The sequence below is a fragment of the Chelonoidis abingdonii genome, chromosome 3 (assembly GCF_003597395.2).
Source record: "Chelonoidis abingdonii isolate Lonesome George chromosome 3, CheloAbing_2.0, whole genome shotgun sequence".
NCBI classification, from domain to species: Eukaryota; Metazoa; Chordata; order Testudines; family Testudinidae; genus Chelonoidis; species Chelonoidis abingdonii.
In genome coordinates this window covers 115379118-115440273 of record NC_133771.1, presented here as the reverse complement: position 1 = coordinate 115440273, position 61156 = coordinate 115379118, and the positions used below count along the sequence as shown (strand labels likewise).

The 61156-nt window shown below is 41.9% G+C and overlaps 1 protein-coding gene across 1 annotated transcript; it reads right to left on the bottom strand.

Annotated features, from left to right (window-relative positions):
* Positions 1-2535: 2535 nt before the first annotated feature.
* Positions 2536-59118, bottom strand: RAB32 (RAB32, member RAS oncogene family). Its single transcript, XM_032794518.2, has 3 exons — positions 58654-59118; positions 8079-8356; positions 2536-4350 (listed from the first exon to the last, which is right to left on the bottom strand). The coding sequence occupies exons 1-3, from the start codon at positions 58880-58882 to the stop codon at positions 4201-4203; spliced, it is 657 nt and encodes a 218-aa protein (XP_032650409.1). The 5' UTR covers positions 58883-59118; the 3' UTR covers positions 2536-4200.
* Between the last annotated feature and the right edge of the window lie 2038 nt (positions 59119-61156).

Below are 61156 nucleotides of genomic sequence, written 5' to 3'. Positions count from 1 at the left end.
ACCACTCACAACAGCGCTGCAACTGGTGCAAGTGTGGACACACTGCAGCGCTGGTCGCTGTCAGTGTGGACACACTGCAGCGCTGGCCGTACACAGCTGTACGACCACAGCTGTAACTGCCAGCGCTGCAAAACTGTAAGTGTAGACAAAGCCTTAGAGAGTATATCAAGAGAGTGACACATGAGTGAGGCCTGGATACAACTTTAACTTCAGGCAAGGATAAAGAAAGTAGGAATTTCTCCAAGATTGTTCCCAGTATCTGGAGATTAGATGTCAGATATCTATCCACACAAGACTGAACATAAGTATGTCAGTCTGATCATTCCATTAACCGGTCCCCAAAAAAGTGAACTAGTTTGTCTGTCTGATTACATTTTATAGTCCATTCACTAGATAGGGGTAGGCAACCTATGGAATGTGTGCCAAAGGCAGTACTTGAGCTGATTTTCAGTGGCACTTACACTGCCTGGGTCCTGGCCATCAGTTGGGGCGGGGGGCGCTCTGCATTTTAATTTAATTTTAAATGAAGCTTCTTAAATATTTTAAAAACCTTATTAACTAAACTCTTGTTGTATGTAAAGTAATATATTATAGACTTCTAGAAAGAAAGACTTTCTAAAAACCATTAAAATGTATTACTGGCACGCAAAACCTTAAATTAGATTGAATAAATGAAGACTCGGCACACCACTTGTGAAAGGTTGCTGACCCCAGCACTAGATCCTAGGCAATGGAAACAAATGTTTTCTGATTCAGAAGAGACTCTGTGAATACTATTTAAATACTATAATGCTATGGTTTCTACAGAAACTTTTTTGGAGTAGATTCCTAAATTCTTTATATGGCAATATCCAGTAAGTTAATTGTTGTACCTTGTAATATCCATCCCAAGGTATGTTCTGTGGAGAAACTTGAATTGATTGGAGGGGGGGAAGAGAGGAAATCTTATCTGTTTCAAAATTTCTGCATTTCAAGTTACTAAAACCAAGTTAGATTCCCCACCTTTGAAGGCAAAGATTCCTGTGTATATAAACTGCTGTCAATAGTACTGTCATTTTTATAGCTCCTTTCTATAAATCCCCCATCTTGCAAAACCATATGTATGTGCTTTTTTACCAATGCATAAAGACTATGCATTTGAATAAAGTTAAGCAAACTGTGTCCACAGAACCCACCAATTAGAACTTTTGAAGCTACTGGAGGGGTGTGTGTGTGTGTGGGGGGGGGGGGGGCGGCTTTGATAATTTAAGAATGTCTTTTACACAATGCTCCACCAGAAAATGGATTTAAGTTCAAGCCAACAGTGATTCTAAGGATCACTGTAGAGGAATGCAATGTTACATTCATCTTGGGTTTACGGTAAACTTCCTAGTTTTGGCTGTGTGAAATTTAACACTGACCTGCGATTCAAGCATTTCAACAGCAACTAAATTCATTGGAGACTGCTTATGAGAAATCTTGGTATGAGAACTAAGAATTTGTGTTGCCGTGTCTACACTTCACTTAACCAATATTGCACTTTAAATTTTGCTGTTATATTTCAGAGAATACCTACCTTAGTTTGGTCAATCTACTATTTGAAAATTGCTTTACTTTAAAATTAACCAGTTTTACACATTTGACACATGAAAGAGCAAAAAACATTTACACTTTTCCATGGACTGTTTCTTCCCTTAAAGTTTTGAAAACTGAAGAGATTAGTTGAGGGTTTTTTTTTGTTTTTTTTTTTAATTAAAACTAAACTGACCTTTTAAACAGGTAATAGTGCCAGTTATATGAATAGATTTGTCAATTTGACAGGCTCAATCCATTAATGAACTAAGTTAGTGTAATATTGCATATATCCAGTGATCTTGATAATACACAAGGCCACATAAGTAGGAGATCGTGAATCTTTGCTTAACTGATCTTCAGATATTGCACATATTTGCCTACTGAAGCAGCATCAAAAAATGGGGCAGCGTACATGTCCGATGACCAGTTAAAGCACTTTGGTTCCAATTATAGTTGTACAAAAACCAGAGATCTTGCATGCTCCAATAACTGCCATGGTAATAGCATGCCTCCACCCAATATTCTGTTTAATGGCTGCAACTTAGCAGGCAGATAGGTTTTATAGGCATGTTTGTAATTTACAGAATATTCCAGTGTTCTAAAGAGGATAAAAGACCCCACATACTAACTTTAATCCATTTGGGAAAATAGCATTGCCCTTGAGTTGACTATTGCAGGAGGGGAATGGAGAAAGTATTCTTTCAAAACCACTTTCCCTTCAGAAAGACAGTCTACAGAGAGGTAGCCATGTTTTGAATTTTAAGAAACTAAGTAAAGCTACTTCAGCCTACTTTTCAAGTTATGGTAATTAAGTATTTAACCAATTTAATATTATCTTAAGATAAAACAGGAAATCAAGAGGCAGTTTAATATGGCAATGAATGGAACAGAATGAAAGGGGAAAAATAGTCTGCAGGCTTCAGTGAGGATGTATTCCAGCTTCTCAAAAGAAGATTAAATACAACACACAAGAGTCTTTCACACAGGAATAATGACAGTGTGTCTGAATTTTTATTTATTGTTTAAAAATAAAGAATGTATCTGTATGCATCTCATTAAAAAGTCGCTTATACTTATGACAACCCTTTCCTATCACTTTAATAGGAAAGTATGAAAGACAGTGCATCTAACTTTGACACATGGACAAGGCTTATGACCTAAACTTTAACAATGTCAGACCAAGCAAAAACAACGTGGCAAAACACAGCATCCAGAGACTGAGAGAAAGCAGGAGTTCCATTTAACGTAGGATTACCACAATCACTAGAGAAATGAATCCTCTTCACCAGCCATCCTGCCCCCCCAAATTCTGACCATATTTATGAGTTGCAGAAGTCAAGACTTCACATAACCAGCCTCCTAACAGGAGGCAAAGCAAGCTAGGTGAGTTTCCTCACTTGAACTTTTAGCATTCCAAAATATTTAGTTATAAAAATTGGTAACGCATTTTCCATTTCCACTTTGTATGGGTGAATTACATGCATTCATTTTTATAATTAGTGAAAGCCTTTGTAATAGAACTATATCTGAGTGATTTAAAAAACCCTTAAATTCATCTTAAGTTGCATCTGACACATCCCTCTTTTCCATGCACTACTAATCAAAGGTATCCCAAGACCAAGATTTGAGTAATTCAAAATTAGTCATGCTGTACGCTAGTTTCACAAAAAACAGTTTAAGACAGGTAACCAAAACTAGAACATTTTTATTTATTGGCAATCCTCTCCTGGATGAAGTTAAAGCTAGCATCTCAAAGCGTTAGTGTATGAATTATTTCTGGCCATTAGTTTTAATATGTGCACGCGGGTGATGCTTCCTTAGGTTTATTTTAACTGGGTGAACTACACTAAGAAAAGCCTGCTATTTGTGCTGGAATGTGTTTTACAGGTTCAAACTGGTTAAGAGTATTTGAAGTAAACTATGCTCAGCTAATAACTGGAGATGCACTTGCTAGCATCGGTATCATTGCAGTAGCCATGTCACATAGAACACTTGTTTCCCTGGTTGTTCTTACTTGCCAAGTGGTATGCTTACCTTGTATTGGGGCTTAGTGACAAAGTAAGGATAGGACCTCCTGCCACTGCTCAGCTATCCCTGTCCAGTTCAGGAAAACAGACCCACTTACTCCAGGAGAGCTGTAGTTAAAGGGTCCTCCCATTACGGGGTAAATCAACAGGAACAAAGTACTACGTGTGAGAGAAGTGGCAGACAAGCAGGAGTGGGAGCTCATGGGTATAAGGACACTCATGGCAAAGAGGCAAGTGCTTATTTCAGCTACAACTTCTGTCAAGAATACACCACAATATTCATCCTCTGAACTAACGCTTACCCTGGATACGCGTCATACTGAATGTTGTCTGTATTCCTTAGAGAACAGAGTGTAAACACCACTCTGTTTTTATGTCAGAAGAAGGTAACCAATTGCTAGACACAGCTGCTCTTTTAGTGGAGGATAAATGATAAAACATTTTCAATTTTATACAAAAAACAAAAATGTGTAAACACCCAAAAATATCACCAATTCAAAGAGAACCAAACCCATCACTTGGATTGTCCTTAATGCAGCACCATAGCAGCAGTCTGGTCTGAGGAGCAAGAATCTTGCTGCTCATTCTGTTTCATTTACATGCAAGAGTAAAGGTAACATTAGCAACACTGTGATTTACTGTCTGCTCTCAAAGGGTCTGGGTCCAGTTTTAGTTTGCTCACATCATTCTCTTCGCTAGGAAAGCTTTTGTAGTTGGCAAGGACGTTTTCCACCAGAAATCGAGCAGCTTCATCTATGTTGATGTTGTCCTGAAAAAGTTGTGAAAGTTTAGAAAAAAAAGTCAGTGATCTTTTCACCAGCTATAGTCACATCTGCCTATTAAAAAGATTGGCAAATACGATCTCTCTTGTGGAAATTGTAACTTGACTTAAGCAGCTTGGATAGAGTTGAACACATTGCTTAGTATTCCTGCCTTAGGTGAAGGCTGCATGTCCTTTAAACCACGAAAAACGTTATCTAGTTTCACTGTACATTCCTTGTATAGAAAAAGGATAGGTTCACCCAATTTGATGAAGGGGACACACTGGCCCATTTTGGTGTACAGTGAAGTGCTTTACTTGGAGGATCTGGTTCTGGAACATGGGTATTGTAGAAAAATCTATAGGGAATCTACAGAAATTACCAAGTCTGTAGAAGGAAGGCGGATAAGATAGAACAGGACTTACTGCCTCAGTGAAATGATGAGAGGGGATGCAGTGACTTGGATATTGCCTATTTCAGTTTAACGGAGCTGTCCCAGCACACCCATCCAATTGTCCAAGCAGACATAAGAGCTACAATTAGAACCAATACCCAAATAAAAGCACGCCAAGTTCTCTTATCTAGTTCCTTGCCTCTCCTGCTTTGAAGAGAAAAAAGTAAGAAGGGCTTTGAAAAGCAATGTGAATGACCAAGTCAGATTCTGACAAGGGAATCACTTCTCAACCATAATGGGAAATTGGGATGAGGCAATGGTTAATTATCTGACAGACAGGAGGATAGTCTATCTTGGTACTTTGTGGGCTACAATAAAAATCCATGGAGTAAAGCATGTATACTTTGAGTTGTGTGTTTAGAACATGAAGATATGCAAGATACAGGGCACAGTCAAGCTTGAGTGAGGAATCTTCACCTTCCCGCACGTCATTTAAAATGAAACAAGAAACGGGGTTTGAATTGATGGATTGAGAGATATAAACCCAACACTTGGTTATAACAGATTATTTTTGGGGAGTGCAGGGGGGAGGGAGGAAGAGGGAAATGTGGAAATAAAGGACTTGAAGTGAGAAAGTGACTAAAACAGAAGCTTCCTAAAATGAAGGATTAGAATGCTAACTTGCCAGAGATTTTACTGATGGCTCTCACTATTTAACTGAGATTTGGAAACCAAATAATAGAACTTTAAAATAAGTGGCTTAGGCATTTGGCAGCTTAACGCCCTCTGGCATACCAACATGCACGCTGCCAGATATTTACTTGAGTGGGTTTTTTTGGCCATTTATTTTATCTTGCAATATTTGCAAGATGAACTACAATGGGTGGATGGCAAGGCTATCCATATTGTTTTTAAACCTTGCCTTGTAACCTCAATGTTTTCTAGACCATCCTCAGTAATGGCATTCAAAAGACCAAATATTTAGTCTTGCATGCTCAGAGGCCTTAAATGCTGGGTTTTATAAAAGCTCAGAAGTAAATGATACTTTATATTAAGGGATGTTTTGTTACTGTTAACCAAGAAAACTGAAGACCTCAGTCTTGTATTATGAAGGCTTCTGCAGGTGAAGCCCAGGCTGTTGGACTCCCAGGGCAAGGAAGCCTGCCTACAGTGGCTACAATGGTGCAAAGTACCTGTAAAACTTTCCCCCTGCTGATCAAGTGTGCACTAGCCAGCTGGCCCAAAGTAAACCACACCAGCTGATAGATGAAGGAGCTTCGTCAAGGCATTCTGAAGACCAGACAGTGCAATGTGTGATCTGTACAATCAGCATGTTCTGTGGAGAACCCTGACGATATTTAGAGCCATCCTATCCTTGCCTTCCCCTGAAGGCAAGTTGCAGCAGCTCCCACGGCAACATGAGGATGTAATTTACTAGTCAGTGCACCAACATGAGCCCATACACTTGCACAGGATGCATTTGGTTGTGACTGGTCACAGCCAACTATGTTCTGGGGCTATGGAATTAACACTATACAAGGATAAATAGGCACTGCCTGGGGATAGGGACAAATACGGACTTCCCCTTTTACTAGGCTGACTTAGATACCCTCCAGATGTACATGTGGATATCAAAAATATTCCCACTTCTGAAGGGTGTTTATTATTTGCCTTTTTTTCCCCCCAGTTTGAGTGCACAAAGGAACTATGATTAGAGAGAGCCAAAGACGACTCAAAATGCTTTCTAAAATAGTTCACTGTAGCCCATCTCAGAACCTTAAATACAAACGTATTTGGGAACAAGTCAGTTCTCAACTTGCTTTCTGAGATGGAATTTTTTATTCTGTTTCTCTGATGAGAGAATCTAATGTGCTGTACTTAGAGCATCAAAAGAAGTGCAGCTGCTGCACTGCTGTAAGAGACACTGAACCTTCAACTCAGTTTGGGTAATTATTGCAATTTATGACTTTTAAAAAAAGTACTATATCCAGACAGATCTAAAAAGGTTAGAGAGAACAAAGTTACCCATAATGGAATTTACAGCTACAAAGCTTCTGTTTAAATCTAAGACACAAGAAGCAAGGTATTCATTATACCAGCAATGCAAGTTTCTTGTAGCAACAAACTGACAGGCAGCGTTCTTGCGTTATCAAAGTCTGTTAACGTTGTACAAGGCATGCACTCTCTTGCCTAAACTATTGTAACCTCTCTCCTGGCCTCTTCCCACCTCCTTCCACTGGGTTTGCTTAATGCAATCACCTCCTCTTAAGTGTCAAAGCTCTCCATCTCTGCTCTTACTTAAGGTGTACCCTTCCTCCTCTACCCAGTCTCTTCTCTTCCCCCATTTTTCACTTCTCTTTTCACATGCTCGCTGCCTGGAACAGATCTCACATTTATGTCTATTTTCCTTGCTGACTCATCTCAGACAGTTGAAGGGGAAGTGGGCAACTAAATGGAGGGGAGCAAAGGGGCCTTGTGGTTTAGTACAGTATATCAAAGGATCAAGTAGGACAATAGTCTTCAGAATTCAGACTCAATCCAGTTTTTCATATTTGGAATTAACTCCTTAAGGGAGATTCTATGAATTCCCCTAGGGATTCATTACTGCAAAACAGGAAAGCACTGAAGTACTATGGCGATGGGATGCTATGCAAAGAAAACAAAAAGACACCACACAAAAAACAAAAGCCACACCTCTATGCTAGACAGATTAGATGAAAGGATGGCTAGAATGTGTTACTAGAATAAAACAGTAACCATTTAAAGACTTGGCAAGAACCTTTTGCCTACCTTGGGAACTGACTGAAAAGCTTCTCCCAACTCTTCAGATTTGCCATTTTGTGCAGTTAATTTACTAGTTTAATCACATCCCATATGTAGCTACACAGATCAAGAATAATAATTTATTGCTACAAATAGCTATTCGAATCAGATAAGTCAAGGAACAAAACAGAATAAAGTCTACTGTACCAGTTGTACATGATTCTTTAACAAGAGATATTGTTTATCTATCATTGGATACTGACTACCAGTGGTTTAACTAAAGCAGTGACTCAGAAGACCTGGTTTTAAAAAGTTTCCCTTCCCCAGGATTTTAATTTTGGGTTCTTACACAACCTGCCTTCCACAATGAACAGGCACATGAGCAGCTCAAGGCGTGACACAAACTCACATCAGGAAGAGAAACTGGGCAAAAGAGGACAAACTAATAAGTCCCACAAAGGAACGATCAGCTGAGATATTGGTAGTAGAGCCTGCCTCCAGGATCACTGATAAGCTAATACTTTGCACTGACTAAACATAACTTTTACAAGACCATCTTTATTTTTCAGGAATGCTCACCTTGGCAGATGTTTCAAACCACCCAATAAAGCCACCTTCTTTGCAGAACTGGTCCATTTGAGAGGGATTCTGGCTGCCGTCTTTCTTCTGGTCACACTTGTTTGCAAGGAGAACGGCAGGGATAGGGCTGCCATTTGGAAGTAGCACTTTACTGTCCAAGTCGTGTTTCCACTTGGAAACAGCTTCAAAAGTGGAGCCTCTCGTGACATCGAAGACCACAAAAGCACCAACTGCCTCCTTGTAGTACACTCTTGTCATGTTACCAAAACGCTCCTGGCCTGAAAGACAAACAGAGCAACAACTTTACATTTGTTTTTAAATCAGCAAAAACTATGGATCTAAACTGAAATTATCCCAGGTAGATAAAACAATTTTCAAAACCAAGTTTGTCAGACTGATGCACCTGGTCCTAGGATTAAGTCCCCTTGTTGCATTCAATCAGCATACAAAGACCATTGCATAGATATGCAATGCATACCAGAATATGGTACAACTGTTCTAAATTGATGACTGCTTCATATCAATTATTTGTCAATAGTCAGTGGTAGTGGTTTTAACTCCTCTTTGTCGAATACTGCATTGATAGTGTTTCCCAGGACAAAAAGTAATGGACCTCTGAAGTGTTACTGGCTTGCTAGACCTACACCAAGACGTTTCAAATCATTTCCTATGATTTCTTAAGTGTTAGACCCTATAGTTCAGATTTCAGAGAGCCCACAGTGGATCTACAGAGTGCTTAAATTTAACAGCTATTTCAACAGTGCATACCATGACAGATGTTATGGGGACACGTAGTATCTTTGAGAATACTGTATCTCTCTCTCTATATATATATCTGTAAGAGCTAGAAGTTCTATTCTAGCTCCACAGAGGAGTCACAGGAATTTCTAGCAGGAATTGACATCACTGGAGTAATTAATACAAATCCTTAGACTGGTAACCAGTCTGATGATGCCTCAGTCCTGGAGGAACTTATTCATACCAGTTGGGTCACCTTTAACCAGGTCACCAGCCTCACAATGGAGAGGGACATTTGCTCAGTCCAAGACCAGACATGATGCTATGACCAAGAGTGACAGAACTGCAGAAAGGGCCAGAAGTACTGTGAAACCTGCCAAGGTCTCCATTTCAAAAGATAAATGTGACTGCTTGACAAGACCTGTATATAAGCAGTTTATGACAATGTTCTCTCACACTTTTGTTCTGGATAGATACTTTGCTTTATGAAAGTTGGCTGTCACTGCCCTGGGGAGACCAGGACTGCAAGTGCTGAAGTCAGACTTACTCAGGTGATCAGTTAATTGTAGCCCAAACCCTCATCTAGAAAGCTGTGGGATCCTGCTCTGAGAAAGGTCTTGGGCCATCACTTAATAGGAGTGCCCTCAAGGAAGCCATGAAAGGGTCAGAGATACAGTTGCGTTGAGAATTGACATATACCATGTAGTAACAGAAGTCTCCAGTTCTTCTTAGGGAATCAGACTTGGAGGATGAAGTGTATGTAACAAACAGAAGGGGACAAGTACTTAAGAGGCATTTGTTACTATCAAGAAGTGGCTACACATGCAGCGTTACAATGAACCCATTTTTAATTTAAGGTTAAGCCTTTTCAAACTCATCTCTGGAATGCCTTCTAACAATTAACTACTTCAGAGAGTTGAACAAGGAACCACACCCAGTTATAAAAAATGTAAGCCTCTTTTGAGAGAGTTAAAGATAGGAGAACAGAATCCATTCAGATTTAAATTCTGGGCATATAGTGGAAAGCCAGTTATGCTAGCTGTTGTCACTACTGCATCTCTAAAATACCAAAGACTGCTCTCCTTAAAATCCCTAAAGGAAATTAAACTGTTAAGCATATGAATATACTTGTATGCGTTTAGACTGAAGCCAAGTTCATATTTTTACTTTCACTTCTGTGTTTAAAGCATAAAGCCCAGAAGCATGCTCATAATAGTCTAGCCAAGAGTCATGTTTCAGTGTATGGTGTATTACAAAATATCCATGAGAAAGTTGGGCATACATATAAGATCTGTATTACCATACTTGAATATCAAAGTGAGGTTAGGAAATTCAGCTAGGAAGGGGAGGATTGGAGGGGGGAGACACTTTCCACCCATATTGTATAGTGTATGTTTTTCATACCATGCCCATCATTGTGGTAATCCTTTTGAACATACAGGATTTGCTTAATGCAAGGTCTTCTAATATAAGAGGTAGTTAAATAGCAACTATGCTACTGTCATCTCAGCTACATATTTGTAAGTGCTCAACAAGCAAATCTCTCTGCCTTACTAACTTTTTTGGGTAAAGGAGACTATTTAGCTGACTACAATATGTACGTCCCAGCAGAGGTAAACAAATATTAGCAGTACTGCACAACTCACTACAAAGGAAAGGAATTAAAACAGTTTAGCTCAGCAGCAAGTCCTTCTAGACAGTATCCTATTTTAGTATCAGGTCTTAAATGTAATCTGAGATATCTGTTAGGAATGAACCTTTTTAGGATCAAAAAGGTGCCAGCCAAGCAACTGCTAGAATCTGGAGTCAGCAACAACTGATGGAATCGTGTTCCCCCCCCTCTGGCCCCACTAGAACCATCTGATTGGCGTGTGAAGTGTTTTAACAGGAATAAAATAAGAAGCTGTACAAGCCTGATAAGATGCTTAACATACTAAGTAAATCCAGGTTTCAGAGTTTTTCATGAAGTCTGTATCCACTTATTTATGTCCGAATATCAGTGGCAGCAGATTTTTCTGAAGCCTCCATGATCTCAAACTTTGAATACTCAGTAGCTGACCTTCCAGTGACTTATTACACATAATCCATCTACTGTATTTCCCAGGCTGTCATCCCCTACTATGACCACCCTTCACCATTCCTTCCACAACAACTCTCCAGGTTACTTTCATCTGTGTCTAATGTGAGCAAAGTATGCAAGTTTGCATCTGATTTCTGACACCAGGGTCTGCTTCTCTTCAATATTTCTAATATAGGCATTAGTCTTCCCCCATCCCCTTTCCAGGAAATACGTAAGAACATTTGCTAGCATTTAAAAAAGCTTCAAGTTTTCTTGTCAGCATTAACTTTCCTATATTCACATCCATATGCCAAAAAAAGTGTCACGAGTTGCCCCTTCATACATTTCAAGATGCCATTTTTTTCCCCTCGATACTTTAAGTGAGGCCATAGCTGAGTGAGCCATCCCAGTTTTCAACCAAGGACCCATTGCAGGGAAATTGAAAGATAAGTGATCCCAGATAATTTACTGCCTCTACAGCTTGTCTGTTAATCATGTCATCTTGAAAACTGCTAACAAATAGAATGCATCGCATTCAGGAAGATTTCATATTCCTCACTTTAAAAAAAAAACCACTGACATTGTTGCACTGCATCACTGGGTTTTTTGCAGAAAAAGTGTTGCAGCAGAAAGTGTTGTGTCATTAGTAGATCTAAGGTGAGTTAAGAGGTGTCCACCACTAGAAATCCCATCTCCTTCCACTTTGTCAAACCTTCCAAGAGTTCTCATAATACACTCTGTGCATATATTAGAGAGAATCGGGGACAAGACACATCCTTGTCTCACCCAGTGGAAAAGCCACTCACTGTCAGGGTGTATCTATTGTTGTTTGCACCGTGGTCTGTTGGCGGAGATTTGCAATGAGATGCTCTGGAATCCTCATGATCACCAGTATGGTCTGAAGACAGTCACGGAGGACAGTATCAAACACATTTAGTAGTCAGTGAAGAACATGATCAGTGTGTGATAATATACTCCGCATTCTGCAAATCATGTGATGGATATTTACAATTAGCTCATGTGCCTTGGCCCACACTGAAATCAGCTTGTTGCGGTAGTGGTTCATCATATCTCTTCCCTTCCCTCCACGCAATCTTAGATTACATAGAGCAGAAATTCGCTCATGTGCTATATCAGGGAAATGATACAATACTTACTGAACGGTTACGTCTCCTTTCTTTGATAAGGACGAAAGATTCTCCTCAACCAATCCCCTAGCAAGTCCTACATCATTGCAAGTTTTCCAAAGTACGTACTGCATTTGCCAATCACTGAACAATTCTGCAGACACATTTAGCCCTGGTGCTCTCCCAGGCTTCATTTTCAAACATGAACCACTTCCGCTCACAGGATTGATTGTTCCAGCTCTGTACTTTCTCATCCTGTGTGATGACTGGCTGTGGTGTGACACACAGATTGTTACAGTAATTTCTCCACTTGTGTTTACTATCACCCTCAGTGAGAACTCTGCCATCACATTGTTATTCTGTTTCATAGAGGGGAAAACCTTTTGGTAAGAGGTCTGACCACTGAATGCACATTTTGTATTACTCTTTATAATTCTCAGGTTCCATACATTTTGCCCTTATAATTCACTTTGTCTAATGTAACTTTGAATCTGTCTGCTCAGTTCCTTGTATTCCACTCCTATGTTCTTCCATTTTCCAAGCCACTCTTTCATTCTTTCACCAGCTCAAACACCTTCTCAGTCAACCAGGGTGTGGTCAGATACTGACTTCTTGGAATATGTGCTTTGGCATATAATAGCATAATAGTTTTTTTCCTATTCCAAAATACATTGGGGGGTTGTTTTCACCCATGCTGATCCCTCAAATCCATTCTGGACAGAATTTATCTAATTCTCATTGATTCTGGATAAATCCAAACTCAGTGGACTTAGCTTCAAAACCTAATTAAAACTTATGTTGGACAACAGCTGATAATCTGACCCACTTCAGATTACATGCATAAGGGAAATCTGTTCATTGGACATTCCATCTCCAGAATTGCTGTATTAGAATCAATTAGATTGTCATACTATCAGGTGACCTCCACATGTGCAGCATCTAGGATGTTGGTGAAAATGGTGTTGGTAATGAACAGGTGATGAAAGCAGCAGAATTCAGCTAAACATCTTCCTCTCATTTTGAGAGCCAATATTAGCAGCACAAAAATACAGTACAGGTGTAGTCCCTTATTTGGGAGCAGTGCAAACCGATAAGAGGGGAAGACAGTTTGATACTCTTGCTATATTAAGAACAACAACTACTGACTTGCTCCTCTTCAGATGTTACATCAGAAATAGAAGCAGGATCTTTGAGCAAGATGGAAGGAAGGAAGGAAGGAAGGGGGAGTCTCAGAATACATGATCACATAATCCCAACCTCAAATAGCCTCAGGCAAGACAGTCAAGCAAGATGTAGGGCATTTCCAAGAAAAGGACTGAGTGGGGAGGGAGATGGGGAGGTTACTGGTAAACCAGGGAAGTGTTTAGCCTTCCTGTACTGAATAAAGAACAAGTGTAGCAACACTAATTTGCAATCAGTGAGGAAAGCAAAGTGAGCAAGACCCCCCACCAGCAATGAGAATTTAAAAATGAGGTATTGCTAGAATTTAACAGTACCTCCTAAAAATGAACATTAAGCTGAATAATAATAAAACTGAAGCTATGCAATAAATCTCACCTTCAAAAGAATTATTTTCTAGCACACTTAAATGTGCCATGTGCTTTACTAAAAAAGGGTACCATTGCAAACAGCTTGCAACCCCACTGTGAACTTGAGACTAGATAGTTTCATTAAAACACCAGGAAAAGGAGTGAGGAGCAGATGATGATTATGCAGATTGTCCACTTCAGACTGCATACAAAGTGCTACAATTACCTTAATTTTGAAACAATGTTAATTTTTGAGATACAGCACAAGCAAAATTTAACAGCAGTTTAAAGCCCTGATTTGAGATCAGCTGTTCTAAATAGCAATGCTGAATGAGGTACAGGAAGAGCTCTGAGCTATTTTCCATGAATCAGACAGGGATCTGGGGAAGGTAGGTGGCAGAAATCACAGCAAGAGTTGGTATATGTCAAGCTCCCTGCTCCACACAGACTAAACACGGAGGATTCTTCTGCCTTTATGGTTTCCTTAGGAGCATTTCCAGCCAAGTTACATGTGATTGCATCACTAAGGACTTGTCTACACTGGCACTTTATAGTGCTGCAACTCTCACTCAGAGGTGTGAAAAAACATCCCTCTGAGTGCAAGTTTCAGCGCTATAAAGCGCCAGTATAGACAGCGAACCAATGGTGGGAGCCACACCCCTTGTGGAGGTGGTGCTTTTTTTTTTTTTTTTTTTAAAAAAAGCAGAGAGCTCTCTCCCAGTGCTCTGCTGCAACTACACAAGCCACATTAAAGCAACACTTCAATGTTGCCAGTGTAGACTAGCCCTAGGAAATTTTACTATAAGCGTCAAAACCACAATGTGTGATGGAGAGTTAGTCAACTCTGAAGCCTAGATAAACACTTCCTAAACCTCTTTGTTTATCATCTAGAATAATATGAGAGTGTTTGTTTTAAAATGGTCCTGATGTAAACTTGTGACTCCTTAAAATACATAAATTTGAGGAAAATGTGCACTTCAGAAAAAAAAGTACTGTTAGTTACCTTACAATGAGTAAGGTTCAAAAACATGTTATCCTGAGATGCCACATCAAGAGTGATATGTGAACAATCACCTGGAGTTCACCTTCTCATTTCTAAACTCCTATGCACATGGTATAAATGAGATTAACCATTTTAGCTGTTACATATTGTAAATTCTTAAATCAACTTATAGGCAACACTAAAGAAGTTTAACAATTGAAATAAATATTTGCCTTGAAAATAAATTAAACCTGAGTTCGTACATAAGAGAATGTTACTCATATTGAAGCCAATGATTCTTGCACTTAATTTAACAAGTACTGAATGACTAATATCCCAATGATTACTGTACTACTTTTGAAACAGAACGTCATTTCTACTATGTAGTGAGACAGATTTAGTAACTCTAGTGTTATCAGCCACAATTCTTCCACCCTAAAGAATCCAGCTACTTAAAGCAGCTTCAAAAAAGAACATTTTCCACAGGGAACAAACACGTTTGAATCGAAATAGTAAGAGGAACAGATCATGCTGATGCTATACTATACTCCCAAACTGCACACAAAATGAAGAGTTTATTCAGTTGCATTTTCTCTATTCTATTCTGAGGATAGAGCTGTCCTCCTTAAAGATGACTGAATACTGCAGACAGATTAATTACCCAAGGCAATACAAAGTATAGGTTAACATCTCAATTTAAACAATGGTTAAAGTTGGTACACCTAGTAACAGCCAGTGATATACCTATTGTAGTAACTAGAGTATCAGTATAGTGGTTGTCTACCCTTTTTTATTACAATTTTATATTTAAAAAGAGTTAAGATGAAGCTAAAATAAGTTTCACAGTGGCCTTCAATTTTCTTTAAGCAGCCTGGAATCTGAGTTTTGAGTGAACCAAATAAACATTAATCCAAGCTGGTCTACTCTGTCAGCCATCATTATGGGGAACCATATTATGGTAGAAGTACATTGGACAATATTGCTACCTCAGACTTCACCGAAAGTTGAGTTCAGTGAAGTCAAAGGAAAGCTGCTGGTAACACTGTTCCCCACCTGTTGCTTGGACTAACACTCCCCCGACCTCTGAACTGCTCCACTGGAGGTCCTCCTCCCCATCAAGTTCAAGCTTCTTGCCCTGACTTCAAAGGGTATCCTAGTAGATGGGACCAGGGTTAATCTTTTTTGAATCAGCCCCACTACACAATGTCATCCTTCATATCCCATCTGTCTGCTTCTACAGCCAGACCACCATGATACCCTCCTAAGGAACTCAAATATGGAATTGCAGAACTACTAATAGTAGTATCACTGAAATCAACCTCTATCAGATGACTGGCAGGTAGCTAGTTTAACTATTTTTTAAAAAGCGGCTCCAGAGGAGACCCTGGCACTTACAGGCTGGTGACCTTAACTTCAATACTAGGCCAGCTGGTAATATCTATAGTAAAGAACAGAATCAGACACACTGATAAACATGATTTGCTACAGAAGAGTCAAACAGCCTTTTCGTATAGGGAAGTCATGCCTCCCTAATGATTAGAGCTCTTTGATGGCGTCAAGCAGCATGTGGATGAGGCTACTCACCTTCTGGTCAACTGTTTGAAATGGGCCATCCTGATTATCACTACAAAAGTTTTTTCCTCCTGCTGATAATAGCCCACCTTAATCTATTAGTCTCATTAGAATTGGTATGGCAACTCCCATTTTTTCAAGTTGTGTATTTTTATTGTGTGTATATACACACACACACCCCCACCATTCATGGACGAGACAAGAGAACCTGGAATTGATGGAAACAGTAGACCTAATGAGAGGGGATATATGAAACGTATGAGGGGACTGTGGATGGACAAAAGACCTACATCCACACTTACTGAGAAACAGCTATCTACCAATGCTTCAACCTAAGATAAAAGGGAAGCTGCTCATCACAGCTTGAGATTTAGACCAATCCACATTACATCCCAGACTCAAGAAGACCTTGAAAGGACAGTGGACTTTGTGCAGCCCACCCTGAAGCTGAACTTCACTGCCACCCCCCTCCATGCAGGAGTACACAGCACAGCTGATATGAGATATAAGATCATGGAGAAACTAGCTACAGCATCTCGAGGCACCGATACCAACAGCTCAGTGGAGAAGTACCATCAGATGTATGTTAGAGGATGCCAACAGAGCCCTCATGCAAATCCCTGACTACCACCATAACTCAAACCAATGAATGGTATACGCTACAGGTCCTCTGTAATCCTGGAGATGCTTGGTACACGATTCAAGAAGAACAGATTGTACCCACCCTGGACGAAATGAGGTTGGAGGTAAGGATCAAGGGACTCAGAGAGAGAAGTTTGTTCAAGCTGGTTGCGTGGAATACAGAAGGGTGTAGAGATTTAAGGATAAGCTCGGCTACTTGAAAAAATACAAGGACCTGCCTCCCATCGAAGCCCTGGACTGCTAACAGAAGGCTCACAGCACAGGCTTACCGCTTAAGGGAGTACACGAGAGAACAGAGGCCAAAAAGTAAAAAATGCCTCTGTTCTCCTAAGAACCATCCAAGGTTGTAATCCCCAACTGCAGTGCAACAACACAACAACAGCAGCAGCCACCAGCAAGCAGAAACTGAACTACTGGAGAACATATTGGCGAGAGAACAGAAGACTCATAACACCAGTGCAAAGTGGCTGCAGGACCTGAGAACAGAGCCACAGCAATCTCCCAGCACAGAACCAGTCCCATCACAGTTAGAAGATAATCTAGCAGGGTCAAGAACTAGAAGTAGCTGACGCACCTGGACCAGACATGATCCACACCTACTGGCTAAGAAACTACAGCAGTGCATGAACGCCTAGCAGCACAGATGAACCGCTGCTAGCAAGCAGGCTCCCACCCAAATGGCTAACACAAAGGAAGGACAGTGTATCATGAAGACCCCTGCAAGTGGATACAGAACCGTCCAATAACCGACCATACTGCCTCCCACAACATGTAAAGTCCTATCAGGCATTCATAGCCGCCCAAGCTACAGACCACATGCCAGTACAATGAGCACAGCTCAGAAGCGGGCATTGGAAAACAACACCAGGAAGGCTCAACAACACAGTTGCTCATAGATAGGCAAAGTCGCCCAAGACATCAGTCTAGACAGACCAATCTGAGCACAGCCTGGATTGACTTACAGGAAAGCCTACGCCTCAATGCCGCACACGTGGATCTGGTGAATGTCTAGGCGCTATACAAAGTCAAACAGGACACTTAAGGACTTCCTCAGAACTCAATGGGACTGATGGAAGACAACACTGGAAGTCAACTCAAGACGCTTGCACAATGGCCATCAAGTGCGCATATACCAAGGTGATGCACTGTCCCGCTGCTGTTCTGCATAGCTTAAACCCCCTCAGCAGATAATCACAAAGGACTGGATACGGGTACAGGTTCAGGAGTGTAACTACCATCAGCCACTCCTCTACATGATGACAAAGCTGTATGCTAGAATGGAACTAGACATCGACTCGCTAATCCACCTGCGCGGATCTACAGTGAGATATCGGATGTCATTTGACTGGAGAAGTGTGGCCGGATGGTAGTGAAGAGAGGGAAGGAATTAGTAAACAAGACTGATGGGAGCGTTGGAACTTACCAGCGGGCCACCTAGCAGACATACAGACCAGCTCAGTACCTTGGGCGTTTTCCTGCACAGTTCTCACATGGAACCACAAAGAAAATGAGGAGGGCCAGGAGCGCAACATCCAGTGTCACCAAAGGTTGAGGAAGGTCCTGAAGAGCCAGCTCAGTGGGTAAGAACAAGATCCACGCCATCAACGGATACGCCCTGCCAGTCATCAGATACCCTGCCGGTATAGTGGCTGGCCAAAGGGAGACATGGAGGCTGCCGATGTGAAAACTGGAAGCTCACTCACAATGCACGGAGGTTCCACCCCAAACCAACAACCCAGTCCACACTCCCAGGACTGTAACCAGTCCGGAAGTGAAGCGGCGCGCGGCTTGGTGAGCGTCAAAGCCACTGTCCTGGATGAAACCGGACCATCAGGAGTACATCAGTAAGATGGCCCCAAGATGAAGCTGGGAGAATGCCTTGAGGCAGCAGCAGACATGGAGGTAAGACCAAGCAGAAGATAGTGGCGCTGGCAAGACAAGACCCTGCAATGGGATGTACCATTGACAGATAGCTGAGTGGCTGACCATGGGAAATCCTAACCAGTAGGCTTGGAAAGGGCCCTGGACTAAAAAGACAGCACTGAGGCCTTCATAGCAGCACAGGAACAAGGCACTGAGACCAGATCCATTGAAGCAGGGGTCTATCCACACTAGAGGGACCCAAGGTGCAGACTGTGCAGAAGGCCTCAGAACAGTTCCAACAATAGTGCAGATGTAAATGCAGGCAGGACAGCAACACGGAATGGCACAACCAAGTGGCTGGCATTGTGTACTAGGACCTGCACAGCGTTATGGGCTAGCCCTCCCAAGGCCAGATGGGAATTCCACAGAGGTTTGTGGAGAATAGCAGGGCTAAGATTCTAGTGCGACTTCCCAGATCCAGACGGAAGGGCAGGTACTGGCCAATCAACCAGACTCATGTTTAATAGACAAGTAGCAAGACAGCGTGTGTAGATATAGCCGTGCCAATGACAGCAACATCAGGAAGAAGGATATGAGAAGTGGAGACAGTACCAGGCCCTGATAAGCAAGAAACTAGAGAGGATGTGGATAAGTGAAGGCCAAAGTGGTCCCAGTGTGGTAGGAGCACTCGGGGCTGTGACTGCCTAGCTGAGGTGAGTAGGCTCCAATAGACCCAGGAACAACAGCGAGCTCTCTGTCCAGAGACTAGTGCAGTGCTAGGAACCGCTAAGCATACTGCGCAGAACCCTCAAACTCCCAGGCCTCTGGTAGAGGACCCGAGGTTGAGGAAGACACATACCACCCATAGGGGTGAGAGGGGAATTTTTTTTTACACCGCCCTCCCCCCAATAAAATTTATTTTCCTACTTTATTTTCCACTGCATGCATCTGATGAAGTGGGCTTTAGCCCATGAAAGCTTATGCTCAAATAAATTTGTTGGCCTAAGGTGTCAATTACTCCTTGTTCTTTTTGCTGATACAGACTAACACAGCTACCACTCTGAAACCAGTGGCTATATCGTGTACTTGGATTTTCAGTAAGCCTTTGATTCTGTCAAGGCCTTTGGCTCTCAAGCCAAGCAAGCAGGCATAGGATAAGACCAGTGGTACAAGTAAAATTCATTTCTTACTGGTATGTTGCACCAGCTGAAGGGGGAGGGGCATGTGACCTCCCCCACACTCTCCCCATGACCCATCCCATGTTACCCAGCTGTGGGTGGGTGGAGGAGGGAAGAAGAGACTGCTGTCCTCCTCCCGCTGTGCCAGAGACTTCAACTGTAAGACTCTCTGGAACCACAGCAGCGAAAGGAGCAGAACATGGGGCCGCCTGGTGGCCCTACACTGGCAGCACCGCCCCCAGCCCCATGCTCTGGTGGAGTGGCTGTACAAACCCTGGACAGGAGATGCAGGCACACTGCTGAGTAGAAGGGGTGGGGGTGGTACAGCTGTGCTGGAGGCCTCATGTTCTGCTCCTCCTGTGTCTCTGTTACACCGTACCAGCTATAAACCAGCTGGACCGCCTTACTTGCATCACTGAATAAGACCGAAGGTGTTCATGGATCAGTAACTGGTTAAAACAGAAAAGAGGGTCGGAATAGAGAGTCAGTTTTCACAATGGAAAGAGGTAAATAGAGGGGCCCCTTGGGGTCTGTTCCAGGAAGTGAGCTGTTCAGCATTCATTAATGATCTGGAAAAAAGGTGTGAACAAGAAGTGGCAAAGTTTGCAGGTCATACAAGATCAAAAGACTTAAGTTCAAAGCAGATGAAGCAGTTACAGGGGGAAATCTCACTAAACTCAGACTGGGCAACAGAAGAGCAAATGAAATTCAAGGTTGATAGATGCAAAGCTATGCACATTGAATGGATGTTTTCAGAGAACTATTCATGGTGATGCCAAGATCTTTCTTCAGTGCTAACAGCTCATTTTAAAACTCATCATTGTATTATGCAGTTTGGCTTATGTTTTTCAATGTGCAATGGCGGTCAAAAAGGTTAACAGTATCAGAGACTATTATGGAAGGATAGATAGGACAGAGGAAATATAACACTACTATATATCCACACATGATCAACTGTATAGGACAGCTTCTGTATAAGGAGACTAAAAAGATGGGGGCTGTTTAGAGAAGAGATGACTGCTAAGAGGAGATATAATAGAGGGCTATAAAGTCATAATGTGACAAGCGTTATTTGCCCTTTCCCATGGATCAAAAATCAGGGGTTACCAAATGGAATTAATAGGCAGAAGGTTTAGTTTAAACATGAGGAAGTACTCTTTCCACACAATGCACAATTAACCTGTGGAACTCATTGCCATGGGATGTTGTGATGGCCAGAAGTATAGCTGGGTTTAAAAAAAGAATTAGGGAAGTCCCTGGAGAATAGGTCCATCAACGGCTATTAGCCAAGACCGTCAGGGATGCAACCCCATGCTCAGGGTGACCCTAAACAGCTGACTGCCAGAAGCCTTGAGTGGAAGATGGGTGGATCACTCCAAGATTGCCCTGTTCTGAGCACTCCCTGAAGCTCTGTTACTGGCCACTACTGGACAACATACTGGGCTAGATGGACTGTTGATCTGACTTGGTATGGCAGTTACCTTCCAGGAATGGAATGCCTTTTCCGAGCTTGGTGTAATGCCAAGCTGTCCTCAGTTACAGGGGTGACTCTCTAGGAGAGAAGTGACTAATGTGATGCGGTTGTAGGATGATTGAGGGTTGCCTATAGTCACTGTGTACATTAAAAATTTATTAGAAAGGGTGTGGCCCAACCCTTCCCAGTCACCCTGTTCTTTGCTTCCTTCCCCACTGGAATCTCTTCAGAGCCCTGACATTTGTTAGTGGACATTACTTCCAGTAGCACAGCAATTCTGCTCAGCAGACTTCCTATAGTTTTGCACTATAGATTCTGGCAACACCCACTGAAAGAGGGAAATGTCAAAGTCTGGAGACCTTTCACTGTGATCCAGCAGACTTCTAAGTTTGAAAGCTTAAAGGAAAAGCTACCTTTAAAAACAAGTTTTATATTTTCAGGTTCACCTTTTCTTTGGAAGCTTATAACATAGGGACAAAGCTGACATAGGGATGGCCAAACCACCTCAATGTAACACACAGTACTGGACAAGCAATAAGATCTACAATTTCATTGAACGCATTCAGCATATGAATGACTTCATGTATATGGAAAGGCTGAATTATAAAAATAAATAGCAGAACTGCTCATTGTAACATGTTTTGCAGTGAAAAAGGTCTGAACCTTTTTATTCAAAGTTGTGCAAGGTTTTGTGAAACATGACTGCTAATAATTTGTTTCCACATGAAACAGCACTGTACTTCTCATCTTTAAAGAAGCTTTCACGTCTTAATGTAATTTATAGCAGTGGCTCTCAACCTTACCAGACTACTGTACCCCTTTCAGGAGTCTGATTTGTGTTGCATACCCCCAAGGTTTCACCTTACAATAACTCCTCACTTAAAGTCATCCCGCTTAACGTTGTTTCATTGTTACATTGCTGAACAATTAGAGAATATGCTCATTTAAAGTTGTGCAATGCTCCACTATTACATTGTTTGGCTGCCTGCATTCTCCACAGCTGGCAGCCTCCCTACACACCCCCCTCCCACAGCACCTCCCACCTGCTGGCAGACCCTGCAGATCAGCACCTTCCCCCTCCTTCCCTTGCCTCCTGCCTGTAACTATCAGCTGGCTTGTGGCATTTAGGAGGCAGGGGGAGAGGAGCAAGGACTCACCACGCAGGCTCCCTCTCCCTCCCAAACACTAAAAATCAGCAGATTGCACAGGCTCCTCTCCCCCCAGCCTGGGACACCAAGTCCTCTCTCCTCCCCCCCCCCCCCCTAAACACCGCAAGCCAGCTGATTGCCCCAGGGGGGGGGGGGGGGGGGAGAGGAGTGAGGACTCAGCTCACATCCCCCCTCTCTCCCGCCCACAGCAATCAGCTGGTTCAGAAGGGGAGGAGGAGTGAGGACAGTGAGCAAAGTAAAGCAGGAGGAGGTGGGGAGGAAGAAAAGGTGGGTCAAGAGGGGGGTCTGGGGGAAAGGGTGGATGGATGGGCCGAGGGTTGAGCCCCTGCCCCCAGCAGGGTCAGTGCCTGTGCTTGCAAGAACTGCAAGAGGAGCAGCTGGACAATCCATCTTCTTCCACTCTGACTCCACCATCTCAACTACGCCTCATACTCAGTGATGACTGTAGTATTAAATTTTCTTTAAAATTGTTTAGAAAAAATTTATACATGTATTAAATTGCTTGTTTAAAAAATGTATATAATGCCTTTTGTCTGGCAAAAAAATTCCCTGGAACCTAACTTACCCCTCCTCCCCCCCATTTACATTAATTCTTATGGGGAAATTGGATACGTTTAACATCATTTCACTTAAAGTTGCATTTTTCAGGAACAGAACTACAACATTAAGTGAGGAGTTACTGTACTTAAAAACTACTCGCATACAAAAATACAATGTACTGTGACACTTACCGCTCATTCTTACCATATAATTAAATAAATCAGCTGAATATAAATATACTTATTTCAGTCTAATTTATACTGCTTTATATACAAGTCAGTCTGTATGACATTTGTCTGTACCAACTGCATGTAGTGCTTTTCATGTAGCCTCTTGTAAAAGAGAGAAATACCTAGATGGGTTTATGTACCCCTGGATGACCTCTGCATAGGCCTGGTTGGGAACCACTGATTTACAGTACTATAATTTCTTTGGTGTATTAGCCCATTCAGTTCAGTTTTGGCTAATCCAGTTATGGCTGGGTGTGCCAGCATAAATTCAAGGGGCGTTGAGCATACATTTCCTGCATGTACTGTTTGGAGCCATCTAGAGAACCATCTAGAAAACAACTCATTAAGCCTCCATTCTAGTTGTTCCTTTATCTTCTATTACTTGGCTTGATGAAGAACATCTTGCAAATTGCTATTGCCAGAAAATTTAATACGTTAAGAGACTGCCATTTTGCTCACATCAGTATCTGTTGCACCTGTTAACCAAGAGTTCTTTACTAGCACTAGTAGGCTACCACAGGATGTACTAAAGCTGGATTCTAAACAGTTCTGCACTTTTGAACTTAGTTTGCAAATCTCATAAATCAGCCTTAAAGATGCTGGAACTAAGTCAAATTGTTGCTTCATCAGATGTTAGGGTGCATATGCAACACTTCTAGGAAAGGGTGAGTACAGTACCTTTCTGTAGGTTCATATTTCAGTTCTGCATTAAAATACCTTTGCCTACGAAGATTTAGCCCCCTTAAATTGTTTTAATTTTTACAAGTCCCAAGTGACCTGTTTCAGCAAGATTTGACATTACCAGAGTATTGTAACTTGACAATGCTAGATAAGTGCTACATTTCTTACTTATTACAGTGTCTGGGAATACTGGGTTAGGGCCATCTCACCGCTTGAGATGATAAACTTGAAACAGAAAATGCATTGAAAATCTTATTGTGATAATAGGTTAAGTAGAAGCAATGTTACTCCACTAGCTTACACTATTCTACGTAACATCCAATTTTTACAAATTAATGCAACCCTTTGTTATAGGCAATGTCTGGCTGCGTAAGCCTAAGATATGTAGCTATTTGAAATAAGACTTTGAAATGATATACAGAAAATAGCCAATATCTGTAAAGAGAAATTTTCCATATAGAACAGAATTTTTTTTTTTTAAACTAGTAGTTTGACTGTTAACTGTCACCTTAACTTCAATATACAAGGTACCAACATGTTTTGCTAAGGATAAGTTAGTAGGTGCTGACTTTTTAGTAGCTGATAAATCTCGTTCTGGTATTTAACTATTGGGTTAAAAAACATATGGCATCTGTAAGTGGTCATTAATGTATAGTTGCTCCAGAAATATTCCATACAGACAATGTTGGCAGATCAAGTTGCACTTCAAGAAAGCTTGATAAATCCTAGATAAGCTGCTTTGCTGTTACAGTTCACTGCACTTCATTCTATGGGAATAGAAAACAAGTTTGACTAACTTAGTATGTTTATGTACCTCTTAACGTAGACTGTTAGGTAGAGCTTTAATACTGTAGGTGCTGTGAAGCAGGAGACTAAAAGACTATTCCTTGAATTTTGTAAGTTTGTGAAATTCAAGACACCATCCCCAATTGAAAATTAAGTGCACAAAGTCCCTCTGGTGAAAAAGGCTAAACACATGTGTTTATGAAAATGAGTAATGTAAACTTATTTATATTTAAATCATTAGAACCACCAAAGACCAGAATTTAATAATGAATTCTTCACAGTTTGCAACTGTGCGTTAAAGTGTTAGCTAAAAAGTTTATGCCAGAGTGATAAGATTTAAATAGAAGCCAGCAGGGATTTTTGATTTCACTCATCTGTATCTTTTAAAGAAATAATGTGACCTAAAACCTAATTATGCATAAAGCTCACCTATGTAAATGCACATCAGAGGGAGAATCAGGGGAAGTTCACCATCACTGCTCCCTATTGTCTCAAGCCACCTATGACATCTTGGAAGGGATGTTCTGCTATAAACCACAGAATTTTAGTTACAGCAGTACAATCCTCCCATTGATGCATGGGTGTAAACAATCTTACACAGTATAGCTTATTTGCATACAGGAAGGGGAATAAACTATACTGCAAGAACATTTATATCATAACTGCATCAAAATTAGGGGTTATGCCAAGTATAACTCACAAATATAAAGACACAGCTCCAACTGAAGTTCTGACACCAAAAAAACATTTAGATCAGATTTTAACTTAAATTATAACTAACTGGATAGGGGCTGCACTTTACTGTGTTTGCATAGTGCCTAGAACAAAGGAGCCCCAATCCTGACAGGAAAAATCCAGGTATGCTAATAGATACCATGCATCACCTTATTCTTTAAGTTTCAGTTAGCTCCTCATTGAGATAAGTGAAGCTGTTCAGATCTCTCAGGTCTATTGCAGGCTGTTCATATACTGAAAACTTCATAGAAAGTGACAGTACTATGAGTTACCTTCATAACCAAGAGGCCATGGAGGGTTGTGTTTTTGTTTTTTTTTTTAAAATAAAACACAGGTTTTTACTACCATGCAACAAGGATCCATTATTCCTTGATTATGACATTAATTACATGATCCTGCTATAATTTCTGCAGGGCACTTCATTTGTTGCACAAACTGGATGGTGCATATTGAAAAAAGGAGGGTTGTAGGCCGAGCCAGAACATCTACACTGCAATTAAACAGCCCTGCAGCCAGAGCTAGCTAACAGCCATAGGCATCTAATTGCAATGTAAATATATCCTAAGAGCCTTGGAAATGTGAAGCAAGTTAACTGTTGCAATGACATGTTAAGCTCTGCAACTACACAATAGCTTTGAGAGGTATCATGCACTGCATGTTAAGCATTGTCTCAGTGAGTGCTAACTCAGGGTATGGCTACACTTGCAGCTGTACAATGCTTGAAGTTAAACCTGTCTTCGTACAGCTAAATAGGGAAAGTGCTGCAGTTTGGCCACAGTGACAGCTACCAGCATACTGTTGTGGCCACATTTGCAGCAGCATTGGGAGCCGTGTGTTATGGGCAGCTATCCCAGCCTTCAAGTGGCTGCAACGTGCTTTTCAAAGGGGGTGTGTGTGTGACAGGGAGCATCAGGAAAAGAGAGAGAGTGTTGATTTTGGAGCTGACACTATCAGCAGCTGCAAGGTCTGACCTCCTCCCCCACCCCTCTCTTGCTCACTGAAAGCAAAATAGCCTTCTTTGTTTTCTTCCCCTCACAGACCAGATAAGCAGCCTCCCGCGCACGTTGTGCTGCTTCTCTCCTCAAGCCCCCTCTCTTCAAGCAAACACTAGCTGTGGGCATTCCAAAGGGAGCTCTTTCACAGAAAACAGGAGCTGTGTTTGTTTTTTTGATAAGCAGCTCGGAAGCCTGGAGTTAACAAAAACAAACAGGAGGCATCACAACAAAACAAAGAGCATAATCTTTACTTAAACATTATGAGAAGGTTCCGGAGGTCAGTTACAGGTAGTAAGATTAATCACTGTTTACATGGCACTCCAGCGCTGTTCTCTTTATTCCTCTCATTGAGGTGGAGTACAATCAGCGCTGTAGCCAGGGAGATACAGCACTGTATGTGCCTTGCCAGTGTGGATGGGAGTGAGTTACAGCGCTGTAAAGCCACCACCAGAGCTGCAACTCAAGTGTAGCCAGGGCCTTAGATGCCCAACATTGTTACTGCTCAGTGCAGGTAAGAAAGGAGGATCATATTTTGAAGGTCAGTACAGTACAATGTGATGCTTAGATTAGTTGTTGCTCACTAGTGAGTGGACTTGGCAGAGTACTGATTCCTTCTTGTTGTGGAGGTGACAAGACCAAAGAGCCTAACAAAAGCATCTTCTCAAGGGGAAGCCAGTTCGAGAAGCCAAGTGGATTATGTAAAGCCTCTAAGGGTGTGTCCACACTGCAAAAAACACTGTGGCAGAGAGTCTCAGAGCCAGACTTAACAGTCTCAGGCTCCCATGGTAGGGGTAAAAATAGCACCGTAGATGTTCCCAGGCTTTGAGACCCTCCCTCACCACCAGGCTCCAACATGATTGGTAATGCCTACACTGCTAGTTTTAGTCCCACAGCATGTGCCCAAGAAAACTTGACCCAGGCTCAGACTTGCTGCTGCGTTGGGTTTTTCTGCACAGCACAGACATGCCCAGGAGAAAGCCAAGGACAATGAGCCAAGTACAGCCCATGGATCAAGTCACATGCTTCCCTACAAGGATGCTGAGCCCAGAGAACATGCACCACATATCAAACATCTGCACAATCTATTGTGAACAGAGTTTAGAAATGCACCACCCCTCTTTCCCCCACAATCAAATCTTATGCCTGTTGAAACATTTTTTTTAATCACTAGCCTTTGAGTTTTATGAGGAGGTTTATGAGTTCTCCTGTTAGACATCTGCATCAGACAGGAAGTGCAGAGATTATAGGACACTTTTGGGGAATGGGAATGTTTTGGTTTGATTGTATCAGGCCTCATTTATTCTTTATGGAGCATTGCTAAGCACAGCTGCAAGAATGATTTCTTCTCTTTAACTACAGCAGCAGGTGCTTCAGGAACACATTAAGCAGAGGTTCTGAAGTGAGGCAGAGAAAGTATCTAAGGGATAATAGTGTTTCCTTTACTTTAATGAAGTTCTTCCTTCCTGGCTGGTAGAAGACAAAAGAGCTTTCTTCCACAATTATGCAACAGCCCCACTGGTACTGCATATACATGACAAGTAGAACATGTGATTGTAGCATGGTTAGGCATATCTAGGCTAGTTTTAATCTAGCTAGCATGGGTGACAATACTAGCAGACATGGTAACACAAGCTAGCTGCATCAGTACAAGCCTGCCAGAGAAGGTGGAGACATACTGAGGTGATTAGCCAGTATTGCCATATCTACCTCTATTACCTGCACTAGCCAGATTAAAACTACCCTGAGTGTGCCTATCTCCCTACAATCACACCGTCATTTGCAATGTAGATGTACCCTTTGGAAAGGACAGATAGCAAGAAAGGAAGCCCTATTAAATTACATTCTAGGTGATCAGCTAAACACAGGCAGAACATGCCAGTGACAAATTGAAGAGCCTTAAGACCATTCCTCCAGAGACTAAATTTAACAGCTAGAGAGGCTGGTTTACAGGAAGAAAGGCAAAGGATGCACTTAAGAATGTTAAGCTCAGCAGCTGGGTGTAGGCGAGCTGCTTATAAATAAGAGTTGTGGGCAGAAGAGGGAGAAAAGCTTGTTACTTCTAATTCACCTGTGCACCAAACCAGGGTTACTGGGATTAAACTGAGAGTAGTGTTAGGCCCCAGGTTAAGATTGCCTTAAAGTCCTATTCTCAAAATCATTTCCCATAGTTTTCCTATGAATTAGCAACAATTCAAGTTGCAAAACTGGATTTGTAAAATTACTTAAACCAAAAGTTTCTGGAAAGTATTTATGCAACAGTAAAGAGATTAGAGACATGATCAGATTGACAGAATCCCCTTTAGTTACCAGTATTCATTATAGCCACTACAATACAGTACTGTACACATGACAGCCAGAATTACATGTTAGTTTATATGGATAGAGTTTTAAAGCTGACAAACTAAAGAGCCACCATTTGAGTCTTGTTGTACTAAGTATTTTCTATTTCCTATTCGGTTTGAAGTGATGTTTTATTTGAAAACTGACACTGATTTGCTGACAAGGTACTGTTCTTAAAACATGCAAATTATAACACTGAAATCAGAAAATATGTACCACTTTTTCTTGATGTGCTAGTTTAGTGCCAACATAGTTTGAGACAATTTTACCTCCTTTCCCCCTGCCCTGCACAAATATGTTTTATGGAGCGCATCAGTCCCATCGCTACCTTCCCCTCTATAAACCTGACTTCAGTATTGTAATAATCTCCCCCAAATGTTTAACAGATTATGGTTGCTCATGCTGAGATTGCTCAAAACGAAGTGCCCCCAACAGTTCTTTAGAATGTAGGAAGAGCCATCTAAGTTCCTCCCCAGCTCCACATCACTTCTTAGACTCACTTAGACCAAGCTACTCTAACTTCCAATGTATAGCCTTAACTGACCACGAGTCATCTACCATCTGCAGACAGTTTTCCATAAACTATTTTGTTTACTCAATTATTCCTGCTGTGGAGCTCCAGAGACAAGACCATACTGCATTACTGCACCTCTGGCACAATCCAAGAACTATCACTAACTTTAATTATCTTCTGCCATAAGCTACTCTTGCGTCCCAACACAATCACCCCTTCCATAAACCCATCAGCATGCATGTGGGCACAATATAGTCAGTTAAGGCTCGGCCTCTTCTAGAGAATGATGCAAGTTTGCACATTGTAACATGAGTGTAGGCCAATTTGAAACTTTTGTACTGGAGAGAAAAAAAAAGTGTTCAAAACTGGGTTATGGTAGGGGATTAGGATATTTGGTGAGGCAGAGCAGAGATCCACAACAAAGTACTTCCTGTGGTTTTCCCAAAACAGGTTCAGAACAGAGCTGCTTTTCAAGCTGTTTCTCCCTTCCTGATGCTATGGGAAAGAAAAGGGATTGGTGAGAAAACATGTGGTATAGACTAATTTCAAGAAATGCCCCACCTCAGAATGGAGTCCCCACTGTGTAGCTGTTTAGTGCACTATGGAGCCAAGACAACAATGCTGTTTCAGTAATGAAGGGCGATCGGATTACAAATCAGTTTAATAAACTGCAAATCAGTAATAATAATCCACCACACCACCCCCACATGACTAGAGGATTGTGAAAGGTAACCCTGGTAGATTAATTCAGCTCAACTCAACTTTTAGACAATCTTCAAAGAAACTGCATAAATACAAGTGAGGAGTTATATTATTGGACAGAGAGAAATTAACCCAATTTCTTACATTTTCATTACAATCCCAATGGCTATCAAAAGTCTTTTGGAGATAAGCACGTACAAAATCATTTGTTATTTGGCTCTCTTGTAGTTTTGTACAAACGAGGCAGCCCTAGGTGAGGAATGAACAGTGGGGTCCAGTTCTGTTCCAGTGTATATTGATTAAAACAAACCTTGTGCATTACCCTTTCAGTTAGTTAAAAACAAAAAACCTTCAGGTAAACTAAATCCAATTTCCACCCTACGCTCTCTCTAGTGGTAGAGCATTCCAAGTGGCTGTACAGTAAGGCTGACAGTTCAAAACTATGGTATCTCATTTTACTAGTTAGAGTTCTATAGTGGTCAGTTAGATGGCAACTTATTTGAAGAGGTTTGTTTGTGCAGCTGTATATTAAATCCTGAATTGAGTCTGAGAGATGGGAGGCTTGTTAGGCAGCGTGTCATTAATATCAGATATTGATAGTTATATCTAAAGCTGAATTTCAGATCATTGAGGCCTATTTGCCCATGGGAATCCAGTTCTCTGAACTAGTCTCCTTGAGAACAAGTTGTTTCATATTTACTCATGTTTTGGTTTCCCTTCTTAGTTTAGTCTAGGTGTATTCATGAAGACTAGGTGCTGTTAGGCTGCTTTTAGCCATAGGCTCACTCAGAAAACTCACTCATAGGTTTGTCATGAGTTATATGCGAGTTTAGATATAAAACTCAGGAACTGGCAAACTACGTGGGTATGTCTGGAATGATTTACGCTAGAGACTTTTTTTAAAGTGTTTTTGAACAAAAATTCTAGCTTGTTTTAAAGCTTTAAAAATGAAGCTATAGCATCAATGAAGCTGTAAATAGTGTTTACAAGGCTGAAGCAAAATGCCATGCTTCTACAGGTTTGAAATAATTTTTCATCTTGACACTTTCATGGACCTAAGTTGAGCAGAAAGACAGACCAGTATATTGCTTCAGAACCTGGCACATCAAAAGACTGCTAGTCACAAACAGTTAATACTAATCAAATTTTGGAACAGGAAACTTACGTTTGCAAGTAGCTTGTGGTGTAAGTTCTGATTCACAAAGAGAACAAAAAAACAAACAAACACAAGTTTACCATATCTAAACTTCTCTGAACATCATATATTCTAGTGTGATAGAGGCCAGACAGGTACATAGCTTTAGAAAAAGCTAAAGCTGTGTGCATTAGCCCTTCAGTTAGTTTTTTAACAAAATAATTCAAGGTAAACAAAATCCAATTTCCAACCTATGCTCTCTCGAGAGCAGTGGTTCCTAAACTTTGGCAACCTGTGAACCCCTTTCACTAAAATGTCAAGTCTCGCGAACCCCCTCCTAAAAATGAATATTTTCAGAGATTCTCCTTTACCCAAGTATACATTATAAAAGCAGTGATCTTGGAGATATAAAATTTGTTTTTATGACAATTAGACACTTAATTTTATCATTACAGTATTTTTATTATGAAAACAGCAATACCCTTTGAAGATCTTACTTTCCTAACTTGTATCACTTTGAATAAGTCTGTTATAAGACAAGGCTCCTATGTTGCATCAAGGAGTATCAGATGTGAAACAGCACGAAGGTATTTAAGAAGCCAACTCAAAGAGTTTCTCCTACAGAAGTATTCAGCTCTTGAGCAGTTCAGGCAAACATGCTACAAAGCTTAAGCTAGTTCTTCATAAATTTAAAAAAATACTAGATGCCTATTTAATTTTAAAAACAAAATATCTACCACCCTTTCCATTTCTTGTAACGAGCCTTGAAGTTTAAATCTCAGTCTGATGGATATGCTTCCTTTGATCTGGTTAGCTCTTGGAAGTTCAGAGGCTCCATGCTGCTGGCCCTGTGCTGTCCAGGATCCCTAGGGATGTCTGCCAGCCATTAGGGAATTTTTTCCCCAGGAACCCCGTAACATTTCACAAACCCCCAGGGGTTCATAAACCCCAGTTTGGGAACCCCTGCTCTAGAAAAAGCTATGTACCTGTCTGGCCTCTATCACATTAGAATATATGATGTCTAGAGAAGTTTAGACAGAGATGGCAAACTTGTTTTTTGTTCTGTTTGTTAATCAATGGCATCAGATAATTTAGACCACAAGCTACTTGCAAACATGAGTTTACTAATCACAATTTGGAACAGGAGTCTACTGTTCATGACTAACAGTGTTTTTATGTGGCAAGTTCTGAAGCTTTGTATACATATACATAAAAATTACAGTTAACTTCCTATTTGCAAACTCTCCAAGAGACCAATAGATTCAAGTAGTCCAATAGACTTTGCATTGTTCACTTGAGCCCTCCAATGAATAGGAATGTTAAAAGATGTGCAACTCTGTTGCTATCTGCTTCAGGCCAAGTAGAAAGCAACAGGCACTGCAAGTCAGCATAGCAAACAGATTCCTACTAACATTGGAACCACTGCACTTCATTCCAATGCAGGGCACCAGACATTACTGGTGGCTTTCAGCCTCAAATTGCTCCCTCAAGGAATCCCTAATCCTTGCAGCCTTGCGCTGGGCCCCTCTAATAGCCCTGCTCTCTGGCTATTGAAGTTCAGCCTCGAGGTATTGAACCTCTGAGTTCCATGCCTGAGTGTATCTTTCACCCTTCAAAGCAGCTGCCAGACAGGGAGACCAGATGTCCCGATTTTATAGGGACAATCCTGATATTTGGGGCTCTATTATAGGCTCTTATTACCCCCCAACCCGTGTCCTGATTTTTCATACCTGCTGTCTGGTCAGCCTACTGCCAGAAGAGGAAGCAGACCTACTGGCCACCTACAAACACATCAGATTGAGTCTATCAGTCTGCTAGGATTTCCTATGCATCTGGTTACCAGTGGCAGACTACAATTAGGTCCTACTTAGGAATAGTTTGAGTGGTAGTCAAGGTTCTTGTGATATTGTAAAACAGACTATTTTGGTACTTATCTAGACTCCATATTCTTGGAGATCTCACATCTGTGTTAATGGAATTCTGCAACTCTGTTCCTTTACTACATGATGCAGTTACAGTGTTATTGAGATAGGGAATAGGGCTAGGGTGAATTTTGACCTTCTAGAACAACAAGTTTAGAAGGAACTAATTTTGTCCACTCAAATCTGCTGAATTTACTGGGTCTGCATGTGTCAGGACAGAGTTATACTGGAAATTTCTTTGCCATTAACTAGAGTCTGTATGAGTCACCACAATGGACAAGGAAATACTATTTGTCATCTCATGGAGATAATGAATGGTGCTTCATTTTCTAGCATTCAGTAAATACGTATTCATTTTTGGAACCATCTAAGTGTAATTCAGAATTCAAAGTTATTGCATATGTTCCAGAATGCTTATAAAGGAAGCTGGTAACTAACAGCTGGAAGTCTCCGAAGTAGGCATAATGTTGTAAGGAGGAAATGAAGGAAGATGTAGATCATTTTGGGAAGAAGAGTCACATGAAGATTTATAGTGAACAACAGCAAGAAGCAAGGAAGTGGGTGGAGAAAGTTCCAGAAAGATTGAATTCAGTTTTCAACATAAGAAATAAGGGATGAGAGAGAGATCTGAAAACTGAACTAAAGCAAGCAAAGCTTAGAGATAGAGATAGTGAAAAAGAAGAATAATGTTATTTGTCTTTGCTTGAGCAGTAGTATTTAGAGACCTGAATTTTAGTGTTGCTAAGATGTCAACAGGGAGGTGAGTGAGAGGATCAGGAATTGAGTGATACATACATAAGCAAAGTCATTCATGGCATGTGGTTCGAACAGATTGAAGGAACTGGAAAAAGCACGGTGCCAATCTTACTGCTGAAGCTGAGAAGCTATACAACTGGGTGTAGTAGCATTAGCTGCATCAAGAGTAAACTTTCCTATCTCACGCAGACAGATTCTCATATGAAATTTGAAAAATATGAACAAGAGCAGTGGTCCCCAACCTTTTTGTCTGGCAGGTGCCAGACGAAGGACTGAGGCAGTGGTGGAGCACCTGCCAAAATGCCGCCAAATTTCTGTGGTTTTTCAGCGGCGACACCTCAATGATGTCACTTGTCAGTGGCAAGTGATGTCATTGAGAGGCGTCGCCGCTGAAACGCCACAGAAATTCGACAGCATTTCGGCAGGTGCTCCACCGCTGGCCAGGACGCGGGCACTTTTAGATGTCCTCGGGTGCCATGGCGCCCACGGGCACCATGTTGGGGACCCCTGAACAAGAGCAACTGGCCGCAAACACCTAGGCTCTTCATGGTGGTCACTAAGCAAGGGTGCACTGGGAGGGAAAACAAAGAAAATTTGCTAAGGTACTCAGTTTTACTCACTAATAATTAGAAGGCATTTAGCATTTACCAAGAACTGGTTAAAGCAGCTGAATTATGAACTACTACAGCCCACAAAAGGGCATGAGGGGAACATAATGCTCTACGATGCTTTGGAAGATAGAAGGAGCTGAAAAGTTTAATTATGCTCATATGCAGCTCAGACTCAGTTATGGTGCAAGTGAAGACAAGGCAGAATGTGGCATATCCATTTCCTAGCCTTCCGCTAAATCTTTATGGGAAATCAAGTGGAACATAGTTAAAACAAAACTTCCTTAACTCTACCAGATTTGTGAAAGTATTAATGGGTTAAAAAACTTCAGACAAAATAATTATGACCGCAAGTTAGCAGTAGATCAGTGATTCATTTTGAAACTGTCCAGCTGCTCAGTTTAACACTGAGAGGTATCTTTTATTGTATTAGAATGAAGCCATTGAACAAGAAGTGGGTTAGTCAGAGCCATCATCAATATTTAAAGGGCATGTTTGAGAATCAATTGTAGTCCTTAAATTCACTGACTTTAAAGTAGTTGCTACTGAGGAACAAAGCTAGTAGCATTACTACCGGGTGTTTCATGAAGAACGTCTTTCCATCCTTATGCTTAAGGATGTGTTTTATAATCATTTCTGTAAAGTCTGCACACTAGCATCAACATTCCCTGTGCTGAACTGCCTGACAACTTAGTAGTGTGGTTGACTTCATGAATACTAAAAGCTTTCCAAGACAGGAGAGAGATGTGTATTCTTGGAAAGTCATCTAGCCTGTCGAGTAGCTTGAAGTTTCCTCTTACTTGCTGCCATTACTCAAAGCATGTTTAGGATGTGGCATTCTTGAGAAAGCAGCCCAGACAGACAATATCATCATAGAAGATTACGGTTGGAAGAGACCTCAGGAAGTCATCTAGTCCAACCTCCTGCTCAAAGCAGGATCAACTGCAACTAAAATCCCAGCCAGTGCTTTATCAAGCCTGGCCTTAAAAGCCTCCAAGAAGGGAAATTTCACCACCTCCCTAGTGCTTTCACCACCATTCCAGTGCTTCACCACACTCCTAGGAAAATAGCTTCCCCCCCACCCCCAATATCCAACCTAGACCTCCCCCACTGCAACTTGAGACCATTACTCCTTGTTCTGTCATCTGCCACCACTGAGAACAGCCTAGCTCCATCCTCTTTGGAACCTGCCTTCAGGTAGTTTGAAGGCTGCTATCAAATCCTCTCCCCCTCTTCTCTTCTGCAGACTAAATAAGCCCAGTTCCCTCAGCCTCTCCTTATAAGTCATGTGCTGCAAACCCCTAATAATTTTGTTGCCCTCCCGCTGAACTCTCTCCAATTTGCCCACATCCTTTCTGTAGTGGGTGGCCCAAAACTGGACACAATACTTCAGATGTGGCCTCACCAATGCCAAATAGAGGGGAACAATCACTTCCTTTAATCAGATAACAATGCTCCTACTAATGCAGCCCAATATGCCATTAGCCTTCTTAGCAAGAAGGGCACTCATATCCAGCTTCTCATCCACTAATTCCCAGGTACTTTTCTGCAGAACTGCTGCTTAGTCTGTCTGTCCCCGGCCTGTAGCAGTACATGGGATCCATCTGTCCTAAGCACAGGACTCTGCACTTGTCCTTGTTGAACCTCAGATTTCTTTTGGTCCAATCCTACAATCTGTCTAGGTCACGCTGGACCCTATTCCTTCCAGCATATCTACCTTTCCCCATCTTAGTGTCATCTGTGACCTTGCTGATGGTGCAATCCATCCCATCATCCAGATTAATGAAGATGCTGACAAAACTGGCCCCAGGACTGACCCTGGGGCAATCCACTTGATACCAGCTGCCAACTAGAAAAAATCGAGCTGTTGATCATTACCCATTGAGCCCAACAATCCAGCCAACTTTCTATGCACCTTACAGTCCATTCATCCAATCCACACTACTTTAACTTGCTAGCAAGAATACTGTGGGAGACCATATCAAAAGCTTTGCTAAAGGCAAGGTATATCACATCCACCGCTTTCCCCATAACCACAGAGCCAGTTATCATAGAAGGCAATTACTTTGGTCAGGCATGACTTGCCCGTGATGAATTCATGTTGACTGTTCCTGATCACCTTCCTCTCCTCCAAGTGCTTCAGAATGGATTCCTTGATGACCTGCTCCATGATTTTTCCAGGGACTGAGATGAGGCACTGTATTTGCTTTTTTCCCCCCAATCATCTGGGACCTCCTCTGATTGCCACTCCCCTCCACCTCTTTCAAACATACTGTGTCCTGTAAATGAAGATGGACAACCTTTTAATACTGCCTGTGCTCCACACTTGGGGGCACTCCACACAATACTGCTGTGCACAAGTGATCAGTCTCTCCACTGGCTCCCTGTAGTCAGTGATGCATCAAGGGCCTTGCTCACACTTCAGCATTCAAAAAGCCCCACCATTAGTCTGGCCCTAATGCTGCTTGGTCAACACTAACAGTAGGAAGAATGAGGAGTACTTGTGGCACCTTAGAAACTAACATTTATTTGGGCATAAGCTTTTGTGGGCTAAAACCCACTTCATCAGACGCATGTAGTGGAAAATACAGTAGGAAGACATAGATACACACAAAGAACATGAAAAAATGGATGTTGCCATACCAACTACAATGAGACTAAACAATTTAGGTGGGCTATTATCAGCAGGAAAAAAGTCTTTTGTAGTGATAATCAGGATGGCCCATTTCCAACAGTTGACAAGAAGTTGTGAGTAACAGCAGGGGAAAAATTGGCATGAGGAAATAGTTTCTTTTGTGTAATGACCTGTCCACTCCCAGTCTTTAGTCAAGCCTAATTTAATGGTATCCAGCTTGCAAATTAATTCCAATTCTGCAGTTTCTCATTGAGTCTGTTTTTGAAGTTTTTTTTGTTGGGAGAATTGCAACTTTTCATTTTCATTGAAGTAATATTACTTCATCTGACCAGCAACTCTATTATACAGCATAGTGGTTTAGGGTTAGCTATTCAGAAGTTCCTCAAAATGTTTTGAAAGCTAAAGGTCACCTTTTTATCCTCTGTTTTCAGAATCTGAAATATGACCCAAAACATAGGATGGAGGTTATTGCATTTTACTGATGGGAATGGATACCACCAGATACAGGTTAAGTGATTTTTCTAAGGTTGCACAGAAGAGCTGTGACAGGGCAAGGAATTGAACCTGTGTCTCTTGTATTCCAGTTCAGTGTTTTTGACAGAAGATCACATTTACCTTCCAAATTTGTTCCATCCCATTGCAGTGGTACTCTTAAAGGCCAGACATCTTTATCTCCCTAGCCTACCTGCCTTCCCCTCATTTAGAAAGATTATGGAATTCCTGATCTGACATGTTGATGGAGATGGTACTCCCTATATCCACCTGCCCCCCCCCAGCAACCTCTACCTCAATTTCCTATGTCAGGTAGTGTACCCATTCCAACAGACAGCAATGAGGCAGTTTACAGGGGTACATTGGGCTGGAAAGGGTATTTGCTTAAGATGGGGTAGACAACCTACGGCACACATGCCAAAGCCGGCACACGAGCTGATTTTCAGTGGCACTCACACTGCCCAGGTCCTGACCATCAGTCCAGGGGGCTCTGCATTTCAATTTAATTTTAAACGAAGCTTCTTAAACATTTGAAAAACCTTATTTTATTTACTTACAATAGTTTAGTTATATATTGAAGACATCTAGAAAGATCTTCTAAAAACGTTCAAAAGTATGACTGACACAAAACCTTAAATTAGAGTGAATAAATGAAGACACAGCACACCACTTCTGAAAGGTTGCCGACCCCTGGCTTAAGAGATTCATGAACAAAACCACATTCCCCAACAGTAGAGTCTCTTCAGAGGTCCCAAAGAGATAGTCTACATTCATTTTGCCGCCTCCCCCTCTGGCCCCGTCAGCTCAGAGAGACATCTGTCTTCCATAAGACAGTTATATGCTACTTGATTAAAAGATACATACACATTGCTTTGCGTTGGCACCACAAGACAGGCATTTTGGTTATAGAAAAGCTGCTAGACACATGAGTATGACTAAAGGATTCTTGTATAGTAGAATTCTGCCAGTAGGCAGACTTTTCTAGTGTTGAAATGCTAACAGTTCGCTTTAAATTGTACGTTTAAGCAAAAACTTTAGACAAGAATTACATACCTGTGCATCATTTTTGCTATGTTTGCCCAGAATCTGAAACACAGAACTAGACCTCGTGTGATAAGTGTATGATGCAATCCCCAAAATATAGATATGTAATATTACTGTGCAATGCTGCTGCAATAAAGAACATGGCTAATAATTACATAGCTGCTGGAATCATGTGACCTGAAGATAGCAAAACTAGTGAATTTGACAATCTGTGACAAAGCAAAGTCAGCAATTCCTTGCCCTGGGGGAAAAAAGTTACAAGTTAAGCCTTGGCCTTGACAAGCTTCCAAGCAGAGACGCAGAATACCACCCCCCTCCCCCCCAACTAGTGTGGGTCAAATACTTAAGTCAGCATAGCCTCCAGTGACAAAATTAACACTTTGCCTGTTTCCTCTCCCTCCATACAGTTTTTTGAAAAGCAGCTAACAGCGCAATGTGTACCTAACAGTGACACACCTCTGCACAAAGAATTCTGTATCATGGGTAAAAAAAAAAAAAAAAAAAAAAAAAAAAAAAAAAAAGTTGTTCGCTGAAATGGTAAAACATGTCATGGTGCAAATTATTTTTTACCTAATGAACTGGAATTCTACTCTGTACCTTGAAAGAGGACATGTCCATTATTATGTAGAAAACTAGAGTAGTTTGATGTTCTAAAACAGTGTTCTCACCTGAACAATTCACTGGGTCTCTAGAAGGTGTGTGTTTTTAAAGGGACCATAAAAACCAGAATGAACTTTTAAGTCTGGTAGAATTCCTAGGGGGGAAAGTTAAAAAAAATAAATAAAAAACTAGAAAAAAGGCCAAACACCACAAACAATTTAGTGCCCATCTCTCCTCTGTATTCAGGAGAGAAATATCCTTTTCTACACAAATATTGTTTTTAAGTCCTGGTCTACACAAAAGAGCTAGGTTGATGTAAGGCAGCTTACAAAGACCTAACTCTTAATGTCTACACTAAAATGCAGCCTGCACTGCTGTAACTCACCCTCTAAACTGACTTAACTCCACCTCTGCAAGAGGAATAGCACATAAGTCAATGTAGTTAGGTCAATGCACTGTCACTGTAGACACTGCTGCTTGCATTAACTGCTGCTGCCTTTCAGAAGCCATCCCCCCAATGCCCCACGCTGACACTTAATGGTGCAAACCCTCCAGGCAAGGGCACGTACAGTTGACACAAGGAGTGTAGTGTGGACGTGCAAAAGCAGTTTAATTACTGCTGGGGCTGTTAGTCAATGTAAATTAGGTCAACTTAATTTTGTAGTATAGACACGCCCTAAGCAAGCTCTTGATAGCTTGAAATCTACAATAACTTAAAGCCGAATCTTGCAGTCCTCACTGAATGATGAGAAATCTGGTTGAGTTTTGACTCAGATTGCAGAATTGGACCACAGACCTCAAGAGCAATGGGAGAGACTGTGGGGGAGGCAGGGTGTGGGAAAGAAAAAGAGCAACGGGTCCATCATACACTGCAGTTAAAGTCAGAGATGCAGTCAGAAGGGTGACATTCCCTTTTGCCTGAGAACTCCAATGCAATTTCAGTTTGATTGCTTAAGACCTAGAGAGCTTCTTCCTGCTCAAGTGTATCCAGGCAACCCTGCCCTTTGAGTAGGTACTCAAAGTTCAAGTTACTCTTTGATAAAGGGAAAGTTGTATGCCAAGAGCATAATTCCTTACTATTTGTGTGTTTAAGTCCTGCAAGAAGATTTCACCATACCAATAAGTCACACGCTGTAGAGATGCTACTACATTAGTACAGTGTATTTATATGTGTGTGTGTGTGTGTGTATATATATATATATATATATATATACTATATTTATGCATGCATGACTGGATTAGCGTCAGTGCGGTTTAAGAGCGCCACGCCTTTGTTAGGGGAGACTGCCCTTGATCGGTAGAGACTGGGGCTCAATCCCGGTTGAGTACCCAACTTGTCCAGTAGGGGTCCTCGGCGGCAAACGAACCCCCTAACGCTTCACCTGCCTACCTCAAATATGAGGGGACAGTGAACGAGGAGAGTCATGCCGGCTCGACATCGCACCGAGAATTAAACAAGGTTCCGCGACCAATGGTGAGAACCAGGACATCTGACAGATAAGTGCGGCTACTGAACAAACCATTCTATGGACGAGACAAGAGAACCTGGAATTGATGGAAATCTTTAGTAAAAGGCAAAGATTATACAAATGAAGAAAAACATACATACAACAGTAGACCAATGAGAGGGAATATATGGAAACGAAGAGGGACTATGGATGGACAAAAGACCTACATCCACAGCTTACTTGAGAACAGCTAGTTACCAACGCTTTCAACATATAGAAGAGGAAGCTGCTACTCACAGCTTTGAGATAGACCAACTCCACTTACATCCCAGACTCAGGACCGAGGACAAGTGGTGAGCCCTACACCTGAACTGAAACTGTCACTGCCACCCCCTCTACTGCAGAGCACAGCAGCTGATATGAGGCAGAAGATCATGCGGAAGAAACTAGTCTACAGTCAATCCTCCGAGACCGGATTACCAGGCTTCACGTGGAGAGAGTACCTTCAGATAGTATGTTAGAAGATGCCAAAGAACCCTCATGACAATCCCTACTACCACCAGTAACTTCAAACCAATACTGGATATACGCTACAGACCTCTGTAATCCTTGGAGATGCTTGGCTACACGATCAAGAGACAGGTATGTAGCCCACCCTGGAAAATGAAGGTGGGAGGATAAAGTCAAGCGACTCGGAGAAGAGTTAATTCACTGGTGACTACGGAGGGTGTCAGAGATTAAGGATATAGACTCGGCTACTGAAAAAAATACAGGCCTGACACACACGAAAGCCTAGAGACTGCTAAACAAAGCTCACAGACAGGCTACCAGGCTAAGGAGGATACACGAGAGAAGCAGGAGGCCAAAAAGTAAATCCGCTGGACTTCTCCAAAAGAACCATCCAAGGGTACTCCCAACTGCAGATGCAAACCCACGAACAACAGCAGAGCCACCAGCAGCAGAAACTGAAACGAGTACTGGGAAGAAGCATATGGGAGAACGAGAAGATCATAACGCCAGGCAGAAGTGGCTGCAAGGCCTGAGAACAGAGCACAGCATCTCCCAGAATAGAAACCAGTCACATCACAGTAGAAGACATCCAGCAGGACGTGTCAAGAATATGAAGGAGCTGGACGCACCTGGACCAGACATGATCCACACCTACTGGCTAAATGAAACTAACAGCAGTGCGTATGAACGCCTAGCGAGCAAGATGAACCAGCTGTAGCAGCAGGCCGCCACCCAAAACTGGGCTAGACACAAGTGAAGGACAGTGCCATGATCATGAAAGACCCTTCTGGCAAGGGAGCAGAAGCCGCCAAGCTACCGACCAATAACCGTGCCTCCCCACAACATGGAAAGGTCCTATCAGGTCATCAGAGCGCGCCAAGCTACAGGACCACATGGGGCAGTACATGAGGCAAGCTCAGAAGGGCGATTGGGACAGACACCAGGGCTCAAAACACCATTGCTTAAGAAGAGGTCGCCCAAGACTCAAGGCGTAGGACAGACCGATGTCGTGAGCACAGCCTGGATTGACTACAGGAAAGCCTGACGGCCTGCAATGCCGCCACACGTGGAATTGTGATATGCTGTGCGCGGTGGGTTTATACCAAGGTCAACAGAAACACTAAGGACCGTCCTCAGGAACTCAATGGGACTTGGAAGACACACTGGAAGTCGAACTCAAGGCAGCTTGCACACAAAGTGCCATCAAGTGCAGCGGCATATACCAAGGTGATTGCACTGTCACCGCCTTGCTGTTCTGATTAGGCTTACACCCCTCAGCCAATATCACAAGGACTGGATAACGGTACAGTTCAGGAGTGGAATACCATCAGCCACCTTCACTCTTACATGGATGGACATACAAGCTGTTATGCTAGAATGGAACGAGACATCGACTCGCTAATCACCTGCCGCGGATCTACAGTGGGATATCGGGATGGTCATTCGGACTGAGAAGTGGGCCGGATGGTAGTGAAGAGAGGGAGGTAAGTCAAGACTGATGGGGTGGAAACTACCAGTGGAGCACAATAGCAGACATACAGACCAGCTAACAAGTTACCTTGGCGTCCCACAGTCAATTGGAAACCACGATAGAGGAGCAGGAAGAACAGCACATCAAGTATCACAAAGGGTGAAGACAGGTTCCCTGAAGACCAGCTCCAGTGGGAAAGAACAAGAATCCACGCCATTCAACAATACGCCCTGCCGGTCATCAGATACGCCTGCCGGTATTATGAAGCTGGCCAAAGAGGAAATGGAGGGCCGATGTGAAAACCCGGAAGCTCCTCACAATGCACGGAGGATTTCCACCCCAAGTCCAAACACCCAGAGGACGTATACCAGCGGAAAGAAACCCCGGAACATCCAGGAGTACATCAGTAAACGATGGCACAAAGATGAGCTGCTGAGAGAATTGCCTGAGGCAGCAGCGACATGGGAGGAAGACCAAGCAGATCAGTGCCAGGCAAGACAAGGACCCTGCATGGGACATGTCACCATCGACAGATAGCTTGAGGTGGCTGACATTGGGAAAATCCTACCAGTGGTGGAAGCTGGACTAAAGACAAGCACTGAGCCATCGATCATAGCCAGCACAGGAACAGACTGAGCACCAGGATCCATTAGAAGGCGAGGGGCTACCACACTAGAGAGGACCCAAGGTACAGTACTTGGCGAGAGGCTCTCAGAGACAGTCCAACACATAGTGGCAGAGATGTTAAGATGCAGGCAGGAACAGCAACAACTGAAGGCACAAACCAAGGCTGCATTGTGTACAGGACATTCTGCACAAGGTACTGGGTAGACCCCCCAAGACAGATGGGAGTTCCACAGAAGGTTGTGAGAGAATAAACAGGGGACTACGCATTCTGTGGGACTTCCAGATCCAGATGGACGTCAGGTAACTGCAATCACCGGAACATCGTGGTAATGACAAGGAGCAGAAGACAGCCGGTGGTGATAGATATGGCAGTTGCCAGTGACAGCAACATCAGGAAAAGGAATATGAGAAGTGAGAGTACCAGGGCCTGAAAGAAGAACTAGCCAGAATGTAGAAGTGCAAGGCCCAAAGTAGTCCCAGTGGTGGGTAGGGCACTCGGGGCTGTGACTCCTAAGCTGGGTGACGTGGCTCCACACAGATCCCATGAACAAATTCAGAGCTTCTGTCTCAGAGATCAGTGCTAGGCAACAGCTAATATTGCGCAAGGACCCTCAAACTCCCAGGCCTCTAGTAGCAGACCCCGAGGTTGAGGAAGACACTATTACCATCATAGGGTGAGAGGGGAATTTTTTTTTTTTATTTTATATATATATATTATATATATATATATATATATATAATATATTATAATATATATAATATATATATTATTATAATGTGGCTGGGTTGCCCTGACATAACAGTAAATAGTAAGTGATCACACTGAAGTAACAGGTTGAATCTCTTTAGTCCAGCATGCTCAGGACCTCACTGGTGCCGAACCAGAGAATTTGCTGAACCACGGGAGGTCAGCATGTAGTGAGTGTGTGTCTATTTTTAACCTCCCCAAGGTGAGCAAACAGAACAACACTTGCAATGCCACTAGCCAAGGGTTACCCACTCTCTTCATAACAAAGTATTAAGTGTTGTTACACAATTTTACTGTATTGGCACAAGTAGATAAAACATAAAATAAAATCATGCCGGACCATGGCTGTTGCTGGACCAGAGAGATCCAGACTAGAGAGGTTCAACTTGTACTTATTGTTTGCAAGGATGAGGAATTACAGTTTGGCCAATGAGGGAATCAGAATCACAGGACTGTAGGGCCTTTGAAAGGTCATCAAGTCTAGTCCCCTGCACTCATGGCAGGACTAAGTATTATCTAGACCATCCCTCACAGGTGTTTGTCTAACCGGCTCTGAAAAATCTCCAGTGAGACTCCCCATGTATTATAAGATCGGTTTCGAGTCTTGGGGCCTCTTAGGTTCATCTCTGCTAGTATATTCATAGGTTGCAGTTGAGGCTGGAAAGGTCTTCCCTCCTTTGGCTTGCCAAGTAGTTGCATCCTTTCCTCCAGGCAGACTTTGTTAGTCATTCATGGTTGTTATTTTATGGCTAGATCACTGCAACATGTTTTTACTTGAAGGCCAGCCCCAAAGCCATAGTAAGGAATGCTGTTTCCTGCCTTTTGAGCAGCACAGGGCAGACCAGCAAAGCTTGTAACACCTGTACAGTATTTTTTATTTACATGGTGTTTTATAGAACAGTAAGAGAATGATCCTGCTCCAAAGTATATCCCACTTAAAGCACTAAAACAGTTCCAATTCATTCCAAGAGTTAATCTAGATCCCAGTTAACCTGACTGCAGTTTGAGTCTGTCTATACAGCAAAGTGGCTCTCAACCTTTCCAGACTACTGTATCCACCTTTCAGGAGTCTGAACTGTCTTGCATACTCCCAAGTTTCACCTCACTTAAAAAGTACTTACAAAATCAGACAAATACAAAAATGTCACAGCACGCTTACTTTCTCATTTTTTACCATAGATTTTAGTTACCATATAATTATAAATCAATTGGAATATAAATCTTGTACTTGCATGTCAGTGTATAGTATATAGAGCAGTGTAAACAAGTCATTGTCTGTATGAAATTTTAGTTTATACTGACTTTGCAAGTCCTTTTTATGTAGCCTGTTGTAAAACTAGACAAGTATCTAGAGGAGCTGATGTACTCTCGGGGATACACAGATCTTCCAAGGGGTACACATACCCTGTTTGAGAACCACGGATCACTCTATCAACTGCCTGTATCTCCCCCCCCCGCCAACCCAATAGTTACCCTCACAGAAAAAAAGTTCAGGGTTGTGATATCTGAGATTGTGTGTGTGTGCTCCTGAATTTTTTATATAACCCATAGGATGCACCCAGATTCCTTGTTGATAGATGCATAGTCAAATGAATCCGTTAAAGGCATGCAACAACACCTTGAAGATGTGTAGCAAGGTTATAATATTTGCATAATTTGTTGTGTAATTGTATTGTGTAGTATCTGCAGCAAAGTCAATAACTGCATCTCGATCTTACACCAAGTTACATGGCAGTAGCCTCTTATTCAGATGGTCTGGAAATGTGTGCTTATTACAGATTAAATCTCAATTAATTCCTTTGGATTAAAGGACTGACATGGATATTATTAAAGTTTGGTGTAAATGGACTGATTTAGGAATAAAGAGCAAATGATAAGTGGATATAAAGTTTTGCCAACTGTGGGTGCTTGAAAAGTGCTACTTCTGGAACATGCTGTATTAGAGAGACTATGACTTATCTTCTATGGTTTTAAGCACTAAAACTTCATTTACTTGCTGAGGACCTTATTTGCACCACTCAAAGCCAAGATTAAACTGGTATGAAAAAGACCCTCAAGCTAGACTGCAGAGTATTCTCCCCAAAGAGAAATAATGCCCGCTGGCCAATTCTTGCCTATTCCCTGGATTGGCATCCAGAAAAACAAATCTTGATTGAATAAACCAAGGGACAGCTTGATACATATTCCCAAATGTTTCTCAATCCCCATCTTTTTGCTAAATCACTGTAATCTCTGAAGTTGACACTAGTCGTATTGTAAAAAGACCACAAAAAAATGGTGTGATGCAAGTCTGACTATTATTTTGTTGTTGATATTTACTTTTACAGCAACCACCTCACCTGACAAGTTGGGAAGTAGTTAACCTGCATGCTCAGGTCACAACTAGAGATCTGCACAGGTTACTACTGAAAGTCAGTTAAAAAAATTGCACAGTACTTTCTATATAAAGTGGCTCCATATGAACTAGCATGAAAGCCCTTCCTCTGGGCCAACAACAGTGGTTCAGTTCAACAATTTGCTCAAGAAACAGCTTCTGGTTACAGGGTTATGAAGAGCTGAACTCTGCCACTTTTATCCAGTGATTAGACAACCCATCCAACTTGATTATTCAAATTTAGACTGACAGTATATTGCTATATTTCTACTGAAAGAAACAGATTTCAATATAGCATACAGAGTTGACTAGGAGTTGCCCATCCCCCTTCCATTCGGATAGGAGAGGAAGAAATGGATCATCTATTGATAAAGTTGGGAGTTTTGTTTAACATGTTTTCCAGTATATTCTGCACATCTCCAACAATGCCAGGCAAGAAGCTTTTACTCATATGTAGGGCCCTACCAAATTCACGGAAATGAAAAACATCACGGACTGAAATCTGTATAATATAGGATAGAAGCACAAAAAAAGACCAGATTTCACAAGGGAGACCAATGTTTATCAAATTGGGGATCCTGACCCAAAAGGGAGTGCCGGGGAGTGGGGAGGGGTGGGGGGAGAACGGGACAAGGGAGACGATGTTGCAGTATTGCCACCCTTACTTCTGTGCTGCCTTCAGAGCTGAGTGGCTAGAGAGCGACGGCTGTTGGGCGGGTGCCCAGCTTTGAAGGCAGTGCCCAACCAGGAGCAGCACAGAAGTAAGGGTGGTAATACCCATAACCCCCTACAGAAACCTTGCGACCTCCTGCACAATTGCCTTTTGGGTCAGAACTCCTACAATTACAACACTGACATTTCAGATTTAAATAGCTGAAATCATGACATTTATGATTTTTGAAATCCTATGACCATGAAATTGACCACAGTGGACCACAAATTTGTTAGGGCCCTATTCATATGCTGCAGAGATTGGAAGCACAGCTTTGCTCTGCCTAGGGTGACCAGATAACTGAAAAAACAGTACAGGGGTGGGGGAGTAATAGGCACCTATATAAGAAAGTCCCAAAAAACAGAATTGTCCCTTTAAAAAGAGGATATCTGGTCACCCTAGCTCTGCCTAACTTGCATAACAAAATTCACACCCTATGTCAATTTTATTCAATAACCCCAAAATGAAGGAAAATAGTTTTGTTTATAAAGAGTTATACCGGATTACAGCACAGTGAAATTCAAACAGGGACACTGGAAATATTTACAAATATTCACTAAAAAGGCAAGAGACCTAAAGCTCAATAGCTATTCAGTCAGAAGACCCTCACCCCCAATTGGCTGCCTAAATATACTAAGCATTCAAGGCTTTCTGCAGTGCCCTGCATCACATTTCTTGTGTGGGTACTTTTCCTTAAAGCCCTGCTGTCATCTTCTCTATTCACTTTAGATAGATACATAAAGTGAGCCTTCCAAATCCACATGCAAGCTTCCCACTCCCATGAGACAACACTTGAAAAATAAATTCCATATCATGTAGTAATCTGTTTATGCTAGTGCAACCTTAGTTTGGCTGCTCTCTGAATACAGAAACTTTAATTTGTTAAAACAAGAATTGTTACTTCATGCAATAAATGTCGCACTTGGCAGCTGCCGCACAGAGTTGTGAGCGGCCAGAGCTTCATGCAATTTACGGGATTCTTGTCTGTGTTTTTATGACTTAAGAGCAAGAGATTCAGAATACCTCAGCTGTAAGCCACTTCCTTCTTACATTGCCATGCCACATGCAGACACAAAATTAATACATTTCTTTGTAAAAGGTTAGTATAAAGATATCTGAAAAAAAGAAGCCATTCACTCCAAAAGATCAGCTACAATTCAAAGGGGTTGATTTAAGAGCCCTGTAAGAGCAGGATTTTTACTACAGCTATTTTGTATAGCTTCTTTCATGCATGCTACCTCCCAAAGTAAAGTAAAGTAGTTATACAATTTTAGAAGAGTCCACTAAGTGTGTCTCCAACATGGGATCAGCCTTCACTCTCCAATTCCTTATCACTTACTCATTGGGTTGGCAGAACGCAGCCTACACAGTACATTCAACCCTTGAAAGTGCCATGTGATAGAGTACTGGTGACAAACAACATTCATTCTCTCTCTACTTGAACAGCACTTGGGTCATGTATGAAGGGGTGGGATGGGGTTGAAAGAAAAGGCAAGGTGGACACGAACAGAAGAAAAACAGACATTTGTGGTCTGGAAATTGTAGTTTCTGGAGGCCAAACCAACATATACCATTAGGATGCCCTTTCTAGGGAGATGTAGGGAAAGAAACTGAGCAGTTCAAAGAGAATAAAATCATTGTACGCAAAACTTGACGTAACTGAACTGTATCCCTGTAAAAACACATTTCAAGTTGCATCTATTCATACCCTAACAGACCACTAAAGGTTTATTTCATCACATCTGAGATTAAGTCTTCACCAAGCTTTGCAAACAAAGTAGCTAACAAAATAGTTAATATTTATTCTAGAATTCCGCTAATACTTCTCATATAGAAGGGTTTTGATCCACAAGTACCAACAGGACAGAACTTAAAATTTGACATTTGCAAATTCACTGGCAGTTCTGTACATCACTAGTATGCTTCAAAGACCTTACTTTGTCGTCTTTGGGGGGGGGGGGGGGATAATATGTAATACTTCCATCACAAGCTGTCATTTTGGCAGTCAGTAAATCAGCCCCAACTTTATGTCCCTTTAAGATAATTTAAACTCCTAGATAAAACTAAGCTTTTAGAGGAGAAAGTTAAGTTTATAAATCTCAACAAAAGCAATTCTTGACCAGTTAGCTTCAGTATAATTGTGCCTGATGCCAACTAGTAAAACGGGGTGGGGTGGGGGAACCACACAGTCTGTTCTCTGTAAAGCACTATTTAAGTTTCATTATAATGTAATTAAATTCTTCCCTTTTATAGTACAACTTTAATATGCTTGGCTTTTACACTTAGTATTACAAATGGATGTCTCACTAATTGAAAGCACTATCGTGGAATCCTTGTTGCAGCCTTATTTTAGGAATAGTTTCAAACATCCAGAGCAATACTTAGATTGGACAGTTCCATTACGTACACACAGCATACCTTGCAACTTCAGAATGTGTTCTGGGCCTCTAGAATCACCTATCCCACAGTGCCTAAAAGCCTTTGCATTGTATAACGACTGTTTCCAAGCATGAAGCAATGAATTTTGAAACAAAATTAAGAGGATCTGCAGGGTGTACTAGTGCAGCAGCACTGTTTGTGGCTTCCTAATCATATTATGAAATTCCCATTCTAGAACACGTTGAAGATCTCATCCTAGATGCATTGTGCCACGGCAACAAGATTCTGCAAATGGTTCTTGAAGGCCAGCTAGGAAAACTGCTTTTGGTGTGCATTGCAATATTGTTCACAAGAGCTCAAATCATTCCAACTTATGTTTTTCTGCAGCGCCTGTTTACCTAGGCTAGTTACTGGCTGAAGATAAATCTATTTGTTAATTGAGACAAAGAAAACTAAACAGTTCTATCTTGCATAATCAGTGTGACTAATACACACAATACCTGATTATTATTTTTTTAAGCTATGCTGCCTGCTATATATATATATATATATATATATATTACATAAAAATAAAATTTGTTCTATGGGAGGGGGAGGGATTTCTCCTTCACACCAAATTTACATTTAAAGTGAGAACAGGGTTTTGTTTTGGTTTGGTTTAAGTTTTATATCCTTGAATTTTGTAGGATCACAATGCATTTGTTTAGAGCACATGGTATTACAAGCAGGGTAGCTCAAATACAGTAAAGAATTGTGGCGACTTACAAATTCTTCATTAAAACTACAGAACTCTATGGCAAGATATTTAAGTCCCTTTGTTTACTGATTGTTTATAATTTGACTGTACTTTGCATGCTAGTAACTGTTCGCAGAACAGATTACTTAGTATTTTCAGAGGTGTAAATTAAGAGGGCTTTTTAGCACTGTGCATGTGTCATAAACAGAGAGTTAAGGGTTAAATATTTCTTTTACCTGTAAGGGGTTAACAAACAGTGAACCTGGAACACTTGACCAGAGGACCAATCAGGAGACAAGATACTTTCAAATCTGGTGGAGGGAAGCTTGTGTGTGTGTTCTTGGTCCACGTTCTCTCTGGGTTCTGAGAGGGACCAGACATGTAAGCAGATTCCTCCATCTTTCTGAAAAAATCTCTTCTGTTCTAATTTTAGTAAGTATCAGGATATTCTCCTATTGGCCTTTGCTTTTAACTCACCAGCTTTTGGATCTTATCCAACACTACACACCACTAAGGTATTCTTTCCCACTTTGAACCTTAGAGTCCAAAAAATGGGGTACCAACTGAAATTCTTTAAGCTTAATTACCAGCTTGATCTGATAGCTGCACACCCCAAAAGTATAGTGTTTTGGGACCTCGGTCCCCCAGAAACCTTTCCCTGGGGACCCCAAGATCACATTCCTTGAGTCTCACACAAAGGGAATAAACCATTTCCTTCCCCTCCTTTCTTCCTCCCAGATCTTTCCACCCTGGGTACACTAGGAGATCACCGTGATTCAAACTCCTTGAATCACAACATAGAGAGGAATGTCCCTTCCCCCCCTTTCTTTTTTCCCTCACAAGAGGCGATACTGATTCAAACTCCGTGAATCTAACAGAGGGAATGCACCTTCCCCCCCTTCCTTTTCCCTCTCCCACCAATTCCCTGGTGGTACAGACTCCATTTCTTAAGCCTTACCAGGGGAAAAAATCAAGTTTTTTAAAGAGAAAAAAACTTTTATTAAAAGAGAGTAAAGATAATCACTGTAAATTCAAGATAGAATATTACGGGTGTTTCAGCTAAGAAAAATGGAGAAAAGCCTCCTCCAGCAGAAACACAATTAAAATACTTCCAGCCAATACACTTAAAATTCTACCAGCCAGATACACATTTGCAAATAAAGAAAACAAACATCAGAAAGACTAAAACCACCTTTATCCTGATACTTACTAATTAGAAACAGAAGAGATTTTTTCAGAAAGATTGGAGGAATCTGCTTACATGTCTGGTCCCTCTCAGAACCCAGAGAGAACACGGACAAAGAACACACACAAAAGCTTCCCTCCACCCAGATTTGAAAGTATCTTGTCTCCTGATTGGTCCTCTGGTCAAGTGTTCCAGGTTCACTGTTTGTTAACCCCTTACAGGTAAAAGAAATATTAACCCTTAACTCTGTTTATGACAGCGCTAAATTTAGATTTGAGATTATGAAAAAATTACCAAAATGCAACGTCTCAGCTTATTAGTTCTCAGAACGTTAATGCATGCTTTCCAGACTCTAAACTAACTGAAGCAAGCTATTTTTCTATGCATCTCAAAGACATTCCCAATGGAAAAACAGGGAAACACGTTAGTAGACAGTTGAGTTACTGCACCACATATCTCCAACCGCAATGATTCACAACACAGGTGAACTACAGATTTTCAAGTCAACCATGATCATTTTCTGAAGTGATGAAATTCTTAGTGCACAAAATGCAGAGGTTGAGGCTTACTTTGGAATGCGGACATCTAAGAAGGTACACTGCACAAGATACCATAATAACTGAAGAAAAGCATTGTGTAATAAGCTAAATGCTGCATGCTTGGGCGTTTTAATTATGAGTGTATTACAAATAATCAAACCAGTTAAACAGAAGAACTATTTTTTTTTTTTTTTTTTTTTTTTTTTTAAACACAAGTGAAAGGCTTAGTGTCACTAAGGCTTGTCTACACATGCAGCTGCACCACTGCCGTGAGCCTGGTGAAGATGCTCTATGCCAACAAGAGAGAGCTCTAGTCAGCATAATAAAACCACCTCAGTGAGAGGCAGTGATAGCTACATGGGTGGGAGAAGTTCTCATACAGACATAGCACTGTCCACTCCGGCACTTATGTCGGTGTAACTTAGGTCACTCGGGGGGGTGACCCTTGAGCAACATAACTTATGCTGACGTATGCTATAGTGTAGCAATAGCCTAAATTGTATATACTCTTTACATACAGCTTAGAGACAATAGGCCTTTTATGCAAGAACCTGTGTTTAATTCACTATCGAGAGTTTTTATGCTCTACTGCAATAAAATCCAACAGCCTAAAGAAACAGCAAGCCAAACCAGTTGCTGACAGTGAACTCATTAACTCTCTAGAATTTACTGCACCAGATGAGAGGGATCTGTTCTCAACAACAAAACTGAGAAGGGAGTAGCAAATACAAGGTTTGTGCTCTCCCTTAGAAACTGCCCGCCAGTTACCCCACCCCCCCAAAATTGGGACTTTCATTCTATATTCCAACACATAGGAAGATAGGAAACCACCCCGCAACTGAACTTACTGTAGTATTTCCTCCCCTACCATACATTCCACTGTGAATCTGGGTCAGGGAGAGTCTCTCTCCTGCACTTCCTTCCCTAGCGCCTACAGGACCAGAGAAGTTAATGGGAGTTAGGCACCTAACTCACTGGAGCACTTTTGTAAACCCTAGAAGATGCAGATGGACACCTACAAGTGCCTCGGTAAATCTATCCACTCCGCTTTATGCGCAGGTCTTCCACTGAGTCATGGATTTTGAGCAAGTTACTTCACCTTTGTCAGTTTCCTGCACCTTCTAAATTGGGATATATTCCCCTAACTCACAGCTAGGTGCTTTGAGATCTCCAGATGAAAAGCTATAGCAGTTCAGAGTTCTTACGGCCTGCAAGTCTTGGAGTTAGTGGGGTTATGAGCAAAACTGAGCATGTTAGAACTCAAGTAGTGTGCAAGAATACGGAATCCTTACATCATGTATTTCCAGCCCTTTTACTTGTTGTTTAATTGTTTCATGCAATTTTAGATAAGCATCCTAGTGATCTAAAAAATGTAGAGCTATTCTTCCTTCCTATGATGAAAGCCCTAAAAAAAGGGGGGGGGGAATTTTCTGCCAAAAATACTAAAGTAATTTAATTGTTGAAGCTTTAATAGCACTTACTTCAATCTGGCACTGACATTAATGACTCTGGAATAGAGCAAAATCAATTGCTCTCCAAGCCTATTCCACTTTTCACCCTAGAGCTCTGATGTGAATACAAACATACAGACTAATACCACCAGCACAATTAGGTCATTTGCATTAACTGTTATAAAGAAAGGAATAACTAGATTTATTTTCTGCCATTTTATAGAACTGCAGACCTCCATCACCATGGTGATACCTAGGCAGAGAGCAAGATAGGGTGTTTATTTATGTTTAAGTCTTTAGATGTCTCATTAAAGTTTGCTCCTGCAGGAATTTTTAAATAGAGAAATTGATTTCTCGATAGAGCCACATTTGCAGCACACCCTTCTACCTCTCGGTTCAAATAGTATATAAGGTATGTTACCAAAGAAGGGATCCTTCTTTTTGTATTGAAATTCAGACTTGGAAAAAATCTTTAACTATAATTAAGCAGCCTTTTCTTCTGCAGTGTGAAAGCACACCAGAATGAGTCATCACTTCTGTATTTTTACCTACTGTTTCCTCCCTCATTTCACAGGGGTTCAACTAAACTGGTTCCAATCTCTTTTCTGGAAGGTATATCAAGTACCAAGAGAAACTGCTGAGCTTCAGTTCATCTGCAGATTTGACACCATCAGCTCAGGATTAAACAGACTGTGAATGGCTTGCCAACTACAGAACCAGTTTCTTCTCCCTTGGTTTTCACACCTCAACTGCTAGAACAGGGCCTCATCCTCCCTGATTGAACTAACCTCGTTATCTCTAGCTTGCTTGCATATATATATATATACACACACACAGACACCTACCTGCCCCTGGAAACTTCCACTACATGCATCTGACGAAGTGGGTATTCACCCACGAAAGCTCATGTCCAAAACATCTGTTAGTCTATAAGGTGCCACAGGATTCTTTGCTGCTTTTACAGGTACCAAGTGAGGCAAAGGCATTATAGCATTCTACTAATACATGATGGCTAAAGTTAAGTATCTTCTAAATGTCACTCTAGACTTATTTTATGAATTTTGTTTCCTGTATCAGCATGCAATTGATTACTGCTCAGCTCTTCCTTAAAGTCCTGTCACTGTAACTATCTGATTTCCCACCCCTACCATGACTAAGACTACTGATCCTCAAAAAAAGAAAAGACTGCAGACTATCCTACTTTAAATTCAGTACACAGGCATGTATGCAAGAGATTCTGGTGCTTTAGTATGATATCACCCAATTACCATTTCCCTAAACTACCTTCTGTTACCTTTACCCTTACAACAAGTCATCCCAGCACTCCTACAATCTCTATACTAGGGAATTCCAAGGAGGAAAAAAAAAATCCTACCAGGACACATGAACCTGTGCCAAATCACTTCAGCAACTCATTGCATTGAAAGAGAAGGTGTCACTTAAAGGTCTAGCCTCTCTCAGGACCAGGACTAAATTCCGTGGACATTCCACTACCTCACCAGTCATTACCCAGTGACAATGCAATCAGAACCCATAATGGACTAGAATAGTTAAAGAGGTGCCCCCATAATGGTAATAGTAATGCATTATGTGAACCCCTACTTTAGTCTCTTTCACTTAACTCCAGGAGGAAAGCCACTTTCTTCCATGAGGTATGCTAGAGAGTTTAGCTAGAGTCCTTCACAGCACTTTTTCCGTTAATCCTATTGAGCTTTGGGGCCTAAGGATAAGCTTGTGTTCAGAAGAGTTTAACATATTTGTATTAGTTTAGAGTTTCCAGTTACTTAAATGTTTGTGTAACCTTAGTTTTTTTTAAAACTTAGTTTTTAGTTGTTTAAAAAAGATTACACTTGACTCCTGAAACAGTATTCACCATTGTGAGCTTTTTAACCCATGTCTAGAGTTTTTAGCCTGCATCCACATTCAGTCCCAATTATTTACATCCAGCTGTGCAGGGCCTGAAGATAGCTAATAGGTGGTGCTAGAGAGAATGACCATCACATGTTCACAGATAGTGTCACACCCTTTAGTACAATGACAGGCTTTATTAAGAGAACCTAAGTTATTTATAAGTAAGTTTGTTACTAAAATTATTCCAACTTCTCGCATTCTCCATTTTCCATTTGAATCTGCTAATGGCCCCAGTTACATGTTCAGGCCAAACAGATTTATTGCTAAATACTGGATGTTTGTAGAACAAATTCCATCATAAACTTGTTAACACAGTGTTAACTGTCATTCTAAAGCCACACAGCCTGCTACTAGCAATAAGCTTGCAGATACTAGCTGAAAGGATTTTTGAATGTTACTGCAGTGCTTAAATGAGGTGTAAGAGGGGCCTATGGGAGTCAATTTGTGCAGCTTTTCCGGCCAGATAGAAGTGCTTGAGTAAACTGGTTTCAGCAGAATGGAGTCCAGGGACAAGCACAAGCTTAATTTACACCTTCCATAAAAGAGCTGGCACCTCTGGTGATGGGGCAACAAAAGACATAGGTTAAAAGCCACTAACACAGGGGACCCATTTGATACTGAAAACACCAATTACATATTCATCTTCATAATGAAAAAGATGAGGCTGAATTGTGGCAGCTGGTGAGAGAAGATGGCGGTGACATACAAGAGATTATTATTCCCTCTCCCTTTTTAAAAAATATAGTACAGGAATTCATTTTATGAATGACAGAAACATTTTATTCTTTAATCCATTGGTAACAGTACAAGCGCTCTCACCATTCTTCCAGTCTACCTTAGCCCACCCTTGGAATACACATTGCTAAAGATAGAAGGCCACAGCCCAATCACCTGCCACTGCAAAAGTTAGTAGCAAGACAGCTGATCATAATGGAAGTTCCCTGATCAACTCTACAAAGTCCAAAACACAAGGGCATCAAGTTATTTGCCAATATATCTATTCTCCATGGCCATTCAGCCTTTGGCCTCAACCAACATAATATTAATTGTTACACTGACATCAGTCCAATATGATTGGCACCACCAACTTATTTCACAGTTAAGTGGGCAACTTTTAGTCACTATTGATCTAAGTTGGATAAAACCTGACATAGCATGAAGAGGCTCCATATTTATTAATAAGCTAGAAAGACTGGGTGGCACAAGAGATTAAGATCCAAGAAATGGCTTTGTTATGTTTTCCATTTTAAGACAAAGACATTTAAGGGTAACATTTTCAAGAATGCCCACATAATTTAGAAGCCTCCAGGCCACTGAAAGGCAGGTAGGCACTTTTGAAAGTGTTACCCGGGATGATTTATCGTAAGTGATCAAGAGCTGGTACTTGACACTCGGGATGGTGTAGGAAACTATTCCACATTCTCATATACTACATGTGTGTATATTTGTTACAATTCATTTTTTTTAATTCTGCTTAATCACTTATGTTTAGTATTCACTTTTATAGTTACACTACAAAATCCTTGATATTCCAAGAGTTCATGCAGCAACTTCAGTAGTTTCTTCTCCATAAATATTTGATATAAGTCAGAACAATTCTATTGAATCCAAAATGAGTCCTAGTTCAGGGTTCTCAGCAGTGTGAGCTCAGTTACAGAAGTCAGGCATTCATATGCAGTGTTAAAAAATCCTGCACAAGGAAAGCTGGAAGGGGTATAATCTTTATAACTTTTCTATGTTTGTGCATTAAGCATGTCACATTTCCATCAAGAGTTAGTGGCAGGAAGGCAATAAACTTCACAACTTCAGCCCTTTTGAGTTTGATACATTTCCTACAGCAATACTTTAAATGTCTCTATGGTGTAACTACTCTCCAGAACCACCACTTAGGATAATTCATAATACTAACAGCTTCAAAGACGTATATGAAAATACTTTCTACGTATTGCATTAACATCTAGGATTTTGTTGTTTGGAGAATCCACATTCTGTTTTTAAGGTCAATCTAGGTACCATAAACTGTACTGAAATTGTGACTGGTAGTGATGTTGTTTGCTACATAGGTAGACTACTATGCACTATATTGTTTGTGCTTTGCTAACTTATGCTGGAATAAGACTGCAGATACTGTTCTCTTGGGCCCGCAAAGTTCAGTGGGAAAAAGTCATGAGGCTATCCAAGTAAGCAAGATGTTAAAAGCCATTCTTCACATGGAAAGCACATAACACTGAGCATGTCTAATTTCTTAGATCTAGAAAGACAGACACTTGAAATAAGGTGATGAGAAAGGGCAAAGAAAACAGATGTGTGGCTGGACACTAAGGGCTAAATATAAACTAAGTGAAAAAAGAAATGTCAGGTTAGAGATGTGTCTGCATCTTTAACCCATCTCATAGTGTAAACACAGCAGAGGCAAGTGTGATTTTATACACTGTGGGCTGTTTAATGCCTCAGCATAAGGTGAGTTGACAGAGTGACAGACTTTGGGTTAATTCTCTAACCCAGATGTGCCCCAAGTGCAGCATGAGGTTTGACTCATACAACATTCCTTTCCTCTGTATGTAATTGCAGGCTGTGAACAAGGTTTGTCAGCTGCAGGCTTTTATTGCTGGAGAACTCAAAAAAAAAATCCTATGCATTTTTCCAGATATACAAGTGAGTATTACCAGACATTTTGTTTTTGCATTGTCCAAGGAGTTGCAAAAAGACTGACCTCAGCCCTTCAGTTAACAAAGCAGACCAGAATCCTGCAGTTTAGAGATGTTTCCTCCAAACTTGAGCTGCATTGCATGCTTGGGTAACTTTAAGTCCACCAGGTTCTATGTACCAGCACTAACTTGGAATAGGCTACATTTATTTTAAAGCTATTTTAGAATGATGGCCATGAGTATAGCAAGATTGAATGAGCTTCACAGTTACCATGCTACTGAAATTCTGGAATAAATCAGAACAGTTTATGTTCCCCTAAATCAGGTGGTTAGCAAGACTACTACTGTCTTTTGAAGTCAGCTGTTAAGCCCTTAATTGATTGTGGCCAAACCAAATGCATGGAGACATATTAGATGTGTCCCAATTACAATGAATGAATGCAATAGTAGCCTGGCAGGATACAATGCTCTCTTTCTCACGTCTTCAAAAAGCTGTTGAAAGCTTTGTTATTGTTCTGAGTCCAGAGGAAAAATGGAAGTCCAGCATGGCCAAGGCAAGAGGGTAGAGTGAAGGAGGAGAAGACTATAAAGCCGGAGTAGAGCAAGTAAGTTTTTCCTCTGTTAAGATTGAGACAAGCATGATATCACCACAGGCAGACTATTTTCCTCTCTAGTTCTGTCGTGTACAACCCAGAAAGCAACAACGTCTGAAGGGGCCCCGGAGAGCTCGGGGAGAGACTAAACGTGCTCACTCTTCAAGTCCGTGCAGCCTCCCTCGTGCTCTTACCTGCGATGTCCCAGAGCTGCAGCCTCACCAGGGTCTTGCTGTCCCAGTGGATGACTTTGAGAGCAAAGTCCACCCCGATGGTGGCCCGGTAGTGCTGCGAGAAGAGCTGGTGCACGTACCGCTTGATAATGCTGGTTTTGCCTACGCCCAGCTCCCCGATCACTAGCACCTTGAAGAGATGCTCCCGGCACTCAGGCACCCTGGCGCCCCCGCCTTCGCCCCCAGCCATTCTCACCGCCTCCCCTGTGCCCAGCAGAGCCCGCCGCAAACTGCTGCTCCCCGGGGAGCTGCCAGCCGCAGCCCTCAGCAACGCGGAGCCCTGGGCAAGGGAGCCGAGACGCTGGGCCCTGCCTACGCGCGGGCAGCTTCTTGCAAACTTTCTCCTTGCCCAGCTACTTTCTGCCGCTGGGAACTTTCTGCCCCACCCCGGCCGCCAAACAGAAACGCAACCAGCTGACTAGAGTCACAGGACACGGAAGCCCGGCTCGTTATAAAACCCCTGGGGCGGGAGGGAGAGAGGAGAGGCGTGAGTGGCAGCGGGAGGAGCCCAGGCCCTGCCCGGCCCCGCCCCGCCCCTCCGCCAGTCCCTCCCCACCCACTGCCGGGGCGGAGGCAGGCGCCGCAGGCGTGTCCGGCTCTGCTCCTGCGCAGGCCGCGTGGTGCCGCTTGAGCGTGGGCGAGCTGTGCCACGTGCTGCCTGCAAGGGGCGGATCCAGGCTGCCCCCAGCGCTGCCCGAGTCGGTGGGGGGCCGTGAGGAAGGGGCTGCTGGAGGAGAAGGGGGCTGGGCTGCAGGAAGAGAGGTAGCAGGGACTGGGGCAGAGCGAGGGGCCAATGTGGCGGGTGTGTGTGCAGGGCTGCTCAGAGCCGGTTTGGCCCCAGGTGAAAAATTTTTTCAAGGCCCCCCAGCAAGGGCGGACCAGCTCAATAGGGCTGATGAAGCCAGGCCCCATGCCCCCTTCCAGATCGCTGGGGCCTGGTCATATGTACTGGCTTTCCTCCCTTGGTGGCCCTGGGGTCAAGTCTTGGACCAATGAGTGTGTTCGAGGAGCCAGTCCATGTGCACACTGGGGGCTGGGTGATGGGAAGGTAAAGCTGGGGACCTTTTAGAGACAGGCCGCTGCAGGTTGGCGATGCGTGGTGCTGCCTTGTGTTGTCTTAGAAGGCGGGGGGGCAGCATGTGGAGTCAAGTGGCTGCACCAGGCCCACTAGCACCCTTTTGTAGAGGGGTGTGCAGAACCATTAAAAAAAAAATTCTGAGGCTCCAGTCTCTTCATCAGCACCAGATACATGCCTGTGTCTCTTGGATAGCTCATCAGGGGGCCAGGCTAGCCTTTCTTCCCCTCCACCCCCTTCCAGCACTGGCTGTAGCTGGGGAGCAGCAAAGATTTACAAGGGCAAGATGTCAAAGCAAAGACTCTAGCGTTTTCCCTTCCTGCCTGTTGACATGCTCTGTAGCCTTGCCCTACAAAGTTCATCTCTTCCATGTCTCTAGCCTGATCTCCTGCCTTTGGCAAACAGGCACCCTCACTTCCCTTTCTCTACCAGCAGTCAAGTTGTCTTCCATTTGGTTTTTCTAGAGAATATTATGGCAAAGGGGTGTTTTGTATAGTCAAGTATGAGAGGGGTAGCCGTGTTAGTCTGGATTTGTAAAAAGCGACAAAAGAGTCCTATGGCACCTTATAGACTAACATGTATTGGAGTATAAGCTTTCGTGGGTGAATATCTACTTCATCAGATGCATGTACAGTCAAGAGGCATTTCTTGCTAGATACCTTTAGATACAAAGGAAATTGGATTTAGGATTAGCATTTCATAGGGACATCAGCTCATGGGAATAACATAATTTACGTCTATTAATAAGCATGGAAGATATAATCATCTAAAGGGACTCACACAACAGAGGAATAAATGACATTCTCATTTGTTGATTTCCCATTAAAATGTTCAATTGTAAATCCAGTTCCTGTATAACTGAATTTATCCAGAAAAACACACTTCTTGTCATTATAAAACAGCTCTTTGCCATTGCTGAAGCCAACATTAATTGCATTTGGTTTACCATGGTTCACCTATTTTTAAAAATGTATCTGCTGCTGAACATAATTGAGCAGACACTTGTTAGTGTCTGACATAAAAGTACGACAGGATCCCTGCCTTAAGGTCTTTATTATTAATGTATATAGATAGAACAATGATACATTCAGTATAGATGGAGGTGGGTGAGAAGAATACTTGGGTGTCAAAACACAAGGATAGAATTGCTATTGGGAGACGGATTTTATTTTATGCTTTCATGCTGGGTTTTCAGTCATTTGTCATGCTATATTAACTTCCAGAGTTTTCTTTTTTAAAATCAGTATTATATAAAATTGTCAGACTGGAGTGGTAATAGGAATCATCTGAATTCAGATTAGGGGCAGAATGCTAGCCAAAAGGAGGAAACCAAAGCTGGTAGGCACACTTGGACAGCAAGGCTGTTCTGGGTGGCATCGCAGAAGGTAC

Bases quoted from the DNA above. Each gene is read 5' to 3' on its own strand.
- RAB32 (XM_032794518.2), bottom strand. From the start codon at position 58,882: ATGGCTGGGGGCGAAGGCGGGGGCGCCAGGGTGCCTGAGTGCCGGGAG. The intron at 8,357-58,653 runs GTAAGAGCACGA...TTTGTCTTTCAG, and splicing joins GCAGCTCTGGGACATCGCAG to GCCAGGAGCGTTTTGGTAAC. The intron at 4,351-8,078 runs GTGAGCATTCCT...CAACTTTTTCAG, and splicing joins GGTTTGAAACATCTGCCAAG to GACAACATCAACATAGATGA.